The following is a 60,948-nucleotide window of genomic DNA, read 5'->3' on the forward strand; positions in this document are numbered from 1 at the left end:
AACTTTTGGAAAATGCCTGAAAACGCTAAATTCACCTTACTGCGCATGCGTAAAACCTCACACAAACTCACTGAGATGATCCAGACAGAAAAATAAATAAATAAAGTTATCGACCAATTCTTCTGGCAGGATCATTTTATTTAGCAAAATATCTCACCATTCACTGATGTGTCCAGTTTGCACTTAGTCACCATATGCTCATGTAGGCCTATTGCCGCAGGACAGCAAATGTGAGTCAATCTTTGCAGGACTGTGATATGAAGAGTGAGCAAAGTAACATATTTTAGCAACAGAGTGAAAGTGAATAGCACATAACAGGCTCAATACCGTTATAAACATGAATATTGATTGGTACAATATGCGTCACATGACTTAACTTACATCATCATTTTTAAACACCTCCATTTTGACAGTCCACACTACAACGTGAAAATGGCGTTTTCAAATTGATCCGCTTTGGAGAGCGTTTTCAAAAAGCTTCGTTTTCAATAATAAAAACACCGTCTCAATGTGGACGGAAGGCCAAAACGGAGAGAAAAACGAAAACGTATAAGTGTAGACATGGCCTTAGTTTAGTTGTCTTTTTGTTCCTGTGTCTTGTGTTTCCTTTCAGTTTAGTTCTTGATTACCCGTTGTTAGTTGCTCTAGTTACTAATTAATTTCACCTGTGTCTAGTTTAGTTGCCTTTGTCCCCTGTGTTTCAGCTGTTCCCTATCAATTATCATCTTTATCTTGTGTATATTAATGCTTATTTAGGATACGTATGCACAACAACTCTGTCCTAAAAACATTTTTCGCATATACGGACAACAACATTTTAAAAACGACCCGTTCACAAGGATCCACGAAAACCACTAAAAACGCTGTATTCTGCTGCCAGGCCAGTAGTTGGCGAGATCATTTTGTAAAGAAACACAGCCCGTTCTCATACCCAAAGCGTCACTTTTTCGTCACTTTCTGACATTCGTCAATATCCGACGCACAAAGCACCCTTTAGCGTCCATATGAGACGCATAACCCTACCACATACCTAAACCTACCCATAACCTAAGCGTCTCATATTGACGCTAAGGGTGCTTTGTGCGTCGGATATTGACGAACTTTCGAAAGCGTCAGTTACATGACGCCTAAACCTACCCATAACCGAAGCGTCACATATGGACGCTAAAGGGTGCTTTGTGCGTCGGATATTGAAGCATGGTTGAAAGTGACGCTTTGGGGTGAGAATGTGTTGCGAAACACTATGCGCTTACTGAACACGTAATACTCATTCGCATGACGTCACCGCTTATACAAATTCACGTTTTTGTAGTTTACACAGATATGATGATAGTATCATTTTCAAAAGCTTGCACTTTAAATCCCGTTTTTAAAAGTTTCCATTTTCAGGGCCCCAAAATGCTGTTGTCGTGTAAATGAATGGCTAAAACGCATAAAAAGTTTTCAGTTTTTAGTTGAAAATGGTGTCATGTAACATCTTGCGATCTCCTGCGTTCTGGTTTATTTATGAAAGACTTTTGAACGAGTGTTGATTAACACACCAAGCGTGACAAATTTGGTTCTTGTGAAGATTTTCATGGGCTAGCTAGAGGGTCGTTTTAAGGGAGCGCTTCCATTTGTATTTGTTATAATTTCAAGAAATTTCGAGAAACCATATTTTCTCTTTTGCAAGCACTTTTATCTACCCTTAATTTGTATTCAAGCTATATATTTGATCAGTTCATGCATTCCAATGGGAATCAAAGGCATGACCTTGATGACATTTTTATTTATTTATCTATGTACAGGAACACTATAGGACCTCAAGCCCAAATTATCAGGGTCATAACCACAAAAAAATGTAGGGCACCATAGGGGGACACATCACCCCAATATTCGCATTAGTTGTTTGTAACTGCAAATCTGTAAAGGTGAATTGCTGATGCAGAGTTGATTTTAAACTTTTAGTTACAGAAGTAATCCGTATTAACAATTTAGAGGACATGTATTTTATTATTCACTCTGTTATTTAATGCATTTTAACTGATATTTATTGTAAATGCTACATGTTGTTTTCCATCATTAAAGTCAAGGTAATCTTCTTGATCCAGGTAAAATATTCAGAATATATTCATCCATGAAAAATTACCTCCAAACCAACTGATTATAAATGCTACCTAGATTTAAGGGGAGGAGCACAAGCTGTGTTGGTTTGTGACTGACAGCATTAATCTACAGTAGAAAAGTCTCTCAGGATTAATCACAGATAGGTGGAGAGAGAGCAAACACCCATCTGTGCAGATTTCTCAGGATTCTCTGAGCATTAGTGATAATAGTTTTCTCTCAGCTGATTGCTTACAATTAATGTTGATAGGGCAGGACATGACTCCTCCTCCTGTGAGAAAGCCACACTCATCATGCGACATAACGAAGGAGGAGTCTGATTGGTCAGGACAGCACATGCAAATATGACATGAAAAATTTATGCTCTGTGGTTTGGGCTGTTGAAACTTCTACCGATAGGCTCCAAGTGAATATTTACCCAAACCTAACACAGTAGAAATGGTGTAAATATCCCTCATTGTTGTATAGTGAAAACGAAATTTTGTTAATGTGTTTTAAGCTCTCTAAACAAAAGTCCCTCAGTGTGACATTATATCTTTGGCCTAGAAGCGGGAGGAAACAAACTCATGAAACCCAAATGCATAATGCAAATTTCAGAGAGAGATTTCTGCTAGAAATGTGCAATTACTGACAGGATATTGTTCAGTAATTAAGTTAATTTACTGTGTAAGAGGAACAAGAAAACAGGCAGACGTGAATTCTAGCTCTTAATTAAGGGGTTCAGGCATGAGACAGTTTAAAGTTTCAAGGTCCCACAATTAACTAGGTAACGAAATTGTTGGGGAAGGAGTGAAGTGAGCATGTAATCATTTATATACACTCACCTAAAGGATTATTAGGAACACCTGTTCAATTTCTCATTAATGCAATTATCTAATCAACCAATCACATGGCAGTTGCTTCAATGCATTTAGGGGTGTGGTCCTGGTCAAGACAATCTCCTGAACTCCAAACTGAATGTCAGAATGGGAAAGAAAGGTGATTTAAGCAATTTTGAGCGTGGCATGGTTGTTGGTGCCAGACGGTCCGGTCTGAGTATTTCACAATCTGCTCAGTTACTGGGATTTTCACGCACAACCATTTCTAAGGTTTACAAAGAATGGTGTGAAAAGGGAAAAACATCCAGTATGCGGCAGTCCTGTGGGCGAAAATGCCTTGTTGATGCTAGAGGTCAGAGGAGAATGGGCCGACTGATTCAAGCTGATAGAAGAGCAACTTTGACTGAAATAACCACTCGTTACAACCGAGGTATGCAGCAAAGCATTTGTGAAGCCACAACACGCACAACCTTGAGGCGGATGGGCTACAACAGCAGAAGACCCCACCGGGTACCACTCATCTCCACTACAAATAGGAAAAAGAGGCTACAATTTGCACGAGCTCACCAAAATTGGACAGTTGAAGACTGGAAAAATGTTGCCTGGTCTGATGAGTCTCGATTTCTGTTGAGACATTCAGATGGTAGAGTCAGAATTTGGCGTAAACAGAATGAGAACATGGATCCATCATGCCTTGTTACCACTGTGCAGGCTGGTGGTGGTGGTGTAATGGTGTGGGGGATGTTTTCTTGGCACACTTTAGGCCCCTTAGTGCCAATTGGGCATCGTTTAAATGCCACGGCCTACCTGAGCATTGTTTCTGACCATGTCCATCCCTTTATGACCACCATGTACCCATCCTCTGATGGCTACTTCCAGCAGGATAATGCACCATGTCACAAAGCTCAGATCATTTCAAATTGGTTTCTTGAACATGACAATGAGTTCACTGTACTAAAATGGCCCCCACAGTCACCAGATCTCAACCCAATAGAGCATCTTTGGGATGTGGTGGAACGGGAGCTTCGTGCCCTGGATGTGCATCCCACAAATCTCCATCAACTGCAAGATGCTATTCTATCAATATGGGCCAACATTTCTAAAGAATGCTTTCAGCACCTTGTTGAATCAATGCCACGTAGAATTAAGGCAGTTCTGAAGGCAAAAGGGGGTCAAACACAGTATTAGTATGGTGTTCCTAATAATCCTTTAGGTGAGTGTATACATTGTTTGGCAGTTTACAGGCATACTTGTTGTAGACTTCTGTTTTGAAGAATTTAGATGAAAACAAATCATTTCATTATTAAATTGAAATTATTAAATTATTAAACCCCCAAAATGATTAAATTATACCCCAAGGTACTTGCAGCATATGTGAATGGTTTTAAATAAAGGATGTTGTCACATAGATAGATTTTAATTGCAACCTTTTATTTGAGTTAATATGTCATTCCGATTCAAGTGCATGTGAGTGACGTAGACTTTAAAAGAGACTGAGAGTGAGCTAACTATTTCATATTATGTTGCACGGATAAACAGCACATCACAAAACACACACACCTCTAGTCAATCTACGCCTACTATAACCATATTTCAATCCTTTTGCAAAATGCGCAATGAACTCCACAATATGTCCTTTTCACCACCCTGTAGACACAGTATCCCAACATTTATTCAGAACGACAGGTGGACGAGCTAAAAAGGTAGGCCTTGGGGTATTTATCCCAACAACTCACTGTTTCTTATTGCATGTGTCAATCCCTTTACCACATTTCCCGCAGTAATATTGAGTTTGGTCTGGAGAACTAAAGTTGGGGGGTCTGCTGACATTGCTCAGAAAAAAAAGGGTGTGTATGAAGGGGATTTCAGGCTCTACTGCCAGCAATTACCCTCTCTCCTGGGTATCTAGAGTTTCATTCTTTTAGTTGGTGATGCTGTATGATTAAATATGTTGGCTTTTAGGGACTTTCTCCATCAAGATGTTTAAATGAACTAAAATGTGCCTTGCCCAGGTTGGTTGCTAATTGCAGTAGCGTACTCTTAAAGAGATAGTTCACCCAAAAATTCTGTCATCATTTACTCACCCTCAAGTTGTTCCATCCAAACCTGTATGAGTTTCTTGCTGAACACACAAGAAGATATTTTAAAGAATAAAGGTAACCAAACAATTGATCTCAACCCCATCAACTGTTTGATTACCAACATTCTTCAAAATATCTTCTTTTGTGTTCAACAGAACAAAGAAAGTCATATTCTGTCATATTTACCCTCATGTCAATCCAAATCAATATAATAACATAAATGTATCCTATATCAATGAAACTTAATCTTTTTGATACTTTCGCTGTAATAAGCAAAAAGATAGGCTACTTGTTTTCAACTTTTTAATTTAAAGACACTTGGAGTTTCAATAAATTAAAACAATTAACTGTGATTCATTTTAATACAGTTTCAATAACTGTGCTGAAATTAATTAAAAATTAAAAGAAATGCACACATCTTCATTTTTTAGCATTTTTGAGTTTTTAAAAAAATAAAATAACATTTTTAAAACTTATTTCTAAATTTATTCATGAAAACAGTGACAGGGAACAATGAAAACTAAACCAAAACAGACCTTGTGACAAAAAGTTTGCCGAGGTCCCCTAGTTGAGAACCATTGGTATGACTTGCATACAAGCTTAGGCAATCTTGTCCACAAACATGGTGTGTTAAACTTGGCCCATTTTGACTTCAGTTATGTCAAGCACCATTGTTTCTGGTGTGTTCACACTTGGCAGGTTTGGTACACATTTTTTTACGCTTTTGGGCTGTCCCAGACGAAAGATGACCAGTCGTGGTGATTTCTGTGGTCGTGGCTCCTAAACGGTGGTCCTATGACGTACAGTTAGAGAGGTTCAAAGTGTGAGAGCAAAGTGTGTTTGCTGCTATGATCTACGTCTACTGACTAGCCAATAAAATTGCAACATGAAATGGCGTATTGATCAATGCGACAAACTAAACTAAACACGTAGCACTAAAACTTAAAACTACTTACCTCAAGATCCATTTGCAAGATTAGCATGACAAGTTGGCCTCTTTTCCCTAGCCATGACTGCATCCATATTCTCTTTCGTTTCCTCTTCTTTTTTTTCACCGCACATAAAAACCACAAAATTCTATTAGTTTACCACTAGCGCATGCTGATGACGTTTTACTATCTTGCGTCATAGCCTATAATTCAATAGGTGTCATCATCGTACAGCCTACATACATGTCTGTGGCAAGCAGGGCGGGGCCCAGAGCTGTGGAAATGGAGCGAATCCGGTGGCGTGAATGTTAATGAGCATCACCTGTGCGCCACACCAGCCTCGAGTTTCTCCAGAAGGATAAAAGAAGGAATGACGACGACAGTGAAGGATGAGAGAGGACCAGGCCTGGGAAATTTATGTTGTGTTTTTATTATGTTTATATGTGGCAGTCGTCCGTAAGGGGCTACTGCTTTCGTTTTGTTGTTTGTATATTTTGATATTAAAGTTTCGTGTAATGTCCGCCAGTTCCCGCTATCTTCTTCCCTTTAGGTTCGGTCTTAAACATCCATCCATCTATCCATCCAAGTTGAAATATGTGGACTTGGCGCCAATTCTTTGTCTTTTTGGAACTTGACAGCTCCCAGTCACTATATACCTTATGGAAAAGATTCACTGGAAAATCTGCTTAACATCTCTTCTTTTATGTTCCACAGAAGAAAGAAATTCATATGGGTTTGTAACAACACAAGAGTGAGTAAATGATGAGAGAAGTTTCTTATTTGGGTGAATTTAAGGTAAATTATTAGTCTTTCGTGCTTTGCTTGACATATTTCAATAAACTTTTTTTATTGACTCTCACTCAAGCTGAGAAACGAATTAGGTTGGACATTCCTCTCTCGCTGCTGATTTTCACACGGTTAATCTATATCTGCTGCTCGCATTCCAGACACACAGCATACTCAAGCTGTGTTGTTTCACCGAGCACATGCTCGCTACGCTGTGATGACTTTAACTGATCTCAACAGCTCTTAAAGATGACAGCCTTGAAAACAATTAACACCTTTTCTCAGACGCAGCTGACTCTACCTCCGGCCAGCGAAGACATAATATTTGTTTATGCCTACGGGTCACGTCAGCCCACTAAGAGTTTACCGTTTTAAAACAGAGATTTCAGCACTCTTTAAGAACAGTGAGAGAACAGCTTTGACAGTCTGGTGTTGTTTTAAGAACTTAAACTCTCCAACTGCCCAGTTTGGATGAGAGTTTTAGTCCAGTGTAGCCTACACTCCCTATGTGTTTTTGATGTTAATCTAGTAGGGCAAGAAAAAAAAGGCAGACTTTTCATACTGACTAGCGGGTGATATATTTATGACATTGAGGAATACTTTTGCAATGACCTCACCCTCGCAAGTTTTGCAACAAGTTTAATGTTTCCCGTCAGTGCCTTTGAATTAGCCTGTGTGAAACAAATGTCCAACTGTCAATATTTATGCAGCAAATGAACCGTTTTACAACTAGATCGGATAGGGATTGGGTTTTTAAGGTCCACTGTCTGATGAGCTTATGTTGGCACCTCTGAAGTTTTGCATGATGAAATTCAGAATGCAAGCCACACTTAGACCGGTGTAAACTGTCAAATGTATTAGCGATGATATCATTATTTTGACAGTTTGACCTCTGAAGTCGAACAGCATAGCAGGCAAAATTTGAAGAACATCCTCTAAAACCTAGCACTGATGGTGGGCAGGCATCTATTGTATGTAGGTTTTCTTAATTTTCTTCTTGCACAGTGGGAGTCTATGGCATCTCATAGAACCACATGAGAACAAAAAGTTGTGAAAATTTGGCAGCCTGATTGGAGAAGGTAACAATATATTCCTTGTGCCAATTTTGGAGTCCTCTAGCACCTCTAAAAGTTCAAATGTTCATGTTTTTGCAAATTACTTTTGAACCATTTGGTCTAGAAGTAAAATTTGTCCAGAAACAAAAAGAGAGGTTTCCTCTCATTTCTCGGTTCATACTGAGTAAAAATTTCTGTTGGACTAGATCTTCTGCCATTTTAAATTTGGTTGAAAACAAACTTTTGAAAGCTAGAGCTTTCATCAAATTGTTTCCAAATTTTTATCAGATAATCTTTATAAAAAACTTTATGATTTACAATTATAATTTATAATTATAAAAAATGTGGCAACATACAGAAAAAAAGGTGTATATTTGCATATATCATTATTAAGTCCCTTGTTAAAAAGAATTGTGCTTGTATTGAATGTTGTGTACTTCAAATAGAAGAATATATATATTTTTAAATGTGCTTGCAAATAATATAATGAATGAAATAAAAGGCCAACTAAGTGTACTTAAAGTGTGTACACTTTCATGACAGTTTAATACACTTAAGTACACTTAAAAAGTATACTTTGTAATAATATCAAATGAAAAGTTTTGCTTTAAAGTACATTTAAATCATAATGTTTTATAAGTCTTCTGTCATGCTTCAAAAAGTACACTCATTTTGATAACTTGATTATAATTTTAACTTTAGTGTGATTTGATATTAAAGTTAAGATATTTTAAATGTACTAAAGTGCTAAACTTCATCGTTACAACTGTAATTAGGCCTAACTCAAAACTCTTAACGAGCGTAGATGTAACTAAATTAATTCAGTTAATTCAGTCATGGCCATTAACCAACAGACACTTTTGAGCACCAGTTTGTGTGTTCTTTAGACAAAGAGGCCAAAAAAGAACAGAAAAGACCAGTCCAATAGAGTGCACTGCTTTTTTGGAATATTTTAAAGATTTTTCTCTTGTTCGCTGAGCAAATCATGACAGATACATCTAGAGAAATGACAACAAAGGCCCCGATAGTCGAGCAGTTTTGCTAAACAATAGGTAAAGGTACGGTGTAAAAGCATGAGCTAACAAGCTAGCTTAAAAGATGTGTTCTCTTATAAGATTCCTCTCTATTCACAAACCGCATGTATAAACAAAGTTTACGCCTCCTTAAAAGATTGATAAAAGGAGCAAGTCTGTAAATTCAAAAGAGTTTTCTTATCCCATGGGCACAGGTCCCAGTACACCCCAGATTAGCGATGTGACTTAAAAAGTGCTCATTTTTGTGTTACTAGCCAGTTTATTTTGGTAACAGCTCTGGAATGCATTCCCTCTTGTTGGTTGTGCCTGAAATAAAACCCCTTTGTATCTTGGTAAATGCTGCTACACTTAATAAAAAAGGAGCCTCCCTCTAGTTCACCTAAAAATGAAAATTCTGTCATCATTTACTCACCCTCATGTTGTTCCAAACCTGTATGACTTTCTTTCTTCAGTGAAACACAAAATAAGGTATTTTGAAAAATGTCTTACTGTTCGTTTGTTCTTACAGTATAAGGTGTTGCTGTGGATCCCACTGACTTTGTTTTTATGGACAAAAACAGTTCTTCATAATGTCTTGTTTTGTGTTCCGTTGAAGAAAACGTCATACAGGTTTGGAACAACGTGAAGGTGATGAAAAAAATTGTTTGCTGAACTGTAACTTTGAGAGAAAGGAGAAATGTTCAGACACTGCAGCAAAAAAAAGCTTGTTTTTAAAAGCAGTTAAGTAAAGATGATGGTCATTTTTTTTATTGTATCTTTGTCTGTTTATCAGTCCAACTTGAGAAGTGTTAAGAGAAAATGAGAAGTAAAAGAGAACACCCAGCCTCTAAAACACTGCCAGCTTTTTATGTGACAGGCTAAACTGCGGGCAGCTGTTCAGACAAAAGATCTGAGTATAGGCTAAGGAACATTACAGCAATTGTAATTCAGAACAAACAGTCCATAACAGTGTCGATTGTTTCCAGCTTGTAGGTACTGTAACAAAACTCTGGCCTGATGCCACGCATGGGCTGCTACAGTGGTCCAGTGGGCAGTTTGCCCTAGAGCGCCAAAACACACTTACAACTACAGAAATGAACCACAACTGTGTTGATTTCCTGATTCTGATTTTACCAGACGGTTTCAAGGGTTTTTGGAAACTTTTTTTCTTTTTGTCAGGGTCATTCTAAGGCAACAGTTAAATTTTTCAGTCACACTTTAGATTAGGGTCCAATTCTCACTATTAACTATTAACTATGACTTTTGCCTCAATAAACTCCTAAGTACTGCTTATTAATAGTTAATAAGGTTGTTGTTGCGTTTAGGTATTGGGTATGAATTGGGTAGGATTAGAAATGCAGAATAAGGCATTAATATGTAATTTATAAGTAGCTACAAATAAACAGCCAATATCCTAATATGCATGCTAATAAGCAACTAGTTCATGGTGAGAATTGGACCCTAAACTAAAGTGTAACCATTTGTTCTATATGATCCAATGACTTACTACTGATGATATAAGTAACAGGAATATAAAATAACTTTATCAGTATTTCATTATGTATATATAATAATTATATTGTTTGTTGCACAAAGCACAAGAATAATGACTGTGAAAAATGTGGTTTGGTGTCATATTTGTTAAAGCTGCTTTTTTCATATTTGCACTGATATTAAACCCTAAAATATTTTGAATGTAAAAGAGTTACTCCAAAATATGAAAAGTACACTTCAGCATATTTTTTTTAAAAGAGTACCTGTTATGGTACCTGTTATACCGGTTTTAAAATAATATTCTTACGTGTGAAATGGATGGTAACGTTTTTGGACACTAAATTGCATGTTCATTGCAATTAAATGAAAATGTATGTGATAGTTAAAATGTATAATATTTTAAATGCAATTAGCTGAACTTTACAGTGTTTCTGTGACCCACTTAAGTAGGACTTAAGTACTTATCTTTATATGTAACTACATAATTACTTCTGCATGTTTTCTTTGAATGTGGTTAAAGTGCGGATACTGACAAGCATTTATGGTAAAATATACTTTAATATCATTTCCAGTGAAACTTGTATGTCATGCATTTACATACATTTGTAATTATTAAGTTGCAATTTAGTACATTTTAAATATATTAACTTAACTCAATTAACATAATCAAAATAATTACTTAATTTAAAATGTACTTAAGTGTTTTAAGAAAAATAGTCATGAAAGTGTATTGACTTTAGGTACACTTAAGCAGCCCTTTATTTTGTTAATACCATATCATCTTCAAGTACAGTTATTTATATTTATATCTCCTTGCTGGAACAGGGTTGAGGTAATAACAATAGCCTACAAACATGTTTTGGTATTTTTCCAGAGCAAGTACCATAACAAGTAAGCAAGAAAAACAAGAAAAATTTACTTAAATGTATAGCTTAAATGACACTGTTTACTGTTTCCACTTGTATAATTGGGCAGGCTTAAATGAATAGAGGTTAAACACAGTAAACTGTGGTGATATAGACAAATCATGCATTTCTTTATTTTGAGAAACTGCTTGTTTGTTGGAAATGACTTGGGCTGTGGGTTTTGAAAGGGTTTCAGACCTGAAGCTGGGACATAATTGGCGATCGAGAACTATTTGTCAAGTTTTATGAACGATAATGGACAGAGCTTGTTTACTCAGCTGAGTTTCCCATGGTAAATGCAGTCCAAATCACTGTGCATGGTCACGGACATGGGGCTGTATTTTCTTTTGCTCTCTACTATAGCAAAACAAAGCTGACCAAAAAAAAAAAAAAAAAACAATGCATATTTTCCCATTGTTCTTTGTATGCGTATGCCATATGGAAACAATTGTCTTAAATACCGGGGAAGTGTGTGTGTGTGTGTGTGTGTGTGTGTGGGTGTGTGTGTTCATATTTTATTAAAAATGCAATGCAAATGCAAATATCTTTGTCTTGTAGAGTTCAAAACTATGCCATGTTACTGATTTGTCATTGTTTTTTTCACACTTTTATTCAAAGATGTTTTCTTTGGTTCATTCCTGACCACAAATGAACTTAAGGTTTTTTTTGTCGTTTTTTTAAGTGGTATGCAATTTGCACATCCACATCCATATTATTATTCTAAAATGTTTTATTGCTATTTTTTTCTCTGTTAAATCTAAACAAATACACAGTTTTATTATGCCATTACTTTACTATTATACTTATTAATCAAATGAATTATTGCACTAAATGTGTTCCTAAGAGCATCTAAAAGCACCATCAATGTATGCTACTGCAATAGTATCTTTTTTTGTAAGGGGACCAAATACGGATGCCAATTATTTTTGTGTCATGAGTCATATTTTTTATTATGTGTACATGTAACTGGATAACAGGAATTTGAAGTCTAGGACTCATATATTGTGTATTTTGAGATGTAATAGTGCCCTCTGTTGGGGAACACTGTATAAACCCTCAGTTAGGACACTTCAGACCTCACAGCAGAAACCAGAAAATTGCATGAGCTGATAAAAGAGTATTCAAATCAAAAATCCCATCAAGGGAATTTGATTAAATTAATGATCAATTAAATAAAAATAAACATACTGAGTCAAATGGAATTTGGAAATGTGTTATGGTTGTTTTATATGTTGGTTTTAGTCATTCAGCAAGTACATACATGTGTTTTCCCACTTTGAATGAGTTGAATGAAAGCATGAAGCAGCCCTTTAATGGAAGATCATTTTTCACACACACTGTTTCACAATGCATGTCATTCACAGTTATTGTGCATTTTTAGAATGCTAAAGTGTAAAACTAAAACCAAATGGAAAACCTAAGACTAAGTGAAACCATTATATTTACTTTCAACTGAGTTAAAGGAGAAGTTCACTTTTAAAATGAAAATTCTGTCATCATATAATCACCCTCATGTTGTTTCAAACCTGTATGAATTTCTTTCTTCTGCTGAACAGAAAGGAAGATATTTAGAAGAATGTCAGTAACCAGACAGTTTTTGGGTCCCATTGACTTCCATAGTATATTTTTTTCCTACTATGGAAGTCAATGGGACCCAAAAACTGCCTGGTTACTGATATTCTTCTAAATATCTTCCTTTCTGTTCAGCAGAAGAAAGAAATTCATACAGGTTTGAAACAACATGAGGGTGATTATATGATGACAGAATTTTCATTTTAAAAGTGAACTTCTCCTTTAAAACCCTTACAGTACATTGAAATAAATGGTAAGCTAAAAATGTTAATATCTAAATGAATTAGTTTTATTTAAGTCTGAAGTATTATTTAATATCAAATTAAATGCATTAATTTATACCTAGGTGTTAGCAAAACACCTACCTATAGCAGGTAGGAACAACAAGACTTGACAAATGTGAACTGTGGGGTGACTGCTTACATAGTGAGTCGCCCCATCGTCGGGAGTCCAGAATGGTGTTGACTTTATAGATGTGTTCCTCATCTGCATCCACTGGAAGAGGAGGAGGTATGTCATCAGCTCCAGACCCTGGGGAAGAAGGAACCAGAGGATTAGTGAAAGGTTTGAGTAGAGATACATGGAATGAAAGTGAAATACGGTAGTGAGGTGGAAGGTTCAAACGGTAGGCGACTTCATTGATTTGCCTCTGGATGGTGAATAGACCGACATAATGGGGACTCAGCTTGCAACAGGGCAGTCGGAGATGGATGTCCCTGGTGGAGAGCCAGACCTTCTGTCCCTGGTGGTATTGGGGTGTCGCAGTTCTTCTTGTGTCGGCCTGGCTCTTTTGTCTCCGAACTGCCCTCTGCAGATAGATGTGAGCTGAGTCCCAGACCCTCTCGCTCTCCTGGAACCAATGGTTGACAACTGGAACGTCTGAAGGTTAACCTGACCAGGGAAACAGGGGCGGTTGGTAACCGAGTATGCACTGAATAATTCAGTGGTGGCTTGACGCAGAGAGTTCTGAGCATACTTGGCCCAAGGGATGTAACAGTTCCAGCTGTGTTGGCGAATGTGACAATATAACCGCAGGTATCTCCCAATCTCCTGGATCTACCACACCGTCTGGCTGTTGGACTGAGGGTGATACCCTGAAGAAAGACTTACTGTAACCCAGAGTAACTGGAAGGAGGCACGCCACACTCTGGAGATGAGTTGTGGACCTTGGTCAGATACGATGACTTCTGGGATTCCAAAGTGGTGAAATACATGCTGGAAGAGGGTTTCTGCAGTTTTTAGGGCTGTTGGTAAACCTTTAAGTGGGATCAGCTTGCAAGCCTTCAAGAAACCATCGACCGCTACTAGGACACAGGTGTTGGAATCAAAAGGTAGTAAGTCGGTGAGGAAATAGATTCCGATGTGTGACCAGGGTCATCATGGGATTGGTAAGAGTACCTTCAGGTACTGTCAAGGAACCTTGGAGATGGCACAGACTAAGCATCCTCTGACATATCGGGAGACATCCTGGGTCATATTGGTGCCATCAGTAGCGATGGCATATGAGCGAGAGGGTCTGCTGGCTGCCGAGGTGTCCAGAGCCTGGAGATGTGTAAACTTGAGTCCATGAGGGTTAGTCATCTTTTAACATACTACCCAGATATTCGAAAGACGGGTAATTCCCAAATGATATTTGCTTACATTGATAGACATCTTTAAATAGAGCAGCTACACCACCACCTCTCCTACCCGCTCTGCAGACACTCATAAAAGTAAAGTTAGGAGGGGCTGTTTCATTGAGGACTGTTGCACTGCAGCTGTCTTCTAGCCATGTTTCATTTAGAAACATAAAATCCAGGTTGTTTGTGGTTTTTAAGTCGTTGACTAGAAGTGATTTATTTTTAAATGTGTGGATGTTTAAAACTGCTAACTTAACAGTCTTACTTTTTGTCCCCACAGCAATCTTAGTTTGACGTGTAATAGGCACCAGATTAGTTGGGTTTGCTATACGGCTTGAAAAGGCCTTAGACTTTCTATCATGTAATAGAACAGAAATAGAGAAAGATACAGGCACACTGGGTTCCCGCTTGTTCTGTAAACATTTGGGAAAGTTACTGTTATCATAGCGGGGACCCGACACATATCACTGAGAGCTGGTATCAGTTGTTTTTGGTTCACCTAGAGCCGATGGAGGAGGGTGTGGGCCCTGGCGTTGTGGCAGAGGAGGATGGGGAGGGCGAGCTGGGCCCGCAGTCTTTGGTGGTTGCGGGGCCTGTTGTTTTTTGGTTGATATCTGGGGGCTCGCAGCAAAAGAGTGGGATAGTTTGGTTCCAGCATACACCAGTTCTTATATTTTCTCTGAGAAGTACAGAAGTGGAGGTTGTTTTGGCTGCGTGGGTTTATCATTGTCCTTGTGGGATTTGTCAACCGCATGTCCATTCAGGTGCTGAAGTGAAGTCCTTTCATACTCGGTCCAGGTGTATGTGTGCTATTCAGGTTGAGTGGATTGGCACACACAGCAGAAGGATGATGGAGGGAGAAGTAGATATTGTCCTTTAGCTCTCTTGAACCAAGTTTGTTTGGGTGGTGGCCATCCTGTTGAAACAGTTGTCTCTGACTCCAGAAAAGATTGATGTTGTAATCCTAGCTTTGTCGTTTGAGCACTGTGCTGATTTGCTGAAGTTAAAATTAGGAGATAAAAAGAGATAAAATATAAAAATATAAAAGCGATAGAGCAAAGTGCGGAGCAGTAAGCAAGAGCATCCGAACAGTAGCGGAGCAGGATTTCGTAACCACAGTCTTGTAAGTTACTAAATGTAACCACAGCCCAGCAGTTTTCCTAGAATCGAATGGATATTTGGAACTTGTGAGCAAGGTTTCATCTGGAGGCAGAGCTTGCGGAGAAGGTCAAGGGAGATGAAGTTGCAGATCCAGAGTGAATGAGAGCTTTCGCTGAAACAGAATGGCGGGGAGTCATTACTATTACATCAGTTCTTGTCGAGGGTGTAATAGAAGAAGGTAGTTGGATTGTACTCACCGCTGGGCGTGGTGGTCAAACTGGACACGCTGGTAAGAGATGCCCCTCAGCCCCACAATACAGGCACAGTTTATTATGTCATAATAGGAGGGTGCAAAGCCGGCTGATCGAGCACGCAGGCTGTGAGTCACTGGGAGATCCGGATGGAAGGCTGAATGAAGCTCTCAAGTCCGATGACAGCATCACAGATCGCCATCTGTTGGCGGATGTTGGAATTGAGACATTGACGGTAGTCTGTGATTTCGTTCCACCCGCTGACGGCAGCTAGAGTACGAAATTGGAGTGGATAGTCGGTTACGGATCTCCCTTGACGTAAACGGTAGTGTTGATCATGCAAAAAAATAGAAATGGTAGTTTGACCGAAGACTTCTTTGAAGTGGCTGGTGAATGCCATCAGCGAGCTGGTCACGGGGCCATTCACGTCCCAGATGGATCTTGCCCACTGCAAAGCTCGTCCTGTCAGCAGGGAAATGATATAAGCCATTTTCACTCGATCATTGCGGAAGAGTTGAGGAGACTGCATCTAGAAAAATAGCAAGCATTTCAATAGAAACCCACTGAATTCCTCCATTCTTCTGTTAACAAACACTGGTAACTTCCAAACAGGTTGTTTATTGCAGGTAATGAGCAGGAAACAAGCAATGCAAGCAGGTAGATAGAGTCAAATGATACAGTAGTAGTAAACACTTATCGATGAATAATAGTTCTTATCTTTGCAGGTGCTGATAGATGTAAACAGGATGGTTGGTGACTGAAGAAGACGGAAGATGACGGAACACTGAAGAGGATCGTAACAGGTGATCGTAACAGGTGATCTAACAGGTAAGCATAACAGGTAGGTAGTCAGGTAGGAAGTCAGGTAGGAAGTCAGGTAGGAAGTCAGGTAGGAAGTCAGGTAGGAACAACAAGACCAGACAAATGTGAACTGTGGAGTGACTGCTTAAATACTGAGTTCTTGATTGGCTGGTGCAGGTGTTGCTGATAAGAATTCTGGTGATTGTGAACAAGTAGGTGGAGCAGAGAGGTCTGGTGCTGAGGGTGTGACTGACTCTGTGACAATAGGTCCATAATGACATGATAGCATCACGCAGTTGCTGCAGCTTTGTCGACTGCACATCCATGATTGTGAATCTCCCGTTCCACTACATCCCAAAGGTGCTCTATTGGATTGAGATCTGATGACTGTGGAGGCCATTTGAGTTTAGTGAACATATTGTCATGTTTGAGCTGATTTGAGTTTTGTGACATGACACGTTATCCTGCTGGAAGTAACCATCAGAAGATGGATACACTGTGGTCATAAAGGGATAGACATGGTCAGCAACAATACTCAGGTAGGTCGGTTAATCGATGCTCAGTTGGTACTAAGGGGCCCAAAGTGTGCCAAGAAAATATCCCACACACCATTACACCACCAGCAGCCTGAACCGTTGATAGAAGGCAGGATGGATCCATGCTTTCATGTTGTTTACGCCAACTTCTCACCCTACCATCTGAATGTTGCAGCAGAAATTGAGACTCATCAGACCAGGCAACATTTTTCCAATCTTCTATTGTCCAATTTTGGTGAGCCTGTGTGAATAGCCTCAGTTTCCTGTTCTCATCAGACAGGAGTGGCACCCAGTGTGTTTTCTGCCATCTGCTTCAAGGTTTGACGTGTTGTTTGTTCAGAGATGCTTTCTGCAGTCCTCGGTTGTAACAAGTGGTTATTAGAGTTACTGTTGCCTTTCTATCAGCTCGAACCAGTCTGGCCATTCTCATCTGACCTCTGGCATCAGCAAAGCATTTTCACTCACAGAACTGCCGCTCACTGGATATTTTTTCTTTTTCAGACCATTCTCTGTAAACCCAAGAGACGGTTGTGAGTGAAAATCCCAGTGGATCAGCAGTTTCTGAAATACTCAGGCCAGCCTGTCTGGCAACAACAACCATGCCACGTTCAAAGTGACTTAAATAACCTTTCTTCCCTATCCATTCTGATGCTCTGTTTGAACTGAAAGCAGACCGCCTTGACCATGTCCACATACCTAATGAAATTGAGTTGCTGCCATGACTGGCTGATATATATATCATATCATTTGTTTTTAATAATACTGCATGATACAATTTTATTACAATTATAATAATATAATGTATAATAATTCTTAATATTATTAATGATAATGATTAATAATAATTACAATAATATAGTTAAAATTTCAATATAATGTAACAATGTAAATAATATCATGACATTTCTATGTTTCTTTTTGGTTTGAGAAATAAGCATATGTGCTGAATGCATGAAGGTCAGCTATGTTTATCCTTAAAGTGATATTTCATCAAAAGATAACATTTCTGTCATCATTTACTCTCACTCATGTTGTTCAAAACTGTATAACTTTCTTTATTCTGTGCAACACGAAAGATGATGTTCTTAAAGGAGAAGTTCACTTTCAAAAAAACTTTTGCTGATAATTTACTCACCCCCATGTCATCCAAGATGTCCATGTCTTTCTTTCTTCAGTCGCAAAGAAATTAAGGTTTTTGATGAAAACATTCCAGGATTTCCCCCCATGTAATGGATTCTATTGGGACCCAAACGGTAGAAGGTCCAAATGACAGTTTAAGTGCAGCTTCAAAGGGCTTTAAACGATACCAGACGATGAATAAGGGTCTTATCTAGCGAAACGATCGGTCATTTCCAAAATAAATAAAAAAGTTTAAGTTTTATAAGCACAAACGCTCGCCTTGCTCTGTTCTGTGATGCGCGTTCGTGACGTCACGTAATACGCAATTACGTTGAAAAGGTCACGCTTGACGTGTTTACAAATGTGCAGAAGGAGGACCATATACACATTTTCAAATGTATTTGTGTCAGTTTATCGTTTAAAATGCCCATTTCGTGTGCGTATCCTGGGTGTTTTAATATTAAAAAGCCAAAAAGAACATTTTCTTCAGGACAGAAATTTTTCAAGCGTGACCTTTTCAACGTAATTGCGTATTACGTGACGTCACGAACGCGCTTCACAGAACAGAGCAAGGCGAACATTTGTGCTTATAAAACTTAAACTTTTTTATTTATTTTGGAAATGACCGATCGTTTCGCTAGATAAGACCCTTATTCATCATCTGGTATCGTTTAAAGCCCTTTGAAGCTGCACTTAAACTGTCATTTGGACCTTCTACCGTTTGGGTCCCAATAGAATCCATTACATGGGGGGAAATCCTGGAATGTTTTCATCAAAAACCTTAATTTCTTTGCGACTGAAGAAAGAAAGACATGGACATCTTGGATGACATGGGGGTGAGTAAATTATCAGCAAAAGTTTTTTTGAAAGTGAACTTCTCCTTTAAGAAGATATTTTGTTTTTGTTGTTGTTTGGTTCCCAACCTTCTTCAAAATATCTTCTTTTTATGATCCACAAAAGAAAGAAAGCAAAATGATGCTGGAATTAAAAGCCATTTGGCTGGACTTTCCTTTAAAAGAGTTGTAATTAATTATATTTGTATATAAAAGCCAGGGACATGGAATCTTCACACACACACACACACACACACACAGAATTTTGCAGAAAGCAAAGCAAATTTCCACAAAATATTTGACACCCATCGTGCAGTTTTGATAAGAGTTTTCAGCTAAGATTAGAGTACTCTCAGCTCCATTTAAAACATTTAAATCCATTTCAAATCAGCACAGTAAACACCTAGTACACAGATTCCAACCTGCTAACAGAGAAATTAACTTGCAATTCTGCGCTAAAACTCAAGACCTAGAGGTAAACGGTCAAAGAGGCGACTGAGTAAATTGCCAAGAGGCCATCTATATATCTCACACCTCATCACAGCTTTTACATGCCACAGCACTTTCTCAGTCGGCGGGTCCACGTCTAAGTGCCTACCATGGACATTGTTTACCACTTTACCCCTCCTGATGGCCACATCACTACTGAATACTTTATCGGCAGCCACAAAACAGCCTCAGCTGTCAATCTCTGCCACTCCTTTTAGTTAATCTGATCAAATGGTTCCTGAGTGTCCTGACATCCTCATCTAGACTTCAAATCTGCCTGCCCACAATGGTCTCTCGGCTCCCTCGAGTGCTAGACTTTGAGGACATTAAGTGCCGTCTTGTGTCTGTTGTCACTCTAGACAATCGATGTTTCTTGCTTGTTTGATTGTCATCAGGTTAATGATTTATTTATACCATGTGTTTATGTGAAAGGTTGCCTTTTTTATCTCCATCTGAGTCCATCTTTCAAATCTCAGCATTTCACCGGAATTCACACATGGAGGCATTATGACGCAGACTCTTGAAAAATGGACCCTGAATTGGAGATGACATCAGGAAACGGGTGGCCTAACCTTCGCAGATGTCCGCTGTCCATCACAAAGACGAGCATGATGGAATCAGGATGCCAAAGTGCTGCAGGATTAACAGACTTTCAAGGATGGATCCTTTCTGCCATTTTATATTTGGTCTATGAAGGATCACAGTGTTTTCTGAATGCGTTGATGTTGTTTTTGACTGCTGTTGTTAGGCGTCCTCTTGTTGAAGGGTGTACTGGAAATGTCCATTAAGTTTTGACAGAGACTTTTGGTGAGCTTTGTCCCACTTTCCAGAGTCAGAAGTTGAAAGACAGAGCAACATAGCTATTATCTGCAACTTAGGCCTAAAACTTGTTGTCAAACACAATTCCTGATTTTGGCACAATGCTTGCAATTCACAAACCCTGTGATAAATATATCTATTAATATATTAAAGCAACTATCATGCAAAAGTGTGGATGGCTGTGGATTTGGCCGTAGAATATGTAAATAAGTAAATAAAAACAAAACGAGTTCAACACAATTTCATGGCAATTCATAACTACTGTATGTTGGCAAATTGATGGCTAATTCATATGAATTCATACAATTTAATTAGTTTTGTATGTTTAGGGATGGGGTTAGTGGTGGACCTTGTTTACTTTTTTCCCAAATTACGTATGCTTTTGTGAATTCTGTTTTAAATTCATATGAAATTAAAATACTTGCATAACTTGCTTACACAAAATACTTACGTTTTGTACACTTTGGAAAACCCCACTGACAATTTATCTCATTCTCTAGTAATTCTGTGGTCATTTCATGTTTGTTCACACAAAAAAATTATTCTGCCTAATTGCGATCGCACATTAATTGTTTTCTTGACCTTGTTCTAATGTTAATGAATCTGGAATATTCTAAGTGACAACCGCGTGGCGTTTTTATTACTCGACAGGTGAGAAAGGCCATATGTAGCACTCTAACAGATTTAATTGTAAAGCATTATCTATTGTGAAATATACATTTCATTATGATTGTTGTAGAGCTGTGCTGGAATTTATTTTCAAGCTACAGTAACGTCTTCAGCTAGTCAGATTGAGATCATTTCCATTTAAGCTGGTTATATCTCTTAAGCCTATGAGCAGTAGGAGAAACCATATTCATCCGCACAATCACGCAGAGCCAAAGCACAACCAAAACAATGTTCTGCCACAAAATGCAGCACCGCTAGAAGGCCTTCTTCCTTATTTTTCTGCCCTAAAACTGTATGGGCGTCAGAGACTGCAAATCAAAGAGACCTTCAAATTGGCAAGATGTTCCCAATCGTGCACCGCTATTTAGGTGCACAGACACACACCTGTCTGACTCTAAGTGGCTCTAAAATAAAAGAATTAGCATTTTTGATCATAACTTTGGAATCCCTAGAATATCCTTGAGTCAAGAATCTCTTATTTCATTTCCACCTATAACATTTTTCCACCATTTAAAATTTTCCTAAAAACCTAGCCGACTTTTTCGAACTTCTATGTTGGTCTAATTTTGACCAAAATAGGTAAACAGTAGCTAGGGATGGTGCAGGCAAAAAGTTATCAATATAATTTAAATTTTGATTAAGTTAATTAGTTGCTCAGACAACAGCCATTTAGGAGTTGACCTACAGCTGCTGAACGCAATCTTCAAGCTTAATAAAACGTAACACACAAAGACAACAGGACATTCTGAGGAGGACGACACAAGGCTTTTGTAAAATTCCACCAATAGGGGGCACTACAACTAAAAAAACATTATTAATCCTTTGAAAATTGACATGCATCTTCTTTGCTGGACGTCTTAACATATCATCTAGTCTAATATGACTTTGATGCTTGAAAAAAACATCAAATTCCTGTAAAAGCCAAAAGGTGGTGCTATAATAACCAATTTTACATTTTAGCTAATAACAACCGTGTGAAAGAATAAAATTCTTATTTTTTCTGAATCCTTGCTTGAAGCCCAAACAATCGTTAATACGATTTTTATGATTATCTAAAATCATAATCCTCCATTCTAATTTGTAAATTTCTTTACAAATTAGAATGGAGGATTATGACAAATTAGAATGGAGGATTATGATTTTAGATTTTTTTACTTTTTTTTTACCTCTTCCTAGGCAGTTTAACTTGTCAGACCTTCACCAAACTCTAGCTCCAGCTCCAGACCATGCTGACAAAACATCTCAAATAATTCTGATCTATTTAACTGTTTAGGAGATTTAAAAAAAATTGATATGTGTCTGGTATGGCCCATTATGACTATTATGTCTATAAGTCTTATAACTTCTCAAAACTTTTTACATACTGAGAAGTAATTCTGAGCAAATATGCCTATAGTTTCATGAATTTCTGATGCTCAGGAGGCTAACGGCAAATTCAGCAATTTCAACTGAAATATAAAGGCTGTCATATTAAAGTTGTCCACTAGAGGAAGCCACAGAATAAGGAATCTTTTAAGCCTAATGTTTTTTTTTTATCAGTTTCCATCCATTTGAATGGAAATAGATCTAGATCATTTGTATAATATGGTATACTGACAGACTAGTTTTATATAATTAGTGTAAATATAAATCTGTGAAATGCTTATACTGTATATCCTTAAATGTTTAACTTTTTTAATAAAAATAAAACACATTTTCAAGTTGCCAGACATGATTAAAAAATGGCTTTTCACTTAAATAAAGAGACAATTTTATGTGTTTTTTTTCCACTATAATATATATATATATATTAAAAATCTATAAAGACCATTATTTTTTGTTGTGGTATTAATTATAAAATAAACACTTATGTGTTAAACTGCAAGCATAAGGTTAGAAGGCAATACATATAGCCTACAGTAGAAAAACATAATAAAAATGAAAAGGGCCTTGAGATAAATACTTCAAATAAATAATGTTTTGAGCAGCAAATGAGCTGAAAATCTTCACATTTATTTGAAATTGTCCTGTCCATGCATTTCATCTAAACTTAAATATGAGTCCACACATACACCATACATATTTTGATCAAACGCTATCTTTCAGTGAATATTCAAGATGGACTTTGCTATAAAAACCACATCACATCATGGGCCATTGGTGCTTGGACCCCGATGATTGCCACTTTTATAATATAGCCATGAAGGCTATATTATTAATCTTTTTTTCTTTTAGATGCAGCATTTACACTGTATTGGCAAAATCATATGGTTTGGTATTGAAATGGTAGTGCGCGTATTATTAAATGATATAATTAACTTAGAAAGACATTTAAAGTATTCTTATGTGGAGAAACCTTGTATTTATTTGAAAATAATAAAAGCATAATTTATAACCATATAGGCTTAGTCTAGGTTTTCTAATACAAACGCTGATGAGTGACAAAATTTGACATCTTTCTTTCTTCTGATATAATATATGCTTTTTTTTAAGGTACACTGTAAAAAAATATGCTGCCTTAAATTCAAGTACAATCAACTTGGACGTTTATATAATTTTAACTTACATTAAACTGACTTAAAAATTAGTTGAATTTTGTATAATAAAAAAGTTGAAAATTGCTAAACTTATTTTGATGAGTTAAAGCAATGTAAAAACATGTTTTCATAACTTATTGATCATATCATTTTTACAGTGTAGGCCTACAGAGCTCAAAATGCACCGCATAGCAAGAATGATCCATACATTTCTAAATAAATAAATGATAGCCTATATATATAGCCTATAATTCAGTTGGGTTACCACTATAAGTGTAGCCTTGCTATGATGCTAACCTGGTTAGTTCGATTTAAAATCTTTAAAGTCTTAAGAAATAAAGAATATGCCTGATCTGTATCTGCAAAATGTATAAACTAACCTGGAGAAACCTAGTATAAAAATCTAAAACTGCATTTCATGACCCCTTTCGGTGATTAACAAAACAAGTACTTGTACTTGGCTCGTTCCGTTTCTCGAAAAACTACATTTCCCATGATGACCACATACGACGTCATGCCCGCGTCCTCTCCATCCTGACGCACAACACGCGTCACCGTAGTAACTGTCCGCGCCGCTGCGCCGCTGCTGTGTGTCGATCAGCGCTGGAGAGGCGGAAGGGGCTGAGGGATTCTGTTATTATCGGTAACAGATATCCGAGTCCACCTGTGTTTTAGTGCGGACTGGACGACGAGATATTGAGGCGGAGAGCCCCTGCTAAAGCGCCGAGATGTTGAATATGTGGAAAGTCAGGGAGTTGGTGGATAAAGCGTGAGTATGCCCGGGCTTTTGCTTTCTAAAGATCTTGTGTGTCGATGCAGAGGCCCGTTACTTATGAAGGTGCGGATCCCGTGACGTCACACCCTCAGCTGATCACGAGCACCACACGGTTAATATAACAGGATGATCTCTCTTATATCACAATTCTAAACCTATTTATGACCCCTTCCCGTTGAAGCGTGTTCTTCTATTAAATCTACACAATCCACACGCTTGTCTTTCCCTCTTCTCTGGGCTGTGTTTCAAACCCTAGTGAGCTGCCTACTTAGGCATCATCTTTGGGCATGACAGGAGCACAATAGGCGCGTTTTACCTTCATATAACGCTTTACAATGTTGACTAGATAGACAGGCCACTACTTTATCAGATACATTATTCTTATCTGTACATTTTTCTTGCCAACAGTGGCATAACGTTACCGCTAAAACATCTCAGCAAATGAGCTTGAACGGTCTCTGACGGCATATGTCCAACTGTCATATCTGTTTTATTTGTGTGTATAATGATGGAGTTTGTGTTGTTTAAATGTTATACATTTAACGTTAGACGGTTCGCAGGCCCGTTATTCATGCTAGTTAATTAGCCTATTAGCTTAGCTAAAGGCACCATGCTAATTTCATGTGGTGAATGGATAACGGTATCGCTCAACCTTAACATCACAACACACTTTAGTGTTTTTTGTTGTTGTTGTATTTTTAATAACACACTTGACGATTCAGCTGTCAACCCTAAAATACAACGCCGAATGACCTTAGTAGTACATTACCTGTGGGCCTTGTTTTGATCCGTCAGTGCTCTTCACCTGAAAATGAATGAGTTTCAATTCAATCTTTCAGATGATTTACTCTGCAAGTGATGGTCACTCTTTATGGTGCAACTTGATGAGAAACATCATAATTAGTCAATATTAGCCCAGCTTAGCCCCATGAAAAACTGCATGGCTTTTCTCAAGTTTTCAAAAAGTTAGTGCATGCATGTGCTTTATTGATGGTCACAACTAAAACTAGATTGACCGAGAGAAATGGTTTGTCTGTATGACATAATAGAAAGTTTCCAACAATAATCTTATATATAAAGCATCCTGTTGCTTGACTAACCAGCAAAATAGCTACCAATGTGAAAATCTCAAAACACTGGTGTACATTTTTCCTAAATGACTTAACAGAAATTATTATTTATCTGCTGGTAACATCATTATATCATTCAAAGACCAAACAACAGCTGTATCTTAAAGTTTCATACTGTTTTTATTAACATGGTCTATTGGTGAATTGCTGTGGAGGTCTCAAACAAGTTGAAAAAACAGACAAAAATGGTCTCTGAATGTCTATCTCAATATTTTTGTTGTGACATTCCCATGACCTACCGCAGAAACAATGAATTGATTGTATTAAGTCCAAAGGTAAAACTGCAATAGTTGGTGAAAACTAACCCATTGTAATTACATTTTAACTCACGTTTAAGAATACATTTCCTAATAGAAAGTGTCAAGGAACATTTTAACTGTAGAACTTCCTGTTTTCATTTTTGTCAGTTTGCCCCATTTAGTGGAGCATTGCTGTTTCTAAATTGATTAAAAATCTGCGTCCGATACATCTGTGCATCTCTAATGTAATGCTTTCTGTAAGAACTGCTTAAATCGTTATCCTACTCATCATTTTTCTGACTCCCTGTTCTTCTGGGTGTCTGTTGCACAAACAAACCCCGCAGTCAAGTTTCTGTAATGTAATGGATGCCAGAGCTGAAGGGATATTTTAAGCATGCATGAATTCAGCTGAAAGGAGGTGGATATTGATATAGTTGGCCTTTTCATTGTCATTCATTGTGTAATGTTGGGTTTGACTTCTTTGTGTGTCCTAGCAGTGGTACCACATTTATAAAATAAATTGGTACAGGTGCAGACAGCTTTTGTTAAATTGTGTATAATTGTTTGTGGCGAAACATAATGTTGCAGTTTAGCATAGTGTGTTTTTTCTTCTTTTTTTATGGCTGGATTAATGGAATGTGCTGCTAGCTAATCGACAGTTACTTTTTTACTCTAAAATAGGGCTGCACAATATATCGCAATTATCAAAATATCGCAAATGTATATATCGCGATATGTATATTGCAATAACTGGGGTCATGAAGAAAAGACAAAGAGAAAATCACTCACTGCTCTTGGCTGAATAACTTTTGTAGCTTTAATAAGAATCAGTATATATTTAATTCATACAGTGAAAACTAAACAGTGTTTTATTTTTACATTTGATTATTCAGTTTGTGTTGTTAAATAAACCTAATGTAGGTCTACCTGAAACCCTAACCCCGTGGTTTACACTGATGTTAAAATAACACTTCTTATGCTACAGTAAAACACTGCTGTTCACTTTCAGAAGTTGTAGGAGTGTTTTCTAGTCACAAAAAGAATATGAAACATATTTTAAATATATTTGAAAGATATTTTAAGTTTATTTTACACACTTTAAACATTACCGTATCGAATATCGCATTATTTAATGAGTTATCGCATATCGCATTTTCCTTCAATATCTTGCAGCCTTACTCTAAAAGCTTTTGGATGTACTCTTAACTCCACTGGACAGGAAATTCATTCTTAAATGTGTTTTTATCAATTACAGTCTGCCACAAGTACACATTCAATTCTCGGCATTGCTGCAAATTATTGTGAAATTTATTAAAAAGTCTAATATTAATACAACTTGTACAAAAAAAAAGGCCCAGATTGTTCATTTTGGTGCATCACTAATGGTTACACTTGAAATGGTTACAAAATAAATGTGTAAGATCTTGTAGATACTATAAAAATTACAAATGGCCCTCAATGTAAGAAAGAGGAGGTTGGAACAAGAAAACAAATGTCCTCAGAGATGTTACCCACCACGGTTGATTTTCACCTGCATTTGGTTTTCATTTGCATTGGTACTTTGCCACTGAGTCTCTTTAGACTTTCATCTGTCTTTTAATATCCCAGAATTAGGAAAAAGGAGTGTGAAAATTCATAAATCAATCAAAAATGTTGACATTTGTTGAAATTACTTGGTTTTGATTTCGTATGACAGGATTCATGTGACAGGAAAATGTAGTAGGCCTTTACTTTAATGGATATTTATTGAAAAATCAGCGAGTTTACATCTCGCAGTTCTGACTTTTTATCTTAGAATTGCGTGATATGAAGTCACAATTACGAGAAATCAACTCGAAATTGCGAGAAAAAAAGTCAGAATTGCGTGATATAAAGTCGCTCATATATTTCTCAATTAATTTGGTTCCAAAACTAACTGTGTTTAACTGAATACTGACTGGCAAAAACTGGCATTTTGACAATGTTGTGTGTATTTGAACTAGGGCTGCACGATTTGGGGAAAATGTCATATTGCGATATTGAGGTCAATATTGCGATATGCGATTGCGATATAATAAACAAATGGTTTCCTGAGTCATCTTGCTTGGTTTTCAAGGAAAATGCACACACAGATTAGTGATAATGCTGAAATGTGTAGCCTATTTCTTAACTAAAACTAGCAACAACAACTAAATGATTGATTACACCTATAATGATCAATAAGCCATTGATGTCTGGATAAAAATGACATACACACAACATTTTAAACATTAATTATAGCCATCCAACATCACAGTGATTCCGTCATTGCAATTGAAAGCTATCAATTATTTTTATTTTTTAATAATTGATTAGGCTTCAAAAAATATAACAACTTTTAATTTAGCTAAACTTCAAACAATTCTCACATAAACCCATAAAAAATAAAATAAACCCTCACATATCATATTTACCTGTGCCCTTCCTATCTAACATGTAGGACATATAGCCTACATAAATTGAATAAAGTTATCAAACAGTCTGTGCTGCATTAATTATAAATTATATATAGAATCTTTATTAAAGTTACAAAAGTTTTTTAGTCAAGAACAGTGAGTGTTTTTCTCTGTTCCCTTTGTTCTTTGATTTACTTTAACGACAGAGATGATTAGTGGCTCCTGTGTACTGTCCCTTTTGTACTGACCAGCCGCTGTCGAGCACGAATGCTTTAAAAGCATTTGTATGAATAAGAGCGGGATCATGTAACTATGGAAGCTTGTTTCCGCCACAAAATAAAACATTTTAAAAGATAATTGCGAATTTTTATCTCACAATTGCGAGTTTACATCACGCAATTCTGACTTTATTTCTCAGAATTGCGAGATATGAAGGCAGAATTGTGAGAAATAAAGTCGCAATTCTGAGAAATAAAGTCAGAATTGCATGGTATAAAGTCGCAATTGCGTGTTATAAAGTCAGAATTATGAGTGTTTTTTTTCCTTAGAATTGGACTTTATATCTCACAATTGTGAGTTTATATTAGTGATGCACCGAAATGAAAATTCTGGGCCGAAACCGAAACCGAAAATTTAGGATGCACTTGGCCGAAAACCGAAACTGAAGCCGAAAATGGCTTCTTTTAAAAACTTATATATATATTGCTTGAATTTAATGGATCTGAAATGAAAAATCACAATATAATAATCAAACTTTTATTAACAGTTACATAACAAAACATAAAATATTTTTAACAATAAATATAAATAATAATACCAAATAATATTATTCTTCAAGTTTTATGTTCCATCAAATAAAATAGTTTTTTTAAAAGTTGTGCAAAAAAAAAAAATCCACAATTTTGGAGATTTTTGCAGAACAAATGTTACATATTGCAACTTTGGTGTCCTCTCGTATAGGGCTGTCACTTTTGTGAAAAAAAAAATCCTCTTCGATTTTTGAAACATAGGCTAAGTGTTCATTGAATCGTTAGTAAATTGCCTATATTTGGCATTGATCCGTTTTCAACGCCAAATATAGGCAAATCCACGGACAACTAAACAGGCATTAGGACGAACGTAAAGAGGGCGCTTGAGACGCGCACAAGTCAGCAATGTGGACTGCCATAACATCAATGAAAAACATTACTGAAGGCTAGGCTACATTATGCACTATATTATGCAGAAATAGGCTATGTGTGTGTGTGTGTGTGTGTGTGTGTGTGTGTGTCAGAACCTGCAGTTGCTGTGTGACGCGCGTTCGCTGCGAGCGTATAGTGACGAGCTGGACGCGCTCAGAGAGAAGGCCGTTAAAATCGATTCCCTATTTTCATTTTCGAAACTTGTGTTGGTTGGTCCGATCGATTGTGCGATAAGTGACAGCCCTTTGACATGCTTAATCTTTGATAGGCAGACGCGTGATAACAGCTCGACCGTGAGTGAAACCTAAGCGCTTGCGCACGGATGGGAGGGGCGGGTGACATTCATTTTCGGTTTACGTTTTCGGCTGTTTTTTTTATTTCGGCCGAAAATTTTCGGCGGCCGAAATTTCGGTGCACCCCTAGTTTATATCTCACAATTCTGAGGAAAAGATGTCAGAATTGCGAGATATAAACTTGCAATTATGTGTTATAAAGTCAGAATTGCGTGATATAAAGTCGCAATTGCGAGAAAAAAAGTCAGAATTCTGACTTTATAAGACGCAATTGTGACTTTATTTCACGCAATTCTGACTTTATATCTCGCAATTGCGTTAACAGCCCTAATTTGTTTATTTCATATAAAATCGCAGCATTTTGCGTCATATAATCGCATAGGCTTCACATCGCGATTGCGATATGATTAATCGTGCAGCACTAATTTGAACGTTTAAGCGCAGTAAGCCACTCAATTTGGTACTTTCGACTCACAAGACAGAGAGGCGGCTTGTACACTTCCCTTATATAGATCAGTGGTGCGATATTGCCTGTGCCGCTGGCAACAAAACCGTCCATGAATTGGGAAGACGTGAGACTGACCGGCCGGTTACTGATCATGCAGAAAAATGGCCGATTCCGGTCTCCGGTCGGTCGATCAGTGCATCGCTGTCGGCAAGTGTATTATGTCTAATGATTTAAAATCTGTTCCGATTTTCAGTCGTGCAGTGTATTCCAGCCTTAAGTTGCATGGTATGAACATGTTGCTTAGGGAGTCCCTTTGTGTCCCTCTGTTATGGGACTCCAGAGATTGAATTTTGTTTTTAAACATTTTTGGCAAAATGGAGATGATCCGTTGTTTGGCTGCTGGGAGATGGTTTGGAGTGGTGCATAACCTCAATGACTTGTTTTGGTAATCCACCAACATTTCAACAACCTACAGATGAGAATCATAAATTAGGCTTAAATCCACCCCAAACTAAATTTTCCAGCATATTTCCAACAGAAAGAGAGAAATGCCATGTTAATTTTCCTTTTACATGCCAAGTCATGACACACTGCATGGACCTGATTATGATAACTGCAGTACATTACATGATTAGATATTGCAATAGTAATAAAACATATATGATTATTCTATCTTCGTAGTTCTTGTATTGTGTTCACTGCGCTGTCTAAGAAGTTAGAGTTAGCAGACGCCTAAACGGGCAACAAGCTTGCGGTTTGTGCCTGGCACACGCTACAGTGGAAACCATTCTTCTTGTTGAGAAAGGACTTTGTCCAAACCCTATTTTAAAGTTATTTGCTCTGCCTCTGTTGAATTTTAACAAGATTGTTTACAGAAGTAATCTTCAAATTAATGTTAGCATCAGCACTTCCAGGAAAGTTAAAGTTGAGCCAAAGGTGTGAGATTGGTTTCTTATTTGCAATTGCCCAGTATATTTCATCATCACATATGGTTTTGTTTCTTTGTGTAACTTTTAATAATAGAATAGTCTAATAGCAATTTTACTGTACTATTCTACTAAATGTGATTTTGAAATAGCTTGTTGCAGGTAGATCAGATGTCAGGTTATGTGAGAATAACATTGCTTGCAGGGATTTTTTTTGTGGTCAGAATGTGAATGTCCAGCTTGTCTGCTTTAAATGTGTTCTGAATACTAAAATATTCTTCATTGATGTGACTGTCACTGGAAACTTTTAGTACATAATCAATTGCAGCTGGAACATTCCATGGAATTATAAGTGAGATTGATCAACAAATAGTCTCCCTTTATGTTAACCAATTTGGTCAGATAAGTTATTGTAAATATTTGAGACCAATCTTGATGCTGATCTGTTGAACATACAGCTATTTTCGTTAAAGGGATACTTCACCTCTGGAAAGATGAATGTATATTTAAAATAGGTCATTTATGTTGAAGAAATGTGAAATTATTTTTGAATTTGGAGCTTTCTAGACTGAGAAAAGCCAGAAAATTTATTTTTGGCTTATGTGGATGAAAGACAACAACTCCCAGAATGCACTTGCTTCGCTGCCCTAGGAGGCCACTCCCAAGCCACGCCTACCGGTAAGAGAGCGCAGTTGAAAACAACAAGGCTAGGCTACTAGTGAGTCTCCGTGACGAGTTTGCCCGGGATTTCGAGATCGCCCAAAATGTCCGGGATTCGGCTTTTGCGTTCTACAGTCGCCATTCATTATGTTTACTGTGGCGAGCAGGATGAGGCTGAGGGCCGCGGGAGAACGGCGCGAGGCTGGTGGTGTGATTACTGAGACGCACCGGTCTCGTATCTCTCACAGAGGAGCGGGAATTTTCTTAGCAATGTTAAAAACGCACATCAACCGATCACTTGTTTAGCGTTCATGTAAACACTACATTCAGATTCACCAATCGGAATGAATTCAGTTAGATTGAAACAAAAGGTGTGCATGTAAACAATGAATAGCGACTGCAGAAAGCAAAAGCCGAATCTCCTCCTACTGGCTGTAGTCTTTAGCCTCTGGCCAAAAAAGATTTTTTCCAGACAAAAAATACATAAATCTCTCATCTCAGGGGGATATGAGGATGGAAAGCACGGTAATTCGAAAATACTACAGGTTTTCTACTAATACAAAGCTTAATGCTCAATCCTGAAGTATCCCTTTAAATAACTTTACAATTTCAATTAGAATGTCTCGGATGTCAAAGCCTGTTAAATCACTTCAGTCCACAGTGAAAGCATTTTAGATAATTTAATGCATTACACAAAAGCAATTATATTTATATTCAACTTTTAATTTAAATTAAATGCATACATAAATAAAAGCTTTATATATAAAGCAAAAATTGCTAAACTTCCGTGTTTTCTTTTTAAGCTTTGTGAACCCATATAAATGGTGAATTATAAGTTCAGTTGAATCACTTGCATTAACCGAGAACGTTTATAGCAAGCGTTGTGAACCTGATCTAAACCGGCTTGGATTTGTTTGGTTTGGTCTAAACCTACTCTGAATCTTAAAGTTTGTTCAACTAGCTTCCTGTAAGGGGCCGCTGAGCTTTATTTATATATTTATTTGTTTGCTGTTGAGTGAAGAATCCAGTGGTAGCCTCAACTCAGAGTCACCCGTCTCCATAATTCACATCTCTTGGGACTTCTTTCCCTAACTTTCCCTTGTCCGGGTATCACGCTTTTCATCTCTTAGCTGGCGCTTTCGTTCCCTCTCCATCATACTTATTATAAACCACCAGCATCCTCATCTCCATCGTAAAGCTTTATCCAGACCTTTGCTTCCCTCAGAAGCTCTAGGTAGTCTTTTTAGTCTGAGGTGGCGGAGCAGGAAAGCTGAAACCACTCAGAGAGCTTTCATGTTAGGCGTCTTGAGTTTGTTGTGGGGTTTTTTTTGCAGGCCATAGTGAATGTGCAAGTACACCCATTCATTTCTAGCGAAGAACAGCAAAGGAGGGAATAAAAGAAGTGGAGAGTAAATCTCGGCAGGCCCATAGAACAAAGAGGCTGCGGATGCAAAGGATGGCAAGACGCCCCTACGCCTGTCTGTGCCCCCTTCTCTTTGTGCGAAAGAAAGCCTGCCTCTTCTGCTTTTGTCTTTCCTGCATATTGAATATTCCAGTAAAATATGTGCAGCACAGTACACAGCACCGTACGTGTGTCTGGAATGTATTCATGTGTGTGTGACTGCTCTACAGGCCGCTTGCCTGCATAAACCCACATCATTCATTATTCAGTTGCCTGAGATTTTCCTTGTAATCTTACGCCAACTTCGCAGCGTTCTCTCTACATGTTTGAGTCGCATTGATTGCCGTGAACTCTTACTTGTCATTGAAGCAACCGATTTATGCTCACACTAGTAAATTTGCTTCTTGTGTGCCTGATTGGTGATTTGGATTTGAACATTTGCATTTATTAGGTTGTATTTTTTTAAATTATTTATTTATTTACAAAAGGTTAATAAGTCTCTTAAAAAATCTTATAATTTGACCATTTATGACCAGAAATGTTATGTTTTAAAATGTAGTGCTACACCCCAAAAAACCTTTGTTAAAAAAATTACATTGGAAAATATATTTTACATCTTTTTGTTGAAAATAAATAATGAACACTCCAATGTATATTCACTCCAGTGTATATTGTATAGGCCTATGTCTATGACGAGTCACGCAGGTGACCCGTCTAAAATAGTCCCAATATAAACACTTATAATAGGTGTACCGTAGTGATTCAGGATAAGACAAAAACAAAGTTTGGAAAATGGATTAAGTAGCATCATCTCGCCTTTAAATTGCAGTTACCTAAACTCCAGCAATAAAAAAACTGTTAGATGACCTACTTGTTCGTTAATTGTGCTTTAGAAAAGGATATAAATACATAAAATGTATACAAGGATAAAATGTATGGGTTGTTTTAGAAATGGAATCACAATATAAAGATTAATAGGTCTTATTTATAAAATATGAGCAGAGAGAGTTTGTAAATTGTATATAAAAACATTTGTATGGATTGAATTAAATGACAATTTACATGCTAATGGATTCCTGAACGATTTACTTATTATGCTCGTGTTTTATTAATAAGACCCAAAGATTGTATCCACACGCACAAATACATGATGTAATGAAGCTGGAAGAAGAATTTAAAGCCGCGTTTCCACCGCAGGAACTTTCCCCAGGAACTAGGAACTTTGGGCTGGTACTCGATGTGTTTTTACACCGCTGGAACCAGGGTCTAAATAAAGTTCCGGGTAAATATTTCCCCCTCCGATAGTCCCTGCTCACGAGGTAGTACTTTTTCAAAGTTCAGGAACTTTCAGGGGTGGGACTTGTGCGCTGCACAAGCTGATTGGTTGTGTTCACGCTGCATTTTGGTTGGATGACTCCACGCAGCATTTTATTTATTTTTAACCTCCCTTTTTAAAAAAAAAAACTATTGCGGTTCGTGTCGTGGCTTCATGCAGTAAGAGTTGTCTGTCTGCAAATATGGAATTTATTAAAAAAAAACTGGTGGACTGGCGACGAGTTTCAGGCTTTATTTTGTGGAAGACGAAACTTTCTGCGCGTTCGTCCCAGGCATCTCACAATAACTGATAACATACGTTGTCTAATTTTATACGCATACGAGTTTTCTGAACACGCTTTAGTATCAGTGCTCATCTATTTTGTTTTGTTAATTACCTCGTTAGTAAACCAATACATAACAGCAGCACAGTTTGAATCTCCTCCATACTTATTATAAATGTGGCGCTCAAACCTGATTACTGTCCGTCGCAGACTGGGAGGAGCAGTTGCGCGCAGTTTACCTTCCCGGTACTTTAGACTGCGGTGTAAACGCAGAAAGCAACCGGTCTGGGGCAAAAAAAGTTCCTGGGGAAAAAGTTCCTGGGACAAATTGTTCCGGGTAATTTCGGTGGAAACGCGGCTTAAGTGTGGCTTTTTATGGAATAGTGCTGGTTAAGCAACTTAACATTCTTCCTTGCCAGCTGCCACACAGTTAGATCCATCTTTCAGTCATCAAGACCATATGTGCAGCATTTGCCTCCATCTGAATAGTCTGAATTACTTGAGGAATTTTGAGGTTTTGTTTTTGAAAGTGTTTACAGATTTAATTTGCTCTTCCATTAAGTCAAACTGGTCCATTGGAACGACCACGCCACCCACAAATCCTGAAAGTGACGCAGCTGAGCGGGATTGATTTCCTTGCTGCCAGTTTTTGCTGAAGTCATTGATTTGGATCAGATGTGATTTTGGCTCTCTGACTCTTCAAATGATTGTGAATCAGCTACGTTGTATTTCCAGACCACCTGCTTCCACGTTCCAGCGAGATGCATGTTGCCCACCTGCTCATCATCCAGCACCACTTGACTGTCTTTAATAACTTCCAGAAGTTCACTTCCACTCTCCCACCCTCTTTACCCTTTGGGACTGTCAGAGTGAGGCGGAAAAAGCCACGTTTTCACATTAGTAATGATTATGGAAAGTGTTTGCAGCTGTTTTGAGAGTTCGCATTTTAAACCTCTGCTGAGTGCCATCTCTGCAGTGGTTATGTGGTTCTGATTTCAAGTATGTTATTATCAAATGATGTGGAATTGATCTTTTATTTACAGGCTGTGTCCATGTTGATTGTCTGTATTAGTAGGATGCACTGGATAGTCTGGTCTTTAGGTCGTACTACACTAAGCTTACAGTCGGCCATAGTCAGGCTATTGTTGAGCGTCTGGACCTATTTTTTGCAGTTCTGCTCCATTGACTCTAGTTGGCTTTTGGAACTGTGATATCAGCAACATATTTACATACTAACAGTTGATTTGACAACTACTCTCACATGAAATGCGGCAAACCATATTATAGATGCGTCTTCAGATTTGGGATTAACCGCGGTGCACGTACATGCAGAACTGAAAGTAGAGAATGGTACCTAAAACTTTTGCCACACCTGCCAATGACTTAAAGCTACACTGTGTAATATTTTAAGTTGATTTTTTTAGCAAAAAACACTGTTGTTTTTTTGTTATTTCAAAATTATACGTTCTCATTAATGTGTAATCACTTCAACCAACTAATTAAGTATTCACGTAAGTGTATAATATGCCATTTAGAATACATACGACCGAGTCGCTCGAATGGCGGAAGCCATGTTGCGCATCCATCTTGAAAATACATTAGACAAAGAGGGACATACAAGCTTCGCCTTTTGCGTTTTTACACGCAGTGGCACCGTGACAAATGCGAGAGGGAGAATTGCTCGCGTTTGCCGGCAGATTTAAAATAATACGGCCACCGTAGGAGTTAAAATGTGTAGTTACAGTGTAGCTTTAAGAAAATGTACCGGCCATAAATATTTTTTGAACAGCCATGAAACATAGATTAATCCTTATTAATTTATTCTTAATAAGTTATTCAGTCTAGAGCAGTGAGTAATTTTTCTTTCTTTTGTTGTTTGATTGAAATGAAATACATAGACAGCAGCAGGATTATCAGGCTGCTGTCACTTTTAAGAGCTAATGCATGGATCCAATATACTGATACATGCGTTTGCTTTCTCAACTCTTTATGTTCACTTAAGACATAACCGACTCTGTATTTGAGGATACTTGCCAAGATAGGCAATTTTACATAATTTAGTTTAAATATGTCTGTTCAAGCGCAAGAAGATGTGAAAGACAGCACGCGAGTAGCAAATTGAGTTCCCTTTTGCATCTTCTGACTCTTGGATATTTAAATTGGCTAGGCTTAAACTTTTGTGACGATGCAGCACTGGCCCGTCACCTGTCCCGAGCGTTGTTCTTGTTCATGTTCTCACAATATTGCATTGTTAGAATTCGTAAAAATGCGGCTAACTGGTGATTGGCACCATTTCATATACTCGCCAACACCGGTTTTTACTCTCATTTGGCACTTGGCGAGTGTTCATTTTAGGCCCTGGTTACACCCCTACAAACTACAGAGTACAGAAAAAAGAATGCGATTGCATTCTTCTAAAGCCATACGATAGCTTTGGGAGTCATTATTCAAAACATTCAAATGCAAGAAGTAAGAACCAATGTTGTTAGATGTCAGTGATGACAAACCTGGCCTGACACCAGAGGTGGACAAAGTACACAACTTCCTTACTTGAGTGAAAGTACAGATACTACTGGTCAAATATTACTCCGTTACAAGTAAAAGTTGTAAAGACTGATTTTTACTTAAGTAAAAGCACAGAAGTACTTGTTTTTAAAAGTACTTAAGTATCAAAAGTAAATCAATGCATTGTTTTATTATTGTTGCATTGTTGTGTGTAATACGTACAGTATCGTATGCCTCTGAATCTACGCCTGCCTACCCTCATATCAATATCACATTTATTTCTAGAACACAGTTCCAGTAGTGGGATTAAATGTGAAATTGAATAAGTCGCTCAATAACGTCCACAATGGTTTCGGACACCCAAATGGCTGTTCCCTCAAATAGTGCCCTATTTAAAGTTTTTTGGCTTTTAGTATGAATATGTTAGCCTTACTGTTATCTATAAGCTAGTGTGCACCAAAACAATGACAAAATTTTCATTTAGAAGACCAAACCTAATGTTGAAAATGAAAATCAGGTTGATGTTAGAATCCAACGTCGGATTGACATTAATCTCCAACGTTGGACAGACATTGTATTGTAGTTGAAAACGAAAATCGGGTTGACGTCAGAAACCAACATCAGTCGGTTTCTGACGTCAATCCGACTTTCATTTCCAACCAAAATGCAACCCCTGCAACCAAAATCATCCCCTGACTGACATTACTACTTTCTACTCAAGGACCTTGACAGAATTGTAGTGGAGTAAAAAGTACGATATTTGTCTTTCAAATGTAGTGAAGTTAAAGTAAAAAGTTTCCAGAAAAAATAATACTCAAGTAAAGTACAGATACTCAAAAAGTGTATTTAAGTACAGTACTCAAGTAAATGTACTTTGTTACTGTCCACCTCTGCCTGACACACATGAGAAGCCTTGTTTGATGACATTTGAGAGCTTTGGCAAAGAGGGTGATTTATAAATCAGAAAACTTGACATCAGTTACTTTTATGATGTTTTATTTATTTATTTTGTCCTTTTTGTAGCCAAGTCATCATCCATTTTTGCTGAGTTAAGAGCAGCTCGGACATTTTGTTAAACATCTCCTATTCGTCATCTGGTTAAGAATTACATTATGGTGAGAAAAGGATGATCAGTTTGGAGTGAACTATTCCTGAAGTGTAATTTAAACATTTTCCCAGGGTGTGGAAACTTTGTAAGTTGAGGAATGAATTTGCATTACACTGTCTCTTCCAAACCTGTTAAAGAGTGTTTTTTTTATTTTTTTTATTATCGTCCTAGGTTAATTGTCTGGTCTTCTCTAATCTGGTCTTTGACCTATGATCATCTAGAGTTAAAACTGCACATAAATTATATTTAATTTCTCACTTTCTCCATTTGACTTAGAATGTCTATTAATCAAAACACAGGAGCAACTGTTCTGCACTTTTATTTCCAATTCCAAATAAAGGCACATCATTTCATTGTCACGTCCTCCTACGCTTCCTCACATCTAAAGTTTTGTGGAAAACATAGCACAGAACAAGTTGACATGAGTATTAACAGTTAATGATGTGCCCTACTCCCAATTTCCTCTTCCTTGTCATCTACCTTCCTCGTAGCTAGTTATTATAAACCACAAAGATTGGTCTAGAAGTTGGTCCATTGCTTGAATCTGCATTAGGCTAGACAAGTGTGTACCCAGGCAGATTTTATAAAATATTTGTTTGTAGAGAAGCTTTTTTGGACTTAGTTTCCTTCATATATCTTTGGCCAGCATAACTTCATCATTCAGTCTCGTAGATTTTTCCTAGTATTTTTTCCCCATAGACTGGCAGGTTGATCTACAACAATGTCAACGAATTGGCTTAGTCACATAATTGCTCAGTAGATTTAACACTGAACAGACCTCTCGGTTCAGTTTTTCACACCGGGCTTCAGCTGAACACATTTAAACCTTGGCAGTCTGTTCTCTTCTATCAGTCCAAAATATCAGTCAACCAAAATGGACCTGCTTGAGTTTTTTTTAACGCCTTCATGTGCAACAATATATTGACTTGTGTGTCTGTGTGTGGTAGTCTGGTGTTTATTTGTGGTTCTCTGTTTTTCGCTGTTTCCCAGCACCAATGTTGTGATGAACTACTCAGAGATAGAGTCCAAGGTTCGGGAAGCCACCAATGATGACCCCTGGGGCCCATCGGGTCAGCTCATGGGTGAGATTGCCAAGTAAGTGCTCGAACTACATGTTCTCCTCAGTCTTCAGGCATTCAGTGACTCTTCTCTGAATTACCGCAGAACATTTGTGTAGGGCAATTACTGCAGAATTACATTGATCTCATCATTGATAGCTGATGATTTAATTTGCATTGCATCATGGCATAGACTTGTAACTCATAGACTGCAAGTTGATTCATTACCTCCTCATCTAGGTTTTATTTTTATATATATATAAAAAAAAATAATAATTTAGTGCCTTACATTAAATTTGTACAAAACAAGTGTACATTACATCATTACACTCTACATTAAAATCAGAAACAGGATGGATGGTTTGACAGCATTTGAATATGCCAAACTTTGTGATTAGGACTATCAAACATATTTGCTAGGAATAATAATAATAATAATAACTTAAAATATGAAGCTGTTCTGTTTGTCAGTGGTATAATTCCTGCTTTTGACAGGTTAAAATAACTCGCCAGATTATAATATAGTAGGGCTGCACGATATTGACGAAAATGTGATATGCGATAACTTGTTAAAGAATGCGATATTCGCTATGCGATACGATTAAATAATGCTTTAAGTGTGTAAAATCAATCTAAATTATATCTAAATATATTTAAAAACTGAAAATGTTACAACCAATATTTATGTTTCACATTCTTTCTGGGAAAAGAAAGAATCACTACAAACCTCTGAAAGTGACCAGCAGTGTTTTAGCATTACATAAAAAGTAATCATCATTTCAATATCAATGTAAAAAAAAAAAATATTTAAATGCCAACAACTCTTTGCTCAACTTGGTAGTAATATATAGTTATAGAAAACCTAACATCAAGAACATTCAGGTAAAAAAAAACACCTGAAACTAGAGGTGGATGATTAGTTATTTTTGTTATTTTAATGTATCTTGTTATTAATAATAAGAACAATGAGGCAAAATATTAACAATAGGACAAATACAATAAAATAAAGATAAGATACAAATGAAATAAACAGTTCTAAGTTTTTCAGGTTGGCCTACATTAGATCTTTTTTCTCAGTGCCATTCAATTGAGAAACAGAAATGAAATAATCAAATGTACAAATAAAACTCTGCTTAGTCTTCCCATGAATTAAATATACATTGATTCATATTAAAGCTGCAAAAGTTATTCAGTCAAGAGCAGAGAGTTATTTTCTCTTTTTCTAATGTTGTTTTTTACAGACAGCTGCAGGTATACTGTATTAGGCTGTTGTCACTTTAAGACTAATGCACAGATCCTATTGACACACCATATTTCTTTCACAACTTTTTATAACTTTTTAATAGATATCGCAAGCCGTTGAGATGCATATCGCAATTATGTACATTTGCAATATTTTGCTAATTTCGCGATATCATGCAGCCCTATTATATAGCTTTTAATAAACCAAGTAAAATTGCTTCTGCATATCAACAGAATCACTGCATTTTATATAGAGATTCCACTGAACTTTATATTTAGACAATTTGGCATGGCATCATTTCCACTGAGGAATCTCCTGCTGGAAGTAATTACTGTTCTCGGATTGTTATTATATATTTAATTAACCTAATACAAGGTTTAAAAACTTTTAATTTATTTAGTATCTTGCCATTGTAATCCTTCTTATTCATGCTGCAGATCCACATTTATGTATGAGCAGTTCCCTGAAGTTATGAACATGCTTTGGACTAGAATGCTGAAAGACAACAAAAAGAATTGGAGGAGAGTTTACAAGGTACAGTCCACTGCTCATCTCTGTTAGAATCTTTCTTCTTAAATCATAATTTCACTTTAAATGAGGAACAGTTACTGAAATTAAGTGTACATTCATTTGTGTACTACATTTATACAGTATTTAGTTAAAAAGCAAATACCAAATCACTAGACTTGCCAATATATCGGTCTGTTTCTAATCTTAATTCATTTCTTCACACAAAGAAATGTTTGTTCCGTATGTGGTTACACTTCCTAAAAACCCATGATTCACTAAGAAGTTTCAATAGTCCAGCTAAACTTTTTCAAGTTTAGTGAGTGTAAAGGAATATTTAAGGTTATCAACATAATGTCTGTGCTGCATCTGTAGCATGTATGCTGTTGATCACATACAATGATTTTGACTTGAACCTCAGAGTGTAAACAAATTTTTTTTTTAAACGAATTATACACCCAAAATCCTGCATTTAACTCTTTTAATTGCTTGATTTAGAAATATCCCTAATAACTCCTTCTTCCATATGTGCAGGCCTTATTGCTATTAGCGTACCTCATCAGAAACGGGTCAGAGCGGGTGGTGACCAGCGCCAGAGAACATATTTACGACCTGCGTTCTATGGAAAATTATCATTTTGTAGGTAGGTTTAAATAGATGAAATGCTTAGAAGGTTAAAGTGCCCCTATTATGCTTTAAATGTTCCTAATTTAGTTTAAGAGTTCTCCTACTATAGGTTTACATGCATCCATGATAAAAAAAACCTAATCTTCTCATTATATGCATTGCAGCATCACCTCTTTTCTCACAGTGTCTGAAACAGTTTGATAATTTAGGATTTGTTCTCCTTTCCAGGAGCCTACTCTGCTCTGAGCCTACTCTGCTCTGGCCAGATGGCCCAGTCTGTTGTGATTGGTTTACCCCTTACAGCGCATGTTTGAAACAAAATGTCCATTACCATATCTGAGTTTCAGCTCCAGAAGCTTCCTCAGCCCTTGTATACCCAGTAGGGTTGTAACGGTATACCGGTATGATACAGTTATCATTTCATGCACATTTGCTTACCTACGGTATTGGAAAAAAATGAATCAGGCGGAGAATCTCGCCTACACATAAGCAGTTTCTTTCCACTTGACTGTTTAGACTCAACTTGATCCACCTACACACGTACAGCGGAGAAAATGTCAGAGACAGAGGCTGTTATCTCTAACCTCTATCCCCTGTCGAAAAGAAGTTAAAAAGAGCATTTCATCATTTTATTTGAGAAAAAACTGTCAAATACACTCTGAAACTCAAAGGACTTCACTACAACCCGTCAAAATAAAAGTTCGGTTTAACCTGAAGAAATTATGACAGAAATATATTACTATTGTACAATAGAATGTACTTCTCAAATAATAATAATAATAGTAATACAATTTATTTAAACATTATTAAAGGAATATATTTTTGCCCAAAAAAGGATAAATTTATTTGTTTACATTTTAAAGCATTAATGAAATTGCTAGTTTTATGCATTCATTTGATTACCACCTTGTTTGAAACATTTGGTAGTAAATCATAAAAAGAAAAATACATTTTCTACATAAAATACATTTCATAGGACTTCATAGCACAAACATTTTAATAAATTATTAATGATAAAAAATAAGTTATTATTCTAATCCATAATCAATTATCACATTTAATGTATTAGACATGTTTTTGATTATTGAAATTTGAATAAACAAAACAAACAAATGGTTTTAAGTTTGTTATAATAAAGCATTTGTTCAACCAAAAAACCTGTTTTCATTCATTTAACAGTAATTTTAAAGGAACACTCCGCTGTTTTTTGAAATAGGGCTTATTCACCTTCTTTCCTACATTTAGATAGGTGGGCAAATGTATTTTTGTCTCAGTGCATGCATTGTTTTAGTTTGATAGGGTCGGCTCTAGCTTAGCTTAGCATAATGAATGGAATCCTTTGTTGCCAGCTAGCATGTCCTGAGTAAAAGTGATATAAAAAAAAAAAAAACCCCACCTAATTACTTCTTGTGGCCTGCGTATTCACAACAAGTACAAATAGCGATGCAGATTAACACTAGGCGATTTCCTAGGCAGATATTGACTTGGGACTATATTAGGGGGAAGCACAGGCGAAGCACTGCTACTTGGGCGCAGAGATATCTCGCCCAAGTAGCAGTGCTTTGCCTGTGCTTCCCCCTAATATAGTCCTTAATATATAAGTCAATATCTGCCTAGGAAATCGCCTAGTGTTAATCTGCATCGCTATTTGTACTCGTTGTGAATATGCAGGCCACAAGAAGTAATTAGGTGGGGTTTTTTTTTTTTTTATATCACTTTTACTCAGGACATGCTAGCTGGCAACAAAGGATTCCATTCATTATGCTAAGCTAAGTTAGCGCCGACCCTGTCAAACTAAAACAATGCATGCACTGAGACAAAAATGCATTTGCCCACCTATCTAAATGTAGAAAAGAAGGTGAATAAGCCCTATTTCAAAAAAACGGTGGAGTTTTCCTTTAACTGATAATAATAAGACTCTATCATACCGTTACAACCTTATGCACAATGATATGAACAGTAGCGGCGGCATCGGAAGAAAACACTTCTCGACTTGTCAACAACACAAACCGAGCTCTTCCAGGCCTCAGCTACTACTGTATCATTTCAGGTTTGTGCAGGAAGCAAGACTGGAATTACTGACGGCTCGTCAGAATCAGTTCTTTTTTTGGGAGACAATAACTCCATTTATCTGCACTTAGATCTTTGGAACTTTGCAGACCTTTTACATTCACAAACAGCTATATAACACGCTACATGAAAGGTAACATTCGAAAAAGCATAATAGAGGCACATAAAAGGAATTACTTTGTGAAAATCTTTGTTCAAGCTGTGTGCAAATGAGCAAATATGAGCAAACTGGGTCTTTTGATGCTGTTGCAGAGGGTGATGTGAACTAAAATTTGAGCTCTTTGGCCTGAAAACAGTGCTTTGTTTGTCATAACCCAAATTTAGCTCAACACCCAGGTAACAGTATCCCAGATGTCAAGCAATGCTGGATGTAGCCTCATGCTCTGGGGTTTGCTTTCCAACAGGAATAACTTTCAGAGCTTGTTTGTACAAGAGAAATGTTTATATTTCATTAAGGAGAAATAATAAATGAATTCATAAATGAATTAAAGGTGAAAAATATTACATTTTTCATCAAAAATGTGAAAAGTACTAAAGTCTTTCTGAAGGCACTACATATTTTAAGCTGCATTTGTCTTATTAGTGAATGACAGATCCTGCAACTTCATAGTCATAGTGCTTGAGGTGTTACTGTCTGTTTCTTTTCCTTTTTTGTAGCTATTAAAAGCTCTACCTTGTTCTAAATATGTTTCAAAGAATCTGTGGCTTTTCAGAAGCTATTCTGTTTAATTTTTCATCATTTTTCACGGATTTTCAATCATCTACTGAGACTATTCATGAACGTTAGCACATCAGTAGCTTTGGTTTCATTTCGGTTTTCAACCCAAAAGGTTTGCCTTTGCACCACTGTATTTCTGAATTTGTATACAATGCATATTTAATGAGGCAAACAATAAGAAATAATTTAGCAGCCTACCAAGACTTTTGTAGAAGAGCCATGCAATCCTTCCATTCCAAGTGTTCCAGCTGTTCTGGCATTGAAAGAAAAGTTGACTACAGCATCATCTTATTTAATAATATTTCAGCTACTGAACTTTTTGTGTGGGGTCACATTCTGACATTGGGGGGGTTTATCTTACCGTATCTAATGGAGGTTTGCAAAAACAAGAATAAATGGGCCAAATAGTTCCATATGACTTGACATGCTCTTTTCTGTTTTGCTAGATGAGAATGGGAAAGACCAGGGCATTAATGTACGGCAGAAGGTTAAAGAAATGGTCGAGTTTGTTCAGGATGATGATCGGTTACGTGAGGAGAGGAAGAAAGCTAAGAAGAATAAAGACAAATACATTGGAGTATCTTCTGACAGCATGGGAGGCTTCAAACAAAGTAACTGTAAGTGGTCAAATGTAGCAAATTTGAGTGTTGCTAAATTTGAATGTGCATGATTTCTACAACCACTAATGCCACTAAATGGAACTGCCAAAATGAAGACCGTTTATCAAAAGGTTTTCGAGACAGGTTTCCCAGATATTCTTGCTGTCTGCCACTGGTTGAACAAAGAGATTGTTGTGCCCCTAACCTAAAAACGTAATAAATGTTATTTAAGACATTAACTGGGAAAATGGGCAAGAAGCTGAAGCTTGCATAATTTGATAATCCGACGACAACTTGTGCCAGTATAAATGGTGCAAACGCATGCCATGATAATCTGCTCACAATTAATATCAGTATACTAAGACTGTTCTGTATACAGTATACTAACATTTCCTAGACAGAAAAGCTAATACATGTCATATACATTTTTGATGTTCACAAAAAAAAAAAGAAATGCCAAGTTGCTGGTGCTTTCAGAAGTTCACAGGATAGTTCTTCCTATCAGGTACTTTTTTTTTTTTTGTTCCCTAAATGCATTGTGACGTTGTGTAATTAAATAAAGCATGAAATTCCCTTTGGTCCTAGGTCATTTTGAGACATTATTTTTATCTGTTGAAACTGTGATTGACCCCAAAATTGAGCTGCTTTGTCTCTGTACTGTAGGCATCCCACAGGGATTTGTTTTAGGCCCTCTGAAGTTTTCTCGCGTAGTATGGAAAAATTCCCCCTGGATTCCCTTCTTCCCACAACTGATCTTTTGATTAGAGCTGTTTTGATTTCAGGGCTATCACTTTTTCAACTTTACTCACTGCATCATTTGGTGATGTTTATGATCAGGTTAGAAGAAATAATCAGATCTCTGCTTTTCGTATTACATGATTTCTCTTAGAGCTGTCTAATCAAGTCAAGATGCCATGTCCCTTGTCATGTCATTAGTGATGTTACTTGTGTGCGAAGTCAAAAGATTGTGCTTGGTTTCTGCTTTGATTGCTGCTCAGATCTTTCCCTTTATTAGCTGTACTACAGGTTCAAATTTCCAATTATTTATGCCATTCTTTTTGGTTGTGAAAGATAAAAATACCACAGGATCAGAGGTGGGGTAGACAGCTTGATTTTAAGTTGGGGTTGAGTGTTTCTAGTCGGCTGTGTTTTCCACACTTTTCGAAATTTGAAATGCGTGTGTATGCAGTGGCGGAGCCAGAGAGGTGTCTGGGGTGGCAGTTTGATGGTCATTAAACGTTCATTTTATCTTTTTTTGAAAAAAGCATTTATTTTGATGTGCGTCGGCGTTAAATATCGGATGCGTTAAATATCTCAAATAAATTCAGCACCTAACTAATTCTGTATCAACATTCCCAGCGGGAGAACGGTTTGACCCTGAATCCAAAAGCAACTGGGACGAGGACTGGGACAAAAACAAGAGCAGCTTCCCCTTCAGTGAAAAATTTGGGGAGATAAGTGACAAAATTGGAAGCACCATTGATGACACCATCAACAAATTCCGCAAGAAGGAGAGAGATGACTCGCCAGACCGTATCAGGTACGTTACTGAATTTTCAGTCCATGGAATTGATAAAGCTATAGAGTAAAAAGCTATGAAACGGAAGTAGAGACAGATCTTTTCTTTAAAGGATGGTTCGGAGTAAAATCAACCTAGGGTCCTTTGCACCATGACCTCGAGCCAAACACCCCACCAGAAGCCTTTTTTCCCTTGGTTGAACATTATTAAAGTTAGAACTTATTTAGAGAAATCAGCCGGATGGCTTAGTGTAGGCTAATGGATCCAAGGATGTATCTCGTAAATTACCCCACTAATAATGCCCAGAATGGTACCAAACTTATACAGTAGTACAAATAGATTCTGTACTCATAAAACGAGGCAATGGAAAGTTTGTAAGTACATCAGGAGTTTATTTCTCCTCAGTAGCATTAGGGCTCATGCTACTGCTAACCCGGACGTCAACGTTACTTCAGTGATTTGGGAAAAGCACGTAAAAGTCCTGGCAGAAAGCGATGCATAAGGATGTAGTGTAACGACGCCCAGTTCCAGGAATGCACTAATATTTTGTTGGTAGTACCAGTTTGCAACAATTATTAGTTAACACTAAGTTGTTAACACTTCGGAAAAAAATAATAATTCGTCGTTACACTACATCCTTATGCATCGCTTTCTGCCATGGCAAAGGACCCTAGATTGATTTTACTCCGAACCATCCCATTAAGGTCAATTCACACCGTACAGACAAACGCCAGCAAACAAGTTGCCCGTTGGATTTGGAATATTTTGAAAAATAACTCACAATGCCCCAACAGACACTGAAAAACGCTGATTGACTATGTTCAGTCGGATGAAAGCGAACCCCGACCAACGGCAACAGACTCCGACAGGAGTAACACACTGATCCGGCAAAATCCGACAAATGTGTTTTTTGGCATTTGTTTCTGCGGTGTGAATTGGCCTTTATGTATTGTGACGTACATCCGAGTGTATGAAATGGATTATCAAAAAAAGACCAAATTTAGGATGGAGACTTGGTTCTATCCATCGTTTGGTGAAGGGGGTTAGGAGGACTCTGCATGTATCACCAGAGAGATGTCTGGATCAAGTTATGACATTTTGATTAAGAAATACGGAGTGAATTGTTCACAATAACATAATTTAGAAAATAGGTACATTTTCTTTTAATGCTGATTTTAATGCTTTGAAATGTTCTTTGAATGAAACCACCTGTAGATAAATCAACTAGCACACTTCTGCCCTGTAGTGTAATTTTTGACTACTTTATTAGTTGTTGTCTTGCTGTTGCCTCTTCCTGCAGTGACAATGAGGAGGACAAAGTTTCACGGAACGGTCGTCTTGCAAAGTCAGAGTTCAAGGATGATGAAGAAACTGTAACAACCAAGAGCATCCAGATCACGCAGAACACAGATACAATCACCTCCACCACCACTACCACCTCCACACGCAAACGCGGCGGAGTCCCGTCCAAAACCGTCGACCTGGGCGCAGCGGCTCATTACACCGGCGGCAAAAGCAGTCCCGATGCTGACAACAACAAGGTCAAATACTGCCTTACAAATGCATCCTCCTTCCGTTTCATTAAGTTGTTTAAAGCCGTTTTAAAATATTAAACACATTTGGCCACTTTTGTAACCGCAGGAGTGTCAGTTCCACAATCTAAAGCTACATTCACACTGTTCAAATCCAATAATTGTGTGTATCAGATTGAAATCTGATCTAAAAGATTGATTTGTCCACACTTTGTAACACAACTGTTTAAATTTTCTTTCTAAACAGTTGTTACAAATCTCTGCTCTCTATTATGATGTTGTGATGAAATATATGCCTTTCTCCACTGGCGTTCAAAGCGTTTAAGGATACTGATGTTCAGAAGGCAGCTGTCTGACTCTGAGATGGTGAACGGGAACATGTTTTATGTGGAACTTAAGCAACACATTATTAGCTGTTTGATAACATAGTCGAGGAAAAGGCTAATCACATTAATTACCATTATGTGTCAGACGTTATAGATAGCAATACATACAATGCATTACCATTCTGATACATCGGCATCGAGCCTATGTAATTCACTCTTCCACTTCTTCTGAATCAGTTTCTGGTTCAAACATATATGGCTGAATTAAACCAGTATTTCCTCATGCCATTGTGTAGTGTTTACTACAGTAAAGTTGACCGAGTGTATCAGGTAGTCCGAGCTCGTGTGATTGAGTGGAGGCCGAGACTAATTTGCATAATAATAGTGACAGTCCATGGATTATCAAAGATGAGTTTTAAGGAATAAAATGATTGACTGCAAGACTTTAACAATTTATTTTTAAAAACAATAATAATAATTATAAATATAATTTCCCATAGGTTGAATTATTTATAATATATTGATGTTATTGACTTTATAAATACTTATTTGAGTTAGCCATAATAATAAAGAATTGCTGTAAGTTCCTAAATGTTCAAGTGAGAGAAATTGGTGAAATAAGCATCAATTTAATTTCCATCATTTTAATTGTTTTTATTTTCCATAGGTTGAATTATTTATAATATATTGCTGTTATTAAGTTTATTTGCATTCGCAATAATAATAATAATAAAGAATTGCTGTAATAAGTTCCTAAATGTTTTTTTGTAATATATTAGTGTTATATTAGCCATCTTATTTTATAAATATTTATTTATATTGGCCATAATAATAATAACAACTCGACCAGTAGTTTACATTGATTTTTACATAGACACTGCAGAAGGTGTCCGTATAGAAGACTGCAAAATCTAGACAAAAACACATGACTGCACAGTCCTCTCTGCGATAGTGCTTATGGTTGCAAAAGGAAGCCTGTGCTGCCTTCATGTGGTAGACATGAAATATGACATTCTTGATTCTCTTTTCAGGCATTGAGTCAGTCATCCAGCATAGGGTTTGCAGACCTGTTGATGGTGGACTCTGGCTCTGGTCAACCAGTGTCTTCAGGTAAGACCCTGATCAGCTGCATTTTCCACATCTAAAATGCTTTTTGCTATAAGCATCACTATTACTATTTGAACCCAAAGCTCCTGTATAGATACCACGGCTCAGTGTGTGTGAAGCATATCCTTTTACTACTTGGACATTGTTTTTGAGCCCAATTTCCTCCATACAGAAGCTTAAATCTCAAAGAGAACGTTTTTTCCTAAAAGTTGATGTACTTTTAAAGTCATACTCATGGAAGAAGTTCTTCAGAGATGCAGTCAGAGGCATCTAAGTGCCCCAGATGGGTGTGAGAGAAAGAACGAATAGGAGATGGGTGCACAGATGCTGCTGTCCCTCCGTATCCCGTCACCAGCCCAACAGCTGTGCTGTGTCCGTTGACATCAGTCAGGAGGTCACGAGCTGTTGCTACCAGGTTGTGACAACCTAATTATGTTGTACGTGGATGGACACGTGTGTTTGCCTGTGCATTTGAGTTTTAGTCCTGACCGGTTGTTACTATTCTGCATTGTCACGATAGGAAATCATTATTTTGATGTAAAAAGATTTTCTCTTCTATCGTGAAAAATATATTAAATATATTATGTTTTTGTTTGTCTTAAATCCACTCTTAAAAATGCAACCGATCTGACACAGCAATAAAGATTTTAAATTAAATCTTTGCTCGTTGCTTTTTGAAATCATAAAATATATTACTCTTGTTATATTACCATTTTATCCCCAAATAAAAAATATTATTATCATATATTTTCAGTCCAGTATTAATATAACAACATAGATTTTTTTGTTTGTTATTCTTTTTTTTTTAAAACACCATTATTAGTTTCTACTGTATATCTCTGTTGAGCTGGGTGATTTAGTTTGTTCTCATTGAAGCTGATGGAAGTGATGTGCAGGTCTTAATTTTTTTTGGGAAAGGTCTTGAAAATTATATTAAAAAGTATTAAATTGGAAGCACCGATACTTGCTGATACTCTGAACTGATGAATAATGACAGTAAAGACATTTATAATGTTACAGATATAATCTTTAAAACAAATTATGTTCTTTTGAACTCTATTGATCAAAGAATCGTTAAATGTATCCTGGTTTCCACAAAAATAATCAGCAGCACAACTGTTTCAAACATTGATAATAATAAGAAATGTTTATTGAACAACAAATCAGCATATTAGAATGATTTCTGAAGGATCATGTGACACTGACTGGAGTAATGATGCTGAAGATTCAGCTTTACTGGCACAGGAATCAATTATTTTTTTAAATATATTAAAACTGAATTGTAATAATATTGCACAATATTACAGTTTTTACTGTATTTTTTTTAATCAAATAGTGTATTTTCGATCAAACCTTTAAAAAAAAATCTTGCCGACCCCAAACTTTTTAAACGGGGGTGTACGTACTCATATGTTTTTGCCTTGGTTATACTTGCAATTCTCAATAATATTCTATAATCTCTTTCTAAAGACTATGCGTCGTCTTGATTGTTTACAGTTGGAAGCTCAGATCTCATTGGTGACTTTGCTGACTTTTCCTCACCCGCTGCCTCTGCCAGTCTCCCGTCAGCTGCTGGTATGTGTGATCCAACTGCACGTCCTTTAAGATCACATGCAGAGTACAATCCTGAACAGGACCAAAATTCAGTTTTTGCCTCACCTGATAATAATTGGTGATCTGTTTATGTCTCTGTGCAAGTTTTCATGGAAAAAACATTAACATGTAGTAATGTGAACATTGTAATCTGAACACTCAAACCAATCAGAGGTACAGGTGTGCTTAGATTAATAAAAAAAATATCGAATTATGTTTTGGAGAAGCAAAATTCTAGAGTAACTAAAAAATTTCCATTTAAAAGTAGCTTTTCTTTAGTATACATTTGCATCCCTTTGACCTAAATTTGTATTTTATTTACTTGCCAAAGCCATTTTTATGCTTCGTTCGGCAATGACTTTTAATCTAACATCCGTAAAATTTGTCCCATTTGAGCATTTAGGAAGTTATTACAGCAATTCAACGTGTCCCACATTACAGAGAGAAATGGGTGGGCTTGAGTTGACTTTTCCCATCATTCTCTGAACCTCTGCCCTCTCTGAGCCTCGCCTCAATGCAGAGCGAGTGGCACTTTGCTGGTGGGCAGTAGGATGACAATTCTGTTGGCTTGTCTGAAATATGATTGGAGTAGCAACACACGACGCAGTGAAATATTGATGAATGACTGAGGGGTCCAGATGGAGCAGCTACCTGCTGAGTGTTATGAGCACAGACACACGTCAGCTCCCATCATCCATGCTCCATCTCCCCTGACTGAGACTCGCTCCTTAAGAGCAGTGTGTGCATGTGTGAGGATCCAGTTAAAGTCTCATGAATGGCCACACAACAGTGAACCAATAACCATGTAAGTAGGAGAATTAACACAAATCAATAATAAACGTGTATGTGAGCATAAATGTAGTGGAATATATGTCAATATATAAATGGCATGTGGGAAAAACATTATGCAGAAACAAACAAGGGACAAAAAAAGTGTTTTATTTATGTGTGTGTATATAAGTTACTTTTTAAAAGTAATGCATTACAGTATTGCGTTACTCCCTAAAAAATAACTAATCGCATTATTTAGGATGCAGGACACTCTTACTTAAGCAATAAAAAGTCGGTCAATTAATGGGAAAATAAAGTAACTTGCAAAAAGTTTGAAAAAGTACCACGGATATTTTGTTGTTAATTTAAAATTAATGCATTGCTTTACTAGTTACTTCAAAAAAGTAATCTGAAATATGAAACTAAAACCACCAGTTGGTAGTGGTAAGTCTCAGAGTCATTCATTCAACCGGTTCATTCAAACCGTCTTTACGAATGAGTCACTGAATCTGTGGCTCGCTCGATTCGTTAAAAAACACAGATTCATTGAGTAATTAATCACCGCTGTGTGTTTACTGGAGAAATTGAGCGATAACAGACAATATTGTGACTAAAATGTTTCACAATATTAACTTGTTTATTGAACTGTTGTATAAAATTAATGTCACATTTGCAATCGTGCAGATATTCATGGGGGAAATATACAGCACTCTTACTCGTGTGATATTGCTTAACTATATCATATGATATAAATATAAGACAAAGACCCATACAGGGGCATTTTTGACCTCATATATTGAATTTTATATTATAGAAAAAAAAAAAAAAAAAAATATATATATATATATATATATATATATACTCGCATACATACTGTACATGCAAGGCTACATTTCATTAAAAATTCAATAAAACATCTTAAATATTATTACAATTTTAATGTATTTTAAAATGTAAATTATTCCTGTGATGGTAAAGCTGAATTTCCAGCAGTCTTCAGTGTCACATGATCCTACATAAATCATTCTGATTTGGTGCTCAAGGAACATTTCTTATAATCACAGTTGAAAGTGGTTCTGCTGCTTAATATTTTTGCTTAAATCATTTTTCTTTTAATTCTTTGGTTAGAAAGTTAAGAGAAGAGCATTTATTTGAAATTATTATTAATAATAATTTTTTTTATGTAAAAGTCTTTCGAGAAGTCACCTTTGATACCTCACTTAAGGACTTATTTAATAAGATTATTTCTGAAAAGGTTTTTTTTTTTTTTTTTTTATCAGATGTTCATTTAAAAAATCTTGTATAATATGACTTGCTGTTTTTGTTTGTTTGGTTTTTATTGTATTTCTATGATATTTGTATTTTTGTAATTGAATTTTTGCCATGAAAATACTTTGAATGCTGACATGGCACTAAATAAAACAATCTGAATCTGAACAATCTTACTTTTAATGCATTGTTGCTTAATAAAAGTAATAATTTCTTTGTAGAAAAAAAAAAAAATCTTACTGACCCCAAACATTAACACTTGTTTGTATGTGTGTGTGTGTTTAATGGTTCGCTGTCTCCTCAGGTTCGCTGTCTACTGGTAACGGCGAGTTCGGTGACTGGAACGCCTTCTCCTCCACCAGTCCTCCCGCTGCCACTGCTCAATCTGCCATCCCAGACCTGTTCAGTGACGTACCCGCTCCGGCCGCCCCCGCGCCCACATCCACCCAACCTCCCTCCGCTGACCTCTTTGACCTGATGGCCCTCAACAACAGCAGCAGCCTCAGCGCATCCAAAAGCATGACCTTCAACATGTGCTCGCAGAACGCAACCACACCTCTGTCCAGATCACAGGTAAACAGAGTTCACTTTATCAGAAAGACTTCTCCGAACAGCAGATCTGCCTCATTTTGCGTAGCAGGTACGGATTTTGACCTCAAAGCACACTGGTACGATTTGCGACTCTAAATCTTGCTCGTGACGCCTTTGTGTTCTACACTTCTGTCAACAAAGAAATGGAAATTAGCCCTGTCTGTTTTCTAAATGCATATTATTAAGCCAGATTCACACCATACGATTTTGGCCATGATTTGATCAACTGAGACAAATTTTGCAAATCTTAAAAGATTCCTCCTTATCTTTTCAGTTTTGACTGCTAGTTTGACAGCTGTTCTCTGACAGCCGATTAATGACCATTGTGATCAAATTTTACCCTTGATGAAATCCTGCCAGTGTCAGAAGTTTTGAAACACAATCCTGCAGTGTGGCTTCTCCTACAATACCGGTCTTATCGGTTGATGACTTAATGATGACTCAATTAGTGTGACAACAACAAACCACTTCCTCCACATATTTCTGAATTTATTTATTTTCTTCTGTTTTTCCTCTCAAGACAAGTTTGCTGGCAACCATTTCAATCCCACATGTAAATGCAGCTCACTCTCACCAAACGCAAGTCTTTACGTCTGTTTTTAATGAGGCTTGACTGTCATACAGTCTGATATTGACATCTGAGATCCTACAGTGTGACATAACTTACAATGGAGATCATGTTCGTACAGTATGACAAAAACAAAATTGTATAGGATTATTATAATCTCGTTCTGTGTGCACCTGTGTGCAATTTTTTTTACTTTATAATGTTTAATCAGAATGCTTTAACTAGACTTTCTGGTGAAAACGACAGACTTCCCTCTGGTGATGTATGCACAGTGTTTGGGAGAGTTCCTAATAAAATTAATGCAATTTATGTCTAAATTAATGCATAAAAAAACAACTAATTGCGTTACTCAGTTACATTTAATGAAAAGTAATGTTACATTTTACTTTTGCGTTACTTTTTCTCACCTGGGCTGGGCTTGCATGTTTGTTTTATAATAACAAAACAAATGGCAAATGTAAAGGCCCTTTCACACTAAAAGTGAAATGAATAAACCAAGTTTAAGGAAATGCAAATTCACTCCTTTACAGTTAGGGTGACCACCCGTCCCGCGTAGCGCGTGCGCGCACAGCGTTTGAAGCCCAATTCATGCGTCCCGCAAATTGAGACCGTGTCACGCATAATCCATGCTTGCTCAAAAAAAAAGTTGGTCTCTCTATCCTCGAGCCCCAGGCAGCCAAACGAACATTACTTGACAGTTCAGCACGCTATTGTTGCCACACCCACCCCTCAGTTGAACTGCTGACTGTTGTCAACTTTTTCGTTGTTGTCATGACAGCGCACGCACGCGCATACCAGACACACTGGGAAGGAACTTTTAGATGCGCGCTTTCCAATTCGAAAAATGGAGAAAGAGACTGTCTGAGAGGCACCGCCATCATCAATTAAAAAGAGAAGGTGTGGGTTCAAGAAAGACTGGGAAAATGAATATTTGTGGCTGAAAGGTGTTGAGGGGGATACCGAGAGGGCTTTTTGTGACCTTTGCAAAACGTCCTTCTCAATCAGACATGGAGGGGAATACGATGTTTTTTTTTTTTAAAATATATATTTTTTAACTGTTCCTGTGGTGTTGAACAACTACAATTCCTGTTAATCCTATAATTTTATATTATAATTTATTTAAAGTGAATAAATTGTAATGAAAAATAAATTAAATTAAATAGCAGCCTAAATCGTAAGTGGAAGTGCATCTGTCAATTCATTGAATGTTCAAAATATTATGAATCTTTATTTAGAAAAAAATACACATTGGTTGGCCTATTCATGAGCATACATCAGCAATTATACATGTTTAGGGGAATAGGGCATTATTAATATACCATGATGATGTAAGGTGGTATGTGCTAGAAATGGGTAAACCACTATCCACAGTGAGTCTGCCCATGGGGTGGGGGCACCGCTGCGCCAGGCAGTGTCCCACATTGTCCCTCAGAAACATACCCCTTGTCCCCCCTTGGGCTTATTAGCAGGTGGTCACCCTATTAACAGTAGAGGGCTTCGCTCAAACAAACCTTTCAGCAGTGCTGCCATTCTGAATTACTGACGAATAGGACACACGAGTTCAGCAGCAATAAAAACAAAAATGAAACACACACAATGTTTATCTAAAGTAATTTTTGCTTATTAGAATGGTTGAATTGGATCATTGGAAGGTCAGCAGCAAAGACATTGGTTAATAAAGAGAGATTAAATGCATAAAGTATATTTGTGTAACATTTAATTATTGCAGGTTTGCATTTCACCGTTTTTATTTATACTGAGGAATAGTGAATCTTTTTTTGGTTATTAATTTAGGCATAAATTGCATTAATTTTATTATGAACTTTCCCCAACACTGTGCATACATCACCAGAGAGGAAGTCTGGCGTTTTCACCAGAAGGTCTAGTTAAGACATTCTGATTAAACATTATAAAAAATAAATAATTACAGTAATTTACTTGCTGCTCTTTCTTTGTCAGACAATAGGGGGTCCGTTATTGACTCAGCAGATGGGACTACAGAAGTCAGGGGGGAAGGTATCAATGCCCGCCACCTGGTCAGACCCAAGCGTCAACATCAGCCTGGATTTCCTGTCTGCAGGCCTGAATCCTCCCAAGCCCACACAGCCCACTCTCAATACCATGATACAGCAAGGTTAGAAATCCCATTGCTTGACAATTATCTTTGATTCAAACCAGATTGTCTTGCTTTGAGTTATTGGTAGCTTGTTCTTTGAGGTAAAAAGTACTGAACCATATATTTATTCTAGTCAGACTAATAAGGAAACTTTGGTAACACTTTATGTAGTTAATTATTATTACACAGTACTTAAATGCATAATTACACGGTAACACAGACACCTTAAAATAGTGTAACCCAAACTTTTTATTTTAGTAACAACACTTGACTTAATATACTCTATCAAAACATTAAACTTTAATATACTAAAATATCAATTTAAGTTACTGATAATTCAAGTCTATTCAGACAAGTGGGATTCTATACTGTACAGTATTTTAAAAATGGGGAAAAACTAAATGTGTAAATATGTGGCGACATAGTGTATAAAAATACAATGTTCAGACGTCATGAGACAATGCGTTAACATTTCAAGAGGAAAGCTATTGTTCATAATGTTCATAATGTTCATAATCGCCTATATAGACAATGGCACACAAATGCAGACATGTCCACATTTTAGCATTTCAATGGGCTTAAAAAGCTGATTTTGTTCATAAATAACTGATAGTCATGACCTAAATAAGATTTCACTGACAAAAAAATCAATACTAAAATTCATTCGTTATTTTCGCCATCACTCGGTCGGACATTCAATCTTTGACGATATTCCTGTTCTTGGCTCATTTTGACCGGATCATTGAATCAGTGAGACTCAAGAACAGTTGCCAAAGTTTCACAGACAAGGCTTAAGCTAGTCCCAGACTAAAATGCTTGTTTTAGCTGTTTTAGCTGAAAGCAACTTCCATTGGCATATCTTAAAATATGTAAGTGTCATTGTTTTGTCTCAAGATGCACACCAGTAATGTTTTTTTCTAAGGCACATTTATAAAAGCTCCTGAAATGTCCTAATTGAACTAAGGCCTAATCCAGGATTACTCTAAGCCCTGTCTGTGAAACTGGGCCTGTAACTGCAATTCGCAAAAGAATTGTTCAGTGTTGTTTGTGAACCAACTCGATCAGGTCCATTGGAAAAAATCAACACGAATCGGACATCGCTCTTACGATGGGGAGATTTCTTCAGTTTGAAACCGCATGGAACGATATGTTTTAATGTAGTGAAGTAAAAAGTACAATATTATGCCAAAGTATGTAGTGAAATAAAGTAAAAGTTTCCCAGAATTAAAATACTCTAAAAACAGACATAGAGGAAATGCATTGTTACTGTCCACCACTGCTAATTGAGGTGCTTTCACAGTCATAAGTAATTGCATGTATTATTTATTTGTCAAGAACTGTAATTTTATAATATATGTTTCTCATTTAGGTGTTCAGCCACCCTTGAACATGGTCACCCAGAATTTGGCCGGAATGGCACTCAACGCCCAGCCGTCAGCAGCTACTCCCAGAGCAGGAGTGACCCCCATGATGGGCGGAGGGACCATGGGCATGGGAATGCCTCCTACTATGGCAACAGGCACCATGGGAATGGGCTCTGTGGGTATTGGAGGAATACCTGTCAATCAAGGACTAATAGGCATGAATATGGTACCCGCTGGAATAGGTGCCCTTGGTGTGCCCAGCATGAGTATTGGCCAGGGCATGAACCCCGCCATGGTGCAACCTAAACAAGATGCCTTTGCAAACTTTGGCAACTTTGGGAAATGAAGGCTGATCCACTCCAAGAGGGTTAACGGTCCAAATACACCTTCTCGAAAGAAGGAGCTGCATCCAGTAAAATGGACAAAACTAGCCAGTGTCACAACTCTTCAATCATTTGCCCCTATACGTTAACAGATGCAGAGAAACAAAACACAAGAATCTGCTTTTATTTCATGTGGAGTTGATAATCTGATTTTTCTTTTGTAAATGGTGCAAAGCATATTGTATACTTTTAAAAGACAAAAAAGATGGCTGTGTGCAGTTTGGTACATTTTTCCACTGTTTCATAACAGAAACCTCAGACTTCTTTTTTTTTTCTTTTTCTTTTTTTCTGTTCACCATTTCAAACACATCTGATTTCAGAAATTACCTCATATTTTGCATCACTCATGCTGTGATTTAAAGGCCGTGAAGGGTTGACTGTAAATATCTCGGTGTGCAAAAAGTAAATTATTTTACTCACTTCTCAGATGGTATAAGACGGGACAAACTACCACAGGTCCTTAATATTTACTATTGTTTTTGTTTCCGGTTACGGTTTATCTGATATACCGTCACTCCTTGTATTCCGTTATCACTCCAACATCTGTTATTTAGATGAATACAGTCAAGGTTTTTTGTGTTTGTTTTTTTTGTTGTTTTTTTACAGACTATATCTGTAGATATAGTGTCAGTACTTTCGTGTAGCAAGCTGCCTGAGCGAAATTTGAAGTGTGCCTGCTGGTGAAAATGGCCACCTTTTTAACAATACAAATTTGTATGTTATTAACTGTACTTGATGGATCCGAAACTGTTACATGACAAGCGTAAGCCATCACATTCTCGAATGATTTTTAGGGGTCTCTTCCAACCGAGTTTGAGAAGCTTTGGTGGTAGCAGGAGTGGTGTTACACATTTCTATTAACTACTTGAATTGGTATTTATAATGCCTCATAATAACAGTCATATCCATTGTCCTTTTTTGCATGTCGATTTTACAGTTGTTGCGGGTCAGTTACATTTCTGAAATGTCTATGGTGGCTATGGAATCGATGAAGGCATTGTGAACCCTAAATGAAGTTTACTGGCCCCCTTTTTTTTTTTAAACATTTGGTTTTGTCCATTTTCCCATATGCTGCTTTACACATAAACGAACAAGGGGTCCTCCAACAGGCATTATGTTCCAAATGACCAAATCTTTATTTTATTACTATTTAGATTTATTCCATAGGGGTTTAGTTTCTTATTTTAATACTTAACATTATACAGAGAGATCATGTGCTTAAATACATTGTTCTAGACATGGGTAAATTCAGTAAACACTTTTTAGTTTATGCAAATGTAAAGAGAAACAGAAGATCGAGCGCCTCTTTCATTATTTTCTTTTCAGATTTCATTTTTTTGATTTTATTGTACTCAAAAGATTTTGTTTAACATTAAACGATTTCATCAAAAACGGTCTTTGCGACTTTAATGGTGTTGTAGGTGTCCAGCCTTTTAGCGGTCAGTAGGAGAGAGGACCACTTTTATTAGTGGATAATTGTATGTTAATATGATTTTGTTCATGAAAGTAGGTTACTTAAACTTAGATGGATATTTCCCTATAATTTTAATGAATTGGTAGTACTATAATTCAAAGAGGTGATTGGTGCCTCTATTGAAACCGAATTATGTTTATAATAAATGAAAAAAACAGCTTTTCTATGATGGTCTCTTGATTCAGTACAGTAGAGAATCTCTCAAATGTCTTGTGTCCTGTGGCTCCCTCCAGTGTCGACACCAGGGTTAGTCACAACCCAAAGCCTCTGTATCATATGATGCATGCATTTTTATGTTCTTTAAATGATCAAATTGAACAAAACTTTGCTGAAAAACCTGTTGTATAGAATCTTACATGCCTTCTACTCTGATAGATGGTCATTTATATTATTAATATTTCAAAATGAACATTTACTGGACTGAAGCAACTTAGTTTACTTGATTATCCATTCATAATTTTGAGAAAAACAATGCTAAAATACAGTATGTCTCAAATATGAGCCATCTGTCTTTCGAGGAATGGTCATTTGTACATTTCAGTCATCATTGAATTGCACAGGATTATATGTTTTGCCCCACAATAAGAACTACTGAGCTTTTGATTGTAAAACTAAGCATTTAAATACCATCTTATGACGAATTATTGGGAGTGACAACTGCTATGTATATGCATATTATGCAAAGCTGTTATCCTATAAAAATATAATTGATTTACATTACAAGCTATCAGAATTTCATCGTACTTTTAGGCTATATAAATAACATTGCACCAAACTGCATTTTGTTTTTTCACACTTTTTGGCCTGAATAAAATTTGTTTTCTTACTTTCCCCAAGTATGAGCTCCTATATCATAGTATATGAGCCATAAAGCCAGATTTATCACGTATAAAAACATGAAACGCATATGCACTTGGCTTTAAAGAGTTAGATAGTTCACCCGAAAAATGAAAATTATCATCAATTACTCACCCTCAAGTTGTTCCAAATCTGTATGAGTTTCTTTCTTCTGTTGAACACAAAATATATTTTGAAGAATGTTGGTAACCATACAGTTGACGGCACCCATTGACTTCCACAGTATTTTTTTTCCTACCACTGTGGAAGTCAATGGCTACCGTCAACTTTTTGATTTCCAACATTCTTTAAAATATTATTTTGTGTGTGTGTGTTCAACAGTAGAAAGAACCTCATACAGGTTTGGAACAAATTGAGGGCAAGGAAATTATGACAAAATGTTCATTTTTGGTTAAACTATCTTTTTAAGAGGACATGTGGAACTTTGAAAGTGGCTCACCTGACTTTACCCAAATAACGGTATTATA

The 60,948-nt window shown here is 37.0% G+C and overlaps 1 protein-coding gene and 1 long non-coding RNA gene across 3 annotated transcripts; one reads left to right on the plus strand and one right to left on the minus strand.

Moving 5' to 3' along the window:
* Positions 1-5,688: 5,688 nt before the first annotated feature.
* LOC311097741 lies at positions 5,689-13,654 on the minus strand. Its single transcript, XR_014609313.1, has 3 exons — positions 13,180-13,654; positions 5,959-6,045; positions 5,689-5,795 (listed from the first exon to the last, which is right to left on the minus strand). It is a non-coding gene; the product is annotated as an uncharacterized lncRNA (long non-coding RNA).
* A 10,401-nt stretch (positions 13,655-24,055) lies between these two features.
* On the plus strand, positions 24,056-59,787 carry clint1b (clathrin interactor 1b). 2 transcript variants are annotated; one of them, XM_084137923.1, is made up of 12 exons: positions 24,056-24,278; positions 39,179-39,283; positions 40,927-41,023; positions 41,531-41,639; positions 44,858-45,028; positions 46,370-46,550; positions 47,830-48,070; positions 49,419-49,497; positions 50,992-51,069; positions 53,432-53,700; positions 56,246-56,420; positions 57,772-59,787. In XM_084137923.1, exons 1-12 carry the CDS (start codon positions 24,238-24,240, stop codon positions 58,110-58,112), a joined length of 1,887 nt encoding a protein of 628 aa, XP_083994049.1. In that variant the 5' UTR covers positions 24,056-24,237; the 3' UTR covers positions 58,113-59,787. The 2 variants fall into 2 exon arrangements, with proteins under 2 accessions (XP_083994049.1, XP_083994050.1); XM_084137924.1 differs by lacking the exon at positions 50,992-51,069 and having other exon boundaries at positions 24,081-24,278.
* The last annotated feature ends 1,161 nt before the right edge of the window (positions 59,788-60,948 follow it).

This window comes from Abramis brama (genome assembly GCF_963993115.1).
Source record: "Abramis brama genome assembly, chromosome: 15".
NCBI lineage: Eukaryota > Metazoa > Chordata > Actinopteri > Cypriniformes > Leuciscidae > Abramis > Abramis brama.

Excerpts from the sequence above, each read along its gene's own strand:
- clint1b (XM_084137923.1), top strand. The coding sequence starts at position 24,238 with ATGTTGAATATGTGGAAAGTCAGGGAGTTGGTGGATAAAGC. Across the intron at positions 45,029-46,369 it reads AGGCTTCAAACAAAGTAACT|CGGGAGAACGGTTTGACCCT; the intron begins GTAAGTGGTCAA and ends CAACATTCCCAG. Across the intron at positions 53,701-56,245 it reads CACCTCTGTCCAGATCACAG|ACAATAGGGGGTCCGTTATT; the intron begins GTAAACAGAGTT and ends TTTCTTTGTCAG.